The sequence below is a fragment of the Euprymna scolopes genome, chromosome 2, assembly GCF_053919585.1.
Source record: "Euprymna scolopes isolate OS-2025 chromosome 2, ASM5391958v1, whole genome shotgun sequence".
NCBI classification, from domain to species: domain Eukaryota; kingdom Metazoa; phylum Mollusca; class Cephalopoda; order Sepiida; family Sepiolidae; genus Euprymna; species Euprymna scolopes.
This window is the reverse complement of record NC_136483.1, coordinates 204,780,235-204,852,323: the sequence shown is the minus strand read 5'-3', so window position 1 is coordinate 204,852,323 and position 72,089 is coordinate 204,780,235. Positions and strand designations below refer to the sequence as shown.

General features: G+C 35.8%; 2 protein-coding genes across 6 annotated transcripts; both read right to left on the bottom strand.

Moving 5' to 3' along the window:
- Nucleotides 1-486: 486 nt before the first annotated feature.
- On the bottom strand, nucleotides 487-3,689 carry LOC145302575 (uncharacterized). Its single transcript, XM_080144667.1, has one exon. It carries the CDS (start codon nucleotides 3,686-3,688, stop codon nucleotides 2,279-2,281), a length of 1,410 nt encoding a protein of 469 aa, XP_080000793.1. The 5' UTR covers nucleotide 3,689; the 3' UTR covers nucleotides 487-2,278.
- A 17,089-nt stretch (nucleotides 3,690-20,778) lies between these two features.
- Nucleotides 20,779-48,887, bottom strand: LOC145302519 (uncharacterized). 5 transcript variants are annotated; one of them, XM_080144660.1, is made up of 11 exons: nucleotides 48,254-48,884; nucleotides 42,003-42,149; nucleotides 40,834-40,954; nucleotides 39,895-40,061; nucleotides 38,792-38,870; nucleotides 33,222-33,320; nucleotides 31,711-31,847; nucleotides 30,870-30,966; nucleotides 30,273-30,413; nucleotides 27,611-27,879; nucleotides 20,779-25,842 (listed from the first exon to the last, which is right to left on the bottom strand). In XM_080144660.1, the coding sequence occupies exons 1-8, from the start codon at nucleotides 48,350-48,352 to the stop codon at nucleotides 30,943-30,945; spliced, it is 873 nt and encodes a 290-aa protein (XP_080000786.1). In that variant the 5' UTR covers nucleotides 48,353-48,884; the 3' UTR covers nucleotides 20,779-25,842; nucleotides 27,611-27,879; nucleotides 30,273-30,413; nucleotides 30,870-30,942. The 5 variants fall into 5 exon arrangements, with proteins under 5 accessions (XP_080000786.1, XP_080000792.1, XP_080000787.1 ...); XM_080144666.1 differs by lacking the exon at nucleotides 42,003-42,149 and having other exon boundaries at nucleotides 48,254-48,887; XM_080144661.1 differs by lacking the exon at nucleotides 30,273-30,413.
- Nucleotides 48,888-72,089: the final 23,202 nt, after the last annotated feature.

Below are 72,089 nucleotides of genomic sequence, written 5' to 3'. Positions count from 1 at the left end.
CCGTAGCGCCATCGACTGGCCACCACGCTCGCCAGATTTAACTCCTATGGATTTCTTTTTTTGGGGCACAGTAAAAGATAAGGTTTTTGCATGCAAGCCTCGCACTGTCGAAAACATGATTCAGTTCATTTTGGAAGCTTGTTAGGAAATTGATGCTGATAAAGATCTTTGTTCTAGATTGTGCATGAGTGTTCGTTCTCGATTAGAGGAATGTGTTAACGCTGACGGCAAGCAATTTGAATACCTGCGGAAATAGGGCTTCCTATTACATGTGTTTTTTATTATACGTGCTGATTATTACTTATTTATGCAACATTTGTTTGTCTGTATAATAAATGCCTTAAACTTTATACGTTTTTTCTTTTTTTGACCACTGTATACCTACTTTTGCACCCCCTATATATATATATATATATATATATATATATATATATATATATATATATATATATACCTAGAGGATCGGACAAAAGGACACCAGAAAAAAACACGCACCTAATTAAAGCAAAAACAGATAAAATCCAAAATGAATCAAAAACATTAAAAATCACTTTTTATATTTTTATTTTAATTTAATTAAATTTAGGAAAATTAGACACCAGGGAACTAATTTTGGAAAGATATGAAAATTAAGCATCTACGGAATAAATGTCAATTAAAGATAAAGTTTAAAACCATTATTAAATACGATATAGTTTTAAATAGGATTCAAGTGCCTCTCACAGAAATATACATATTTTTAAATATTTACTCTTGTTTGAAAGCAAGTAAGTTAGGTACGCGTTATAAGGAGACCTTTCTTGTATTATCTTTTACAATTATTATATTAATAAAAAAGTAAACAATTAAAATCCTATCATAATAAATTTCAGTTTCATCATAGATACGTCAGTAATTATAAAATATTGTTAATAGTTTGAAAAAAAATCAATTACTGCGTGATTTTTTTTTACACAGTGATCACCACTTATCAAGGCCCGGAAGCCACTCAGGGATAAGGGTTATTGCAAGTACATTACGTTAGTGTGGAGATTTGATGAAGTGTTTACTTTAGGGGGCAGTTCATTAGGAATTTGTTAACGTTGGACTTGAACACATCCAAGTTGTAGTCCGGTGGGAAGCAGGCAGACGGAACAGAGTTCCACAGGCGTGCAGTTCTAAGAAAGAAGCTTTATTCATGGAATCCGCGTTTTGATTTAGGCACAGATATAGAGTGGGGGAAATTTTTCACAGTGGATTCAGCTAGACGGGTGTCTTTCGTGAAAGATTGGTGAGGGGGGACCAGAGATTGGAGTTCAGACGAGCACCTGCCATGGAAATAACGATAAAACAAGGATAGGCTTGCAACGTCTCTTCTATGGGAGAGAGGTTGCAGGGTAGAGAAGCCACGAAGTCTATTTTGTACTCTGTCAAGGCAGGATAGGCTGTTTTTAGCAGCTCCTGCCCAGATATGGCAACAGTATTCCATCCTTGGACGTACTTGGCTTTTATATAGATAGAGAATTGCATCAATAGTGAGATATCTTCTGGAGCGGTAGAAGGATCCCACCATCTTTCCAGCGACCTTGGCAACAGACTTGATGTACGTGTTCCATTTCAGATCAGGAGTAAAGGTCAAACCCAGAAGCTTGTCAAAACACAGGGCCTCACTCAGACGAGAGCCATCCATCACAATTGATGCCAGATGGGGATCAGAGCGTTGATGATATAAGGATAGGAGTTTGGTTTTGGATGCATTAAAGGTAACCAGCCACATCTTCCTCCACTGAACCACGCGCTCTAGATCAGAGGAGAGAGAATCAGAGAGAACTTTGTCATTTACAGCCTTTGATGTGTTGCCGTAGATGGTCGTGTCATCAGCATAGATGTCAACGAATGATTTAAGTATGTGTTTAGGGAGGTCATTGATGTAGATCAGGAAGAGAGTTGGGCCCAGGATTGACCCCTGAGGGACTCCAGCATTTATATTGCAGGCCTTCAATTTTTGTCCATCTACCACTACTCTTATGAGCCTATCGGAGAGAAATGATTTAATGATTGAGAAAACATTTCCAGTTATACCGTAGCTGGAAATCTTGTGAAGTAGACCCTTATGCCATACCTTGTCGAAGGCCTTTGATATGTCAAGAGCAATTGCCCTAGAAAGGAAGCCTTTGTCAAGAGATTCACTAATCCTGTGCGATATAACCGTCAGCACATCTGCAGTAGATCTTGCTAGCGGAAACCATATTGTGTGTCACTAAGAAAGTTATTCCTGCTGAGGTGGTTGACTATTTCTCTATTTAATATGGATTCCAGAAGGAAGGGACTCATCCCATCCAACCCCTTGTTTACACATCTCCTGTAGCACCCTCTTACCGACTAGAACAAAGGGTGCAATAAAGCCCAATGGATCATACACACTCTCCACTGTTGACAGAATTCCACGTCGGGTAGCCGCTCCTGGATCAAGAGTGATGTTGAAAACAAATGTATCCGTGTCCGGGTTCCATTTTACCCCTAGTACACTTTGTGTTGGAAGGATATTGTGATTCAAATCTACTTCTTTGGTTGTGGTGTCGTTATTGCCTTCCAAGACTTCGTCGAAGAGTCCTTTCTTGTTTGACACAAACTTAGGTAAATGTAGTTGACCCTTCGAACAGATTTCATTTGTTTCACTGATCAACTGTTTTGATCCTTCATCTGTCTTAACACTGATGAGTCCATCATCCACATAAAAGTTCCTTTGGATAAATGCTGCAGCCAGAGGGTACTCACTTCGATACTTGTTGGCTAGGTATTTGAACCCATAATTCGCACAACCCAGAAATGAGGATGCGCCAAAAATGTGGACTCGCATACGGTATTCCTTCAGTTCGGTTTTTGTGTCTCCATCCTTCCACCAGAGGAATCTAAGAAAGTTTCTATCTCCAGGACTGACATGAAAGCGGTGAAACATCTTTTCTACATCACATATAAGAGCGATGCGATGTTCTCGGAACCCGCACAGCACTCCAGGTAGTGCATTGATCAAATCAGGTTCTGTCAGGAGGTGATCATTTAATGATGTGTTCTTGAATTTAGCAGAACAGTCAAACACAACTCTGATTTTCCCAGGTTTTCTTGGATGATACACGCCATGGTGAGGAATGTACCATGTGCTACCATCGTTTGACGCATCACAGACTTCTTCGTCATCTCCTTCGTTGATGATTTGCTCCATAAATTTGATGTAATCTTCTTCAAATTTTGGATTTTTTGTAAATTTGGCCTTGAGGTGTTTAAGACGAACTTCGGCCAAGTGTTTATTTTTTGGAAGATGGGGACGTGCACGAAAGGGTAAAGGCATTTCTAGATGTCCCTCATTATTATGTTGAATCTCTTCCTTTAATATCTGGAGAAATTTTATGTCTTCTTGAGACACAGTCTTTTCTTTGAGGTTTATATCACAGAAGTCCATCTCCAAGGCTCTTATTACTGAGGTAGGTGTAATAGGTGGAATCTCCTTGGAAGAGATTCGGTAACAATGTCCAACTGTGCTTCCTGGGTTGTTCAGATGTGCTGTTGGTCCCACTATGCACCATCGGAGATCTGTCTTGATGGCAAATGGGTCTTTATCCTTCCCTGTGATCACTTTTCTTGGTTTTAAGGCACCTTCACAGTTATACCCAATTAGCAGTACAGCAGGGCAGTCTAACTCGTCTGGCATTTCCTTTGCTATATTTATGAGATGTTCCCATGCTTCTGCTGTTTTGCAGGTAGGTATGTTCTTCCTTTCCAAAGGGATGTATTCTCGAGTGTAGGTGGGCGGCAATTATATTTGTTTCTGTGAAAAATACCCTCTTACCTTCAGTCCTGAAATACGTCGGCAGTTCTCAATTGTATTTCGACTAGCTATTGTTAATAACTTCAATCGAACTGGCTCGGAGTCTACCTTAATTCTCTCACAAATATCTTCACTGATAAATGTGTGGCTGCTTTGAGTGTCTAGTAAGGCACACACTAATATTTCTGGACCTTTAGGATCTGTGCAGGAGTACAGGGTATGACCATAGATGTATAATTGTTGTTGCTCATCCTTTTGCAGTACAAGGTTGTAGCACCATTTTCTTCCCTGGTTGTTTCGACTTCCTTGCATTGAGGTTTGTTTTCATGAAGTGGTGTTGGGTGTGCCCGTTTGCAAATGTTGCAAGTAACTTTTTTCTTACAATCTTTTGCAAGGTGGCCCACCCTGAGACAACTAAGGCACATATTCTTGCTAAGGATAAAACTCCTTTTCTCATCCAATGATAGAGCTCGAAACTCTTCACATTTGTAAATAAAGTGGGCATGCTCGCAGAAGTGGCATCGCATTGGCTGTAATACTGCGTTCTCTGAATCATTATATTTTGGGGGTTTCTGACCTTCCTGTATCTTGGATGATGTTGCTAATGATGCTAGTGCATTAACTCTAGTCTGAATTTTGTCCGAACCCTTTTCGATTTGGTTTAAGGCGTAAAGGGAAGAAATTGGATTACATGCTATTTGTGCCTCCTCCACCACAAATTCTGCAAATTCCTGGAAGCCTGGGCATGGTAGGTTCTTATCTAGAGCTTTAGTAAAGTACCTATTCCAGCGATCTGTAATTAAACCAGGAAGTTTTTGAAGTAATTTAGCACTGCTGCATGTCGTAAGAAAGTCACTGAAATCCCTGAGCTTGAAGGATTCTCTGGGTCCTATTCTTGGCCAGTTTTTGTGCTTTTCTCTGAAAGCTCTTTGTATTGTAAAGGGGCGCCTATAGCGCTTCTGCAAAATATCCCAAGCCTGGGCATATACCTCTTCTGAAGAAATTTTATTATCCACTTCTTCCCGTGGAAGGTAATTCTTCTTAATCAATTAGTCGTTACTACTAAACTCTGAAACATCAAGGAAGAAAACAAACAAAAAGAGAAAAATATGAGAAATAGAATTTATTAAATATGATGTCAAAAGGAAAAGTTCGTGACCTCTATGGGCTGCCAAAAATGTCCATCTGGCTTACGAGTAATATTGTAGTAGTAACCGAAAGGGGAGAGGGTGAAGGGAAAGAGAAGGAAATAGAGATAGAGAAGGAAGAAGAAAGAAAGAAAAAAGGAGGGAACACTTACTGGAAGCTTCTGGGCCCCCTTTGTCGAATGGAACATTTAGAAAGTTCGTTTGTTGGGGCTTTTACTTTCTGAGTTTGTGTTGTTTAAAAGTTCTTTTTTGTCAGTCCCCTTCCTGGAAACTCGTTTCCGTAGTCCTTTTTGCAAAGGTTAAAATTCCATGGAGGCAGAATATTTTTGAGTTTTCAAGTATCTTAGAAACTTTCCAGCGGCGAATTTTCTTTTAAAACTTCAATCATCCTTTTCTCGATAATTATATTCAGTTTTCAAGTGTCTTAGAATACTTTCAGGCGAATTTTCTTCTCAAAACTTCAATTATCTTTTTCTTGATAATTATATTCAGTTTTCAAGTGTCTTAGAAAACGCTGAGGCGAATTTTCTTCTCTTGGTTCTTTTTTCAACGATTTTAATGTCTCGTCAGGACAGAGTTGTACAACGCCTTAGTAAATTTCCAGGCGTCCCTTTTTATCCGAGACCTTAAGGGAATACATTCGATACTTGTTGTCTCGACGACGCCTATACCACAACTGTCGAATTAACTAAAAATGTCACACACGAGCTTCATTTAGCACGAAAACGTCTCATCCAATCAACGGGCATAAGGGAGTCAGGTGACATAAAAAAGGGAAGCTAGGGAAGGGGGCAGGAAAGGGGTTAAGAAGAAAGGAAGGAAGAACAGAAACAGCAGAAAGAAGGAAAGAAAAAAAGAAAAGAAAGATGGTGGAAGATAATTTCCACACTTCATCTGTTCGATAGAACATTCCCTGTAATGCTGAAAGAGTTTCATCCCCTATGTATTGTTTTAAGTAAAATAATTTGTGCACTGGATTCTCACAGCTCACTTTTATCAGCGATTTAAATGTGGTGCTCCACTCAATAAATTCAAGAGGGTCGTCTTTAAAAACAAATGGCTCTGGTGTGGGGAGTTTTGATATTAGCAAGGATTTCTTTAGCGCTTGAATAAGTGCGTCCTCTCTGTCAGTTTTTGTTGTAGTTGGTTTAGAGGCTATTTGGAGAGTCTTATTGTTTGTGAAACAAAAATGTAGTAGGTAAAAAAAAAAAAAATACAACTAAAAACAGACGGAACAAAAAATCGCTTCTCGCAGACACGTGGTTCGTAACAAGCACAATCTACTCGCCAGAATCACCTACACATAATCTACAGAACGCTCCCTCTCCTTTCCAAAGTCCTGCCTTTATAGTGGCCGGGAACGACGTATTTGCATAATCGCGCGAGAGCAGACGTGATTCAACAATAATTACATTGGGTAAACGCTAATAAAAGCCCATGGACGCCATCTTGGAACTCTCTCTTCCGCTCAACCCAAAACAGACGTATCCGAGGTAAGCTCTCTATTTCTAATTTTGGTTACTGCTAATTCTGCTACACTTCCCCCTGATCTCATGATCCCAAACAGGGCAGGGGGGCAGTCGTCTTTGTCGGGTACTTCTTCGAAGAACCAGAGGCAGCACTTCCTCCTCGTCATCTTCCTTATTACCACCGTTATTGCCGCCAGTCTGTTCCATAGGCGGCGTTTCACAATCAGGGCAGGGACAGGGGGGCAGTATCCGTCTTTGTCGGGTACTCCTTCGTAAAGGCAAGATGGGTGGTCCCTCTTCCGCTTCTTCAGTATGTGCATTATATGGCTCTCCATCGTCCTGCATTATACTCTCTGCTCGTTCAGAAGACATTGTACTGTCTTCCTCTTCCTCCGATGTAACAACATAATGGCGAGGGCGCAGATATTTCACATGGCGAGGCACACCGTCCACCAAAATCGATTGAGGGCTGATTACCTTGGTCACCTCACCCTTGCCAGACCTCGTGGTACATCAAATTTGCGGTCTTTTGACCCACACGCGATCTCCAACCTGGTAAGAGCTGTCCTTGGGATCTGCGGACGCAGTTGCGAGATTGGTCTCCTTTACTCGAACTTCATATCGATAAATCCTGTTGGCAGGCGCAGTGAAGGGAGATGTGTCGTCTCTTTGTGTGATGTTATACCAGTAGACAGCTTCCTGTATGGGACAGCGCATTCTAGCCGCTATTCGTTTCACTGTACGGTGACATCGCTCCGCTATGCCATTCCCGGCTAGAGTGTACGCACAACGGAATCACAAGTGAACTCCCCATTTATGTGAAAATGCTTGGAATGCGTTGCTGCAGAAAGTCGTGTCATTGTCTAAAAGGATTTCATGCGGCGAGCCACGCTCGAGGAACACTGTTTCCAAAGGTTTCGATTAAAAAAACTGATACAGGAACCCAGGAAACACATTACCTGCCTCTATATTTATGTAAAATCTTCCTAGAAAGATTAGACAACGATGGTCTACCAAACATTAAAGAAACAAACAATAGACAACAAACTGATAGCATAAACACTTCTCCAATAAAATGATATCGTAGCGCCAACATACCATGTAAATACAATGAATTGGACTTGCGCAACAGCGCTTTTACATTGTAGATGTCAAGAGTCAATAGTTCTAGGACTGCACTCACAAAAACAGCTCGAACTAATTGCCTTTTACTGCACAGTAAAAAAGGAAGATGTACATTAAACCCTTGCCGTAACACTATCAAAGACCTGATGCAGATATATCAAGTCTGGTTCGATAGAATTGGCTTCATACCAGGGTTCTTAGACTATCGATCAACAAAAGCCTACGACCACAGATTAATGCGCATATAAAAAATTTTTTTAAAGGACAGCATGAAACAGAAACTTAACAATCTGGCCTAAACAATATATTCAGAACCAACAGACTGGGTTTCAAGTTTAGCATACTCACATATAAAATGGAAGTCTGGGCATCTGTTTAGTCCCAGAACATCTGAATACAGCGCTAACAAGAGCACACCATACAATTCCTACAGTAAAAGGCTAACACACTATTTTGCAGGTGCCAAGCTATTTTCTAAATTTGATGGTAAAGTTGATTATTTTTCTATATACCTAGACAGCTAATCCACACAGCTAACAACATTCCAATCTCCGTATGGTAGGTGCTGCTTTCAGTGATTACCATTTGGATTGAGTGTATCAAAAGGCAGTTAGAAATGAAGATGGACCAAATACCTGAACAAGTTGATGGTGCAGTAGGAATCGTGTCTACAGCAGAACAGATTAAAAACACAAGAAGATTTTACATAGGTTCATGCAAGTAACTGTTGATAATTATCTTGTGTTTAATTCAACAAAATACAAAAATGAAGTTAAAAAGCATATCTTTCTTTGGGATGATCTATAATGAAAATTGGTGTCATCCCATAACGAGAAAATGTCAAAGACCAAAATGAAATTCCTTACCAAACTTGTTCAAAAGAGCTACAAGAATTCTTAAGCTTTATGGTGTAACGATATTTAGATATGGAAGGAATTAAAACGACCAAGTGAACCGTCGCCAAGACAACGACGGCGACAGCGAAAAAGACAAAACAAAAAAAAAAAACGCTGATATACTTAAAATACAGAAAAATATCATCAGCGTTCCCACCGAAGAAGGTTAACCGTTAAGAATTGAGACACAAGTTAGTTGCCGAAGAGATTCCAAGAAGAAAAGGCGTCTACGCAACTCCGCTGTTAAAAACAAGAAAACAGGAAATATGAAAAAAAAAAAAAAAAAAACTAGGTACGGGCAAAATGAATGCCGATGCTCAAAATGTATAAACATTTTGACCCTTCCCTTTTCTTAAAAATTCACCAAAGATCAGAAAATTAACCGATTTTAATGAAATGTTCAATATTTATCAAATAATGATCGTAGAATATAATGAAAAAATTATTTCTATTTAAATCTTAGTGGAAATGTATAATTTTTTAAAACAAAAAATACCTTTACTGAAGTTATGGTTTTCAGTAGTAAAAAAAAAACAAAACAAAAAACGCAAGAATTTATTTTTGCTTTTTTTTATGTAAATAAAGTTTCGTAATTTGTAACAATAAAAAAATAAAATAATTTTTACAGGAACATTACAAAAAAACCCTAAAATCCGTATTAACGAAATCAATATAACTCGAAGAACAATTAATTTCTCGAACTACCAATATTATCATTGAATTAAAGCATTGTTTATTTAATATTTTTACACAAAAAATTATAATTGCAAAAATTATTTTTCGTCTTTTTTTACACTTACATTTTTAACGTAATCTTTACATGTAAGATTCTAATATTTCCATTGCCCGCATGAACGTATAATTATCAATCTAAGATAATGTTCATATAATCTTCGAAAATAAAGTAAAAAAATTAAATTGAAAAAGAAGGAACATAGAAAAATAATTTAATTAAAAAATGGCAAAAATTATACGAACATTCCATGTCAGTAAGTACGGATGCACAGACTTGAAAAGAAAACCAGTCTATTTTTCCCACCTTCCTCCTCTTTACAACTACCCGCCTGTCTATGTTTACCAACTTTAAATTTCAAGTAAACATTATGATAAATTTTAACGTAGGTTTGTATTTTTTTTAGCGTGTAATTTTTTCAATAATTATAAATTGTTTTCTTAACCAATTGTAATTCTATATTAATATTAATAAATAATCGTGGTAACTTTTTTCAATAAATAAATTGTCAGTAGTATAATTAATGAATTTAATTAACTTTTATGCATTTTTAAATGAAGGAAAGAGGGTCTGTGACTAAAAAAAAGTCACGGTATGCCGGAATAATGTTAAATAAAGAAAGAAATTATTTCTAATTTGTCCTTCCATAATATTTAAATTTTGCCGCCAGAGTTTTTTTTGTATACGATAAATAAGCCTCGTTCCTACCAGTGTCACATTTTTTGGATAATTATTACTTTTTAGCAAAAGTTAAGTACATTTATTGTATTAATTCATTATCTTAAAACTTTAACTTAATACTTAACTTGGAAATAATTCCAGAAAACTTATATTTTTCTTGCCATAAAAATGTAAACACGATCTTTGTCATAATGAATTTTTACGTAAAATGTAGGGTTTTTCAGGTTTTAGATAAATTTTTCAATGTATTTTTTATTTCATGCACTTTTTCTTGGAGAAATTAACTTTAAACTATAATTTTTAAATACAATAAAAATTAATCGAAAATTAAGCAAATTATGATTAGCTGGCGTTAAAAACCATGCCCCCTACCGAAGCAGCCATTAAATTGCCCGTACCTAATGAAAACATATTTGGCGTCAGTCAGCGTAAATAAAGGTCGGTTTGTCTTTTACTCTTTTCATTTTTAAGTTATAAAGATATATCGGATCATTAAGAGAACTATTAAATGTCGAAAACTCAGAAATCCCGTAGGAGTTTAATAAAAAAATATCACCCGAAAGAAAAAATAATAAAAGGAGAAATAAAAAACAAAACAAAATAAACAAAAGGGAAAATCAACAGAAGTAGTCTCCCTTGTTCTATTATAAAAAAGGGAAATACTGGTCTAAGGGGCGCAACTCCAAAAATTATTTTTGTTGTAAATTTGTCTTTCTTTTTTTATTGGGAGTTTGGTATGCGAGATATATATATATATCCATACATATACAAAAAAGAGAAAGAAAAAAGGTAAAAGATAAGAAAGACTTGTGAATATATATATATATATATATATATATATATATATATATTATCATCTTTTGAAATGCGTATATATTACCTATACGTTCTTTGATTCTGTTCAGTATATATGAAATAAAAAGATAAACAACAAAAAAGAATATATATATATACATATATATATATATACATATACATATATATATATACATGTTGAACTGGTTGTCTTTTCATGTTAAAATATATGCTGAAATTTCTCTGACCTACTATTTCTTATAGCGATAGAACAGCCGATTACTCAATACATCCATTCATTCATCTGACATCTATTTTATAAAACTACACGCCTAGAGTCCGTGTTTTAAGTCGAGAGGAGCAAATAATTGTTACTCCCATTTTAAATGCTCTTTTTGGCAGAGGAAGTCAACAAAATACGGGCTGGTGCGTAACTTCTCGCATTCTTCCACGCAACCTGAAGAAATTCTTTTTAATTAATTGATCACGATCAGATAACAAAGCTAACCCCAGAAGGGGCACGTCACAATGACATATTTATCACCATCCACCGTGCTGACAAGACATTGAGAGGAAGAGTTAAAAAGAACGAACCATTTCTTCGGGAAGAACATCACAAGAAATGTTTTGAAAATCCAACCGTAACCCAGGAGCAATCAACTTTGGTGACGTCACGTGGATGGATAATAGGCAAAACCCTAACCCCAACCGTTTATTGTCTGTTTTCAAGATTAGTGTTGCGGCGGAAATTACTTATGTTACCTACTAATAGACTATTCCAATCTCAATAAATACGGTAAGACTAAGTCGTAACGTGTCAGTCGATATACGATGGGGACTAACCTAGGTCGTTCTTCCGTAACCTATTGTCTGATTTGAAGCACATGTCGTTACTTTATTTTGGCATTCTGTTTTTCTTTGCAACCTTATAACGGGCCATAACAGTGACGACGTCCGATTTCGAACTTACAGGTCACTCGAATTTAAAATGCCTCCAGCATTCAAATGAACTCACAACGGTAAGCAAGTGTTCATAAAACATTGATTAAAGGAGAAGAACAGGAACTCGTAAAAACCAAATAAGTGCGTGGACATAAAAGTGTGAATTGCAAACTCGTGAAAAGTAAGAATATTTTCATATTTTTCTTCTTCTCTTTGCTTGGCACTGTTACGATATCTTGGTGCACCCGTAAATGCAAAAGAAAGAGAAATACGAAATATTTGTATTTTTTTCTCGCGTCATTAAATAAGTGTGTCAGCTAACTTTTTTTTTTTTTTTTTTTTGGCTTACGAAAAAAAAGGTACATACGGTTTTCGGGGGGTTTCCCTTCGGTCAACATTTTTTGTGCTGTTAAAAGACATTTGCTTTGACGGAATATTGAAAATTCCTCGCAAGATATATTTTTCTCTTCTATGAAAAAAATTGGCTTTGAATTTTAAACTATGGTCAACGTTCATCAACAAAGTTATTTAAGGAAACAAATTACTGTTCTCTTTCCCTCTAAAAATACTATAACCTAGTTAATCAGAACACGGTTTTGCTAATTTCCGTAAACTTAGTATTTTACCTATAATACAAAAATGGACGCTTTACAAAGTACATTGGAACAATTTATAACACCGCAAATTGAACAACAACCACAGCAACAACAATTATTTGAACAGTAGAAACGTTCTGGTTCAAGATAACAACAATTATTAGAACACCACAAGCGCTAGGTATATCAGAATTTTTGTAGGAATTTTTGACACCCCTAACACGAAAATGCGAATAAAATATAAAAATCTCGTAATTTCTCTGTTAAAAGTGGGTTGTTTATTTTCTTTATGGATTATACTTCCAAAATAAACTATTAAAGTTGTTTTAAAAGTAATAGAATTTTTTTTTTAAAACAGTAATGAATTTTCCGAACTCAATATTTTTCAATTTTTAAACTTAAAACATCTATCAAAATTTTTCTATTGATTCTATTTTTACGATATTTTCAGGGTCAATGTGAAATTTTATGTTATTTCCAATAAACCGAATATAATATTTTAGACAAACGTTTTTTTTTAATTCAGCCCCCCCATTTCCAAGTGTCTATTAAAAAGTAAATAATTAATTTACTCACCGAAAAGTAAATAATTAATTTACTCACAAATTGAAGAGAAAAGGTCAATAAATAATATATTCAAATTTAAAACAAAAAAAAAACGTACTGTTTTTTAGAATTTTACCTGTACAGTTTGAAGTTTAAAACCTTTTTTTTTAAACCACGTTATTTGTTTTTTCTTTTTTTTTAATGGAACCTTGGTCCTTGCTCCTTTAATTGAAAAAAATTAGGGCTTGAATTACATTTTTCGATGAGTTATAAGCTTGGAAAGACAGGGGGTCGAATAATTCACGCCTCCCATTTTGAAATGTATATTTAAAAGTAAATAATTAATTTATGTACCAAAGTCTTATATATCACAAATTAAAGAGAAAAGGTCAATAAATAATATATTCAAATTTAAAACAAAAAAAAAAATACTGTTTTTTAGAAATTTACCTGTAAAGTCCGAAATTTAAAACCTTAAAAAAAAAAAACACGTTGTTTTTTTTTCTTTTAATGAAATCTTGGTCCTTGCTCCTTTAATTGAAAAAGAAATTAGAGATTGAATTACATTTTTCGAGGAGTTATAAGCTTGGAAAGATGGGGTGGAATTATTCACTATTTTCACGAAATTTCTGACACACCTACACGAGCGCCCAGATGAAAGACAATAACGCACAGAGAAAAAACACCAACAACAACAGCGCATGGAGGAGCTGCTTATACAAGTCATAAAAAATAATGCGTCCACCGATAATAATACCGCATTTTCACAAGACTCAATATGAAATACGATTGACAATTTCTGCTACGAACGTGAAGAAGGTAAATTATTTGAGGCTTATTTTCGTCAGTATGAAGATTTTTAAGCATCGACCGCAAACAGTGGTTTAATAAGAAAAATGTTTCTTTTACTATTTCAGAAACTAGAGACTGCTGAGCAGAAGTTGTGGATTTTATTTTATCACGTAAAACGTTGGACTTCTTTCGTCGAGACGGTGGAACTTCTTACAGAACTACTTAGCCGAAAGTCTTGTTATTTCATAAGCGTTGGCCATATCTGAATTTACAGAAAAAATAACGAAGATGAAGTAAGCAGCCATGGTAAATAAACATTGCGACGAATTCAAACTTGTAGACTGTAGTGCAAACAATTTTAAATGCTTAATATTTGTGCAAGGATTGACTTCTGGGCGAGATGTGAAAATTAGAAGGCGTGTCCTAACCAAATTAGAAAAAGACCCAAACCTAACTGTACAAAAATTAACGAAAGACTGTCAGAAAATAAAAATTATTAAAAAGATTGGATCAGTCACGCAGATAAAATAGCAGACAAACAATTTAAAAAACGCGTAAAAATAAAACACAAATTTACGAAAAATTGCACACTTTTCTACACATAGCTAAGAAAGAATTAAAAAAAAAGAAAAATTCCGTTTCTATATAACTGATATGGCAATTTGCGTTGGGTTAAAGACTGTCTATATTTAACCAGAAAATGTTTAATATGCAAAAAATAGGACATATTGCAGAAATACAATTAAATACAAAACCGAGTGTGCTTGGCGGAGACTGAAAATAACGAAGGGTTGCAAAAATATGTGACTATAAAAATTCATGATAAAGAAATAAAAAATGCAACTAGATTCGTGTTCAGACCTTTCGATAGTAAATTTAAATATCTTAAAGAAATTGAATAATCCCACAATGCTGAGAACACGCAAAACAGCAAAGGCCGTTAACGGTACGCAAATTTACTTCGAATGTGAATTTTTAGCGAACCTCACATTATTGCGAAAGACGAAAAAATTAAAAGCTTATGCATTAAGGAATACCACTAACCTACTCGGGCTAAACTGAATTCATGAATTTAATTTATGGGACTTGCCAATATCTACATTCTACAGAAAAGCAGAATTAATGTCAGCAAAAATACAGATGTTAATCGCGAATTAAAAAAAATGAATTTACCAATATTCGCACCGGGTCTGGGACAATGTACAAAAATGGTCGAAGAATTAAGATTAAAGCGGAATGTACAACAAATTTTCAAAAGAAAACGCAACGTGCGTTTTGCGTCGCTGAAAAAAAAAATCGACAAGGAGTTTTACAGATTAGAAAATGGGGACATTCTATCGGAAATAATATACCGCCAGTGAGCTGCTCTCACGGTCTATGTGAAAAAGAAATCGGGGGAAATCCGTGTTATGGCATATTTTTCCACGGTATTGAATGCATCTTTGAAGGACTTTCATTATCCTCTGCCAAGTCCAGAGAAAGTTTTTACAAGACGAAACGATGGTCAGACTTTCTCGAAAAGCGACCTCAGCGACACCCATCTACAGATTCCAGTTGAAAATGAGTGCTAAATTACTCTGCATCAACACCCATCAAGGTCTTTACATATATGACAGATTTGTATTTGGGGTCATGGTCGCGCCTGTAATTTTTGAACAGGTTATGGGCACGATGCTAGGCAGCCTTCTTGGCTTTTCTATCGCATATCTGGACGATATTATTAAAGCCAGCAGTAACAAGGAACAACACAAAGACCATATCTACGAAGTATTCAGACGGATATAGGATTTAAAATCAAGGAAAACAAAAACGAATTCTTCCCGCAGAAAATATAATATTTGGAGCACATAATTGACAAGAATGACAGATGTCCAGACCCCCGAAGAGCTGCTGCGATATGGAGCATACTAATACTACCCAACAGGAAAATACTACCCAACTGCAAAGTTTCCCAAAGATTGCTAACTATTACCAGTGCTTCATTCAAAAATACATTAACTGCGGACACCTGCATGTAAAAAATGCATGAACTGCGGATGGGCTGTCTAAACTAATAAAAAAAACCCCAAAAAACCCTCGAGGACTCAGTAATCGCCGTATAGTGAGATAAAGATGACGATTCACAATACAATCCAGAAAACGGTGTTGCAACATACGTGTTTTATAGGTTAGGGTAATTGTTAGGCTTAAATGTTGTCATTTTTTTGTTAATTACAAGAAAATCCTCTATTTTGTTCTACAAACTGAGAGGAAATATCAGAGAAATTAAATTGTAGTTAAAAATCAGAAATGTATTAAAAAATTATTAGTAAATAAAGAAAACAATAAAAATGATTGTTTTTATTTTTATTAATTAAATATAACAATAAAATACAAAAGAAATCTGTTGCAGATGCCATTTCCAGGGGCGGGGAAAGGAGGTGTTAATTTGATTTGGCAACAGGGAAGAACGAAGGCAATGATGGCGCGTTTCACAGCAATCAACAATTTTTTCTCCCAAATCCTTTACCCTTTATCTATTATTTAATTAATCATGGAAAACTAGAAAAATTCTTTTGGACCTTTTTTATTCAAAATTTTATAAAAGTTGTCGCTTGATGAATGTTGCCGTATTTTATTTACCCCTCTACAGTAGCTCAGACACAAGGTCAGATGTGGGTTTAATAAAAGCGTTTCAATGGAACGAACTAGATTCGAACCTAGCACATGTTGGTTTTCAGTTCATGTCGTTAACCACTTAGCTATGGATGAAGACGTTTGCGATTCAGATGTTCTCTGATGATATCTGGGAAATTCTGCCTCTACAAACGCAAACGGTTAAACGGAGATAACGCAGACATAAAAGTTGATGAATGTCACATACATTTTTCGTCCTCGATTTTACTGGAGTTAAGCTTTATCTGAGAGTACATCTCTCAAGCTCCTTGGCCTAACGTTCACTGGAAACATGAGTTGGAACAGTTGCATCGAGGGCATTGCCAGGGCCGCTGCAAGGAAGGTGGGCTCTCTCTACCGTGCTAGAAAACTTCTAACACCCGAAAGTATCCTGTACCTCTATAAGGCCACTATTCGCCCATGTATGGAGTATTGCTGTCATATTTGGGCCGGTGCATCGGCTACTTGTCTCTCGCTCCTTGACAGGGTTCAAAAGAGAGTCGCAAATCTGATAGGCCCTAAACTGGCATCAAAACTTCAGCCTCTGTCCCATCGTCGAAACGTTGCATCCCTCTGCCTGTTCTACAGGTATTATAATGGTGAATGCTCTGAAGAACTGCAAGCACTTGTGCCCCCACGACGTGAACACCCTCGACAGACCCGACAAGCTGCAAAATCCCACCCCCACACTGTAGAGATCCCTAGATGTAAAAGATCCTTCTACTCCAGTAGTTTCTTCCCCAGAACTGCTAGACTTTGGAATTCCATTCCGGGTCACTGCTTCCCCAACTGTACTGACATGCATAAGTTCAAGTGCAACGTGAACCAACATCTCGCTGCCCTAATCCCTACATAGTACCCCAGTAGATGTTTCCCCTGATAGTAGCCCCCTACACCAAAGTGGCAATGTGCCTTGTTTGGGGTGAAAATGTAATAAAAAAAAAAAAAAAAGAAAAAAAAAGCTTTAATTATTTAAATGAAAATAAAAGAAAAGGGGAATATGATTTGCCACTTAAACATATCTACTGTTATTCCAGCATTGGCCATTTATAAGTATTTCCCTAAATTCTTGTATCAATTGATTTTGGCCCAGGAGTAACGTCATGGCAAATGGAGTCAAAGGCGGTTTTGTAGTTAGGTTCGAATTCCTCGAATAGAAGTAATTATCCCTTCTTGCACCGATGATTGCGAAAACATAAAACGCTAGTGTCTATAAGTGTAAAAAATAATTATTAATATTTATAATTAGTCACCGTTTATTTTATATTGTATTCTCATCAGATATGGAACACTAGAACAGGTCTTTTAAAACCTTTTTGTCGAATTAATTTATGGCATAACATCATAGAATTATTTTATGGCATTTCTCTAAAGAACCCTTGCTTCTAGTTATGACGTAAAGAACAAATTGCATGAAAGTTTTTGTTTATGTTTCATTATAATTCATCTTTTATTTTTACGAATAAATATGTTTTTTGGAGTCTTTCTATACAAAATTTTATAATTTTTTTTAGTTGGTTAATGTAGTCTTATCTTTTACGGATGAAGAGGTCTGCGAATCTGATGTCTCCTGAAGAAATGTGGAAAATCTTTCCTCCCTATAAAGTGTTTTAACGGGCTTAACGCAGACATAAAAGATGAACATACATTTTTCTTATTTAGTAAAGGTAGGCTTTGATGGATAGAAGCCAAACCCTACAAAAATATTAGATTTGAATATGACTCTAGCTTTAAAACCTTTTTGTCGAATTTATTTGTGGCATTAGGTCACACAAACTACAGAAATTTCTTTTGATTATTTCGATGAAACTTTCTTAAAGTATCAGTGAAAATCATATGGATTTTTGTTCCTCAATCAGTCAACTAAAAGATAGCTCTAAAGCTTCTATTGATTATGTAAGCAACCACTTGAATGCAATCTCCTATTTATTTTTTTACGAATAACTCCCCTTTATTTCTACAATCAAGTATGGAAAATTTTTAGAATCTATACAGAATTTCATAATTTTCGGTAGGTTAATGCAGCCTTATCTTATAAGTATGAAGAGGTCTGCGAATATGTTTCCTGACAAAAGCTGGAAAATTCTACCTCCATATACAGTAATTGACATCTATCTTCCTCGGTTTTATTCGATTACAAAAACTATACTAATTTCATTTAACTATTAGGTTGACAAGAAAGTTCTTGCGCAATTTTTAATTTTGATTTCAAATAACGTACCTTCAAAGAAGTTTTCGTTATTATAACTTTACTTTATATACCATTTTAAATACCGTTTTCGGTATATCTAATCGTTTAAATTATACTAGTTTTAAAACAATTGTGTCTTCTCAGAACGTTGAATACAAGATAGAAAACAAGCAAATTCGCACACTTTTTTTTAAAATTTCAATTCGAGCAAGGCCGGAAAGCTGCTGAAACAGCTCGCGATATCAACGAAGTGTTTGGCCCAAGAACTACTACTGAACACACAGTATAATGGTGGCCCTTAAGAAATTTCGTGAAGGCGATGAGAGTCTTGAACAGGGTTAGCATAGTGCTCGGTAATTGGATGTTTACAACGACCAATTAAGAGACTTAGTCGAAGCCAAACCACGTGCAATTGTTCAAGAAGTAGCTTTTTAATTAGACGTAACGTATACGACGATTTTCAACCATTTGAGTGAGATTGAAAATACAATAACTTGATATATGGGTACCTCCTAAATTGAAACGACTCTTTAAAAAACGCCGTTATTAAGTGGCATATTTCCCTGTTTTACGTAATAAGAACGAATCGTTTGTCGATCGGATTATACTTCGCGTTGAATAGTGGGTTCTTTACGACAACCGACGACGCTCAACGACACCACCGGAAGCCATATTTACACTAAACGAACGTCATGCTGACTTTTTGGTGGTCTGCGACTGGTCTCATCTATTACAGTTTTGTGAATGCAGGAGAAACTATTACTGCGGAGAATTATAAACAAATGGACGAAATGCATCCGAAACTTCGATAACAACATCGAGCATTAGTCATCAGAATATGTCCGATTCTCCTCCACGACAATTCCCGATCGCACGTTGCTAAATCAACCCTGCAGAAGTTATACAAATTAGGCTACGAAAGTTTGCCTTATCTGCGATACTCTATATAACTCTCACCTACCGACTTCCACTTTTCCAAACATCTCGACAAGTTTCTGGATGAGAACTGCTTCAAAACCCTAAGCGATATCAAAAACGCCTTCAGCGTCTTAATCGCCACTAAAACGCAAGATTTTTACGTTACTGGCATAAATATATTTGTTTTGTGTTTATTCTGATGGTGCATATTTCAATCAATAAATTTTTGTTTGAGCTGAGATATGTTTAGCTGAATTTAAAAATTAAAAACCATAAGAACTTTCTTGTCAACCTGATATTTCGATAAAGTTTCCCTAAAGAACCAGTGAAAGTTTTAGGGTTTCTTGTTGTTCAATCAATTAACTTAAAGATGGCACTAAATGGCAGTTTTAATTGATGACATAAGAAGTCAATTGTATGTAATTTCCTGTTTATTTTTCTCTTGAGTTGTAATAATCCCCGTTTCACATCAGTGTTTCTATTGATAATTCCCACCAAAACTCCTCCAACACCATTTAGACCGCTGCACCCTTCTAGAACAATAGCAACATCATCAACTAGAAGAATCCCCGCGTTGTACCGATGTTGGGTATCATACTGTGGGTGAGATACCCACTACCAGTGCTTAGTTCTCTGCTGAATGTTAAGTGGCACTTTGGACCTTGATTTCCCAATCATCCATCACCATTTTCTTTCGTAACCTCTTCCCATTGCAAAATGTCCGTATCAACTCTGCAATAAATTCCAACGCAAATGAGACGATCATACTCCTAGATATGTATCTGATTGCTGGTTATCTTCGCTCTTGCCTTTTCACTATATATTTAAACTTATCTGTAATACTCTATTTTTAATTCATGTTTGAATGACGAAAGTTCATACGTTGTAGAGATGATAGAAATCATTAGCTGGACAAGACTCAGTGTTGAATGATGCACAACCTCTATAGTGTAATAGAGAGGAAAACGATGACTTAACAGTTTTACATGTAGAAAAAAGAAGTAGCGTTAAGAAACAAACTAAAAGAGACAATGAGTCTTGGACAGGTGTGAGAAAGGCTTTTGTTGGAAATGTTCCCATGTTTATTATGATGTTGTTCGAACAGAAGTTACTTGGAACTCTTTACACCTACAGGAAATTTACACATATCAGCATTTTCAATAATATTAACATAAATGTACTGTGCGCTTGACTCTAGGGTGCCCCTTTTGTCCGTGTACTTGTAAAGGACTCAAGTCTCCTTAGGCAAAAACGCAGATGACCGAGGTACACGGATATACTGCGCCTTCAGACTCAGGCGGATATTACATTTATGTGAATAAATCCTATGTATGGTTTTATTGCAGGTCAATATTTTTTTTAATTTTGAAATTGCTATGAAATGCAGAGGCATGAAATTTGATACACTGGAAGAGCATAACAAGGTGCCTTATTCCCCTGATTTGAACAAATATTTTGAAAGTTATGCTATTTTTTTTATTTTCTGGTAATTTTAAGTATGTATCACCTTATTGCAGGTCTCCCAAAATGATTAGAAAGGGTCGATTGACAACTAGTGAAAGGGAACGTATTGTTGCAGGCCTTGCAGAAGGTTTAACTCTCGTATATCTAGCATAGGAGCTTGGAAGAGATCGAAGAACATTGTCTTCATTCTTTAAAAAATAACATCAAACCGAGGAAAGACAAAAACACAAGGAAGTCAGTTTCTGCCTGTGATATTAGAAAAATTCACCGTAAACTTATCAAGCAGATGGGCAGCAACAGTGCTGCTTTATTTGACAATGCTAGAATACCTTCCTTGTCGAGAAAGACACGCTGCAATGTCTTAAACGAAATTGCAAGAAGCATTAAGTCAATAGCAAGATATGTTTTAAACCAAACTCATAAGGAAAAACGTTTGGCTTCGGCTCAGAAATACATTAAAATCAGTTTTGAAACTGTTCTTTTCACCTATGAGGCCAGAGCAACCCTTGATGAACCAGATGGGTGGGCCAAAGTTTGGAGTTCTCTTGGATTTCCTACCCCTCATCGATATCGTCGTTAACACGGAGGTGGAAGTGTCATGGTTTGGGCTGGAATTATCTGCGATAGACTAATCGGACCATTTCGAGTGCTAGAAGGGGTCAAACTGACAAGCCAGTCTAATATTTTATTTTTAAATGAGCATTTGTCACTATGGCTTGATGACCTTCTATTAGCGCGTCACCGCAAATTGATTTTTATGCACAACAATGCGCCACCCCACTCAGCCAAGGCTACTATTTCCTACCTTAAGTCATTAGGCATTAGTGGAGAAAATTTGATGACATGGCCACCTTGTTCTCCAGATATAAACCCAATTGAGTAGCTTTGGTCAGTAATAAAGAAGAGAGTTTATGAAAGAAATGTTCAATTTTTGTCAAAGGATGAACTTTGGGGGAAGATTTTGGAAGTTTCCTATAGCATCACATCCTCTCAAATCCACCGATTGACATCATTAGTTTACTATTCAAAGTGATTTTGAAGCATGGGAGTTATATTGACAAATAAATATTTCCTTAGACAAAATAATGTGAAATTCGTTCTTGCTTTTGGTTAAAATTGTGCTGGATATGTTTTTTATTTCATATAAATAGAAATATGAAGTTAGAATATTGTTTTATTACTTCAAATATATATTTTAGACACTTGCACTAAAGTGATACACACTTAAAATTACCATAAAATAGAAAAATTAGCATGGCTTTCAAAATATTTGTTCAAATTCCACAAAAATCAGGGAAATAAGGCACCTTTTTGCTCTTTCAGTGTACCAAATTTCAATTCTATGCGTTTTATAGCAATTTCAAAATTAAAAAGTATTGACCTGCAATAAAGCGATACATAGGTTTTTGTTACTGATGTATATAAATCTCCTATGGTCTGAAGAAGGACGGAGGTTACATCGACCAAAACGTTATGCAAATATCACTAGATATGTGAACCGTAATCTAAAGAATCCAAATAATACGATTAATAAAATAAAAGTTATGTTTGTAAATATCCTATAACGTAATAAGTTTACAATGATTGTGCAAATTTCTGAAGAAACTTCTGTTCAAACAACACCGTAATAACCACTGCAAATTACTTCCAACTATAAAAATCTGCTATCATTAATACGAATTCTGTTTTCTCTGGAAAACTATTGTCCTACACGCGAAGTTGTGAAGCATCCATTTTCATCTTTGTTGCTACACCTTACTAAGTTTTTCGGAATATCTAAGTATTTTTAGAATAATATCTATTAGACTGTCTCTCTGACTTAAAACTGTTGTCTGATTTCTCAGCTTAAGCTAAATGCCCTTATAAACAAACCATGATTTAGTGTTAATACTGTTTTTGTTTAATTACATGCTTTGAAAATAATAATGGATACATCATTAAGCAAAGATATTAAACTCGTTTCCTCTGTTCTAAACATTATTTAAATATCATAGTTCAATTAGTAAACAGCACAAGCATACATTATACATAGATCATAACTTTCACTAAACCAATCAGCTGATACAGATGTTCGTTCAAAGCGACATGTTTTATCGTAACTACAAACAGAATGGCAGTGTCATTTCGAACTAAAATTTTTACATTCGAATTCGCACATATTATAAATAAAACTAACCACCGCATTATCAATCACTTCTGGTTAAACTGGAGGAGAGTAAGACGGTGTAATTTTGAACCAAAATTTAAACATCTGATATCACACATAATCTAAATAAAACTAACCACCACATTATAAATCACTTCGTATTACACTGAAGGATAGTATGACGGTGTTATTTTGAACCAAAATTTTAACATCTGAATTGAAACATAAAATTAGCCACCACAATATCAATCACTTCTTATGAAACAAGAGAGACATTTTAATATTTTGATTCACACATATCAATAAAACTAACCATCACATTATCAATTACACCTATGAAACTTGAGAATACTGTAAAATATTTTCATTCGTAAATATTCATTTTACTATTATATGTTGTGTATTTGAAAATGTCTGTAAAAAGACGAACGAAGAACGCAATGTTCATTATATGGTCGTTGTTTGATTTGCATAATCCGAATTGTTTAAGAATAAGGTAAGGTTAATTATGCTTTTGTTGTTGTTGCTGCTGTTATTGGCTTTGTATAATTCAAACTAGTTTAAGAATAAAGTAATGTTTATTATATGGTTGCTGTTTTTGGATTTTGTATCTGAAATTGTTTAATAATAACGGAATGTTGATTATATCGTTTTCGATTTTGGCTTTTTATAACCAGAACTAGTTCAACATTAACGTAATATTAACTATATCGTTATTGATTTTTACTTTATATAATTAAAACTAGTTAAAGCATAACATAATGTTAATTATATGGTTGTTCTATCATTTTATAATTCGAACTTGTTTTAGAATAGATTGTTGCTTTTTGGGTTTTTACTATTCGACTTAGAATCATAATAAGTAATGTTATTTATATTTTTGCGCTTTTTGGCTATGTATAATTCGAACTAGATTAAGAATAAGACAATGTTAATTATATTATTAGTGTTTTGGCTTTTTATAGTTGGAATTATTAATTAATAGTAATTTAATGTTAATTTGAATTTCTTTAAGAATTAGGTAATTATATGGTTTTTGCCTTTGTCATTGTATACTTCGAAATTATTTAATTGTGAAATTTTGCATTTCTATTAAAAATATGGGATATTTTACAAAATTAATGCACTTTTACTTAGCCCTCTTAAGTTTCATTATTAAAAAAATCTTAGATATTCTATGAAACTTATTATAGGTGATGTACCATTTAACCATGGGGCATATCCTGCTAATGCTTTTCTATTAGAACTGCAGCATATGTGTCTTCTTTATTCAAACATAAATTTAAAGGAGAACATTATAGATGAGTCAGAAATCGAAAGGGAAACGGCGAGTGTAGGTAACGAGCAATCATAAACAGACCCAGAACTATGGTTATCTTATTTTCATTGGAAATAGATCGCAAAACTGACAAAGCCATTTCACAATAGAAAAGGTCACGAAAGAAAATGGTGACAAAATGATTGAGAATATCAAGGAACCAGAGTGCCACGAAACACGCAGCAAAGAAAAAAGCATTGATAGTAAATAGCTCATTCACAGCGAGATACCCAACATCAGTGAAATGGGAATTCTCCTAGCAGATAATGTTACTGTTGTCCAAGAAGAATACAGCAGTGTTTATGGTATTAAGAGAGTACTGATGAACAATACCAGCAGAAACATTGGTTGCGAAGCGGGGAGTATTACAGCCGTCAAGAAAAATAAACAGGAAATTGCATACACAATTAATTCCCATTTAGATCCATCTTAAAGTTAACTGATTGAACAACAAGAAACTAATAACTCTTTAAGGAAACTTCGTACGAATTATCACCATGATTTTAATAAGGTAATCTAACGTTTGGTAGCTGTTCTTATGACGCTATGATTAACCAGCACAGTTATGCTGACATGCTTAAATATAAAGCATGACAATAATCGCCATTTTTAAACCTGTCCTAAATTGTCTATACAATTGTTTGAATCGCACTCGCTAATCAACATCATTTGTATTTGGTGCTACAAGGGAGACTTAGTGTTTAGATATATCAAATTTTCTGGGGCATGACAGTAATAACCATCCTCATGTCTTTGAACCTGCATTAATGTGTCCGTAGAATTGTAAGACCCCTCTTGCTGAGGAGTCCATACAAAGCGCCTTCTTTTTTATGAAAGCATTGGCTGCTGAATAAGTTACAAAAAATTAAATAATCCACACAGAAGTTTCTAAATATACATTACAGAAACGACATAAACATGCTGTCAGTTTATTCACTACATGCCACTGGATACTTCCTTTGGCGTAACATCTTTAACACATTGCTCTAATACTAATTTTTGCCTCGTAACGGAATTTTCTGTTTTTCAGTCTCGTCTTAGCTCATATTAAAACTTTCGTTTTATCATTATTTTATCTCCCTCCTTCCTGTTCAGACTTTTTTTTCTGATTTGTAAACCGACCTTCGAGTCTCAATACGATTGTTATCGATCAGTATAAATCTACATGAAATGAATATAAAACCTTTCACAGAGTGCCAGCCAGGAGGTGCCAAGTTCAAATCTAGTTTGCGCCACAGAAACACTTTCACTTAAGATGTTGGCAACCATCATGTGGTTCCTCCCGTAAGTACTTGATGTATTTCTAGAAAGGGAAATCAACGCCAACAATAGAATCATACGAATGAATGAATTCTTTCTTTAATTAGAAATGTTGGACAAAATAGTGTAGACATGCTGGAGTGGAAGAAGCGAAGTTCTAACTGGGGGAAAGGCAGTTATTTGGCGACCCCTATTGGATTGGCAGAGCAACAGATATATTATCAACATAGTATGTACATATTTACATGATAAAAATGAATGAAAATAACATTAAGATGTGGAAATCGAATGCAACAGCAAGAAACAAAATTAATAATCCCAACTGGATTTTCTGACCATTTGAAGCGGCGTTTTTCTTTGTACTGAAATGGAAAAGAAAGAAAAAATAAATAACTGAATCAATCAAGAATTAAAAAAAAAACATGACGAGGATGGGGGAGCATTAATTCCATCTTTTTGAGTTCGTTAGATTGAGAATTAAAATTACAAAGAAAAGGATTATTTAAGATAATTAGCGACCTTTGTGTATTTCGGCACGAGGGGGTTGATCAGACTATCCTAGAGAGTTCTTAAACTTAACAATCACCTACAAAGTTTGTATTTATTTTTCGTGAAAGTTTGGCGAGGGGGGACCATAGATTGAAGCTCAGATGAGCACTTGCCATGAAAATAACGATAAAGTAGAAACAGGCTCGCAATGTCTCTTCTGTGGAAAAGCGGTTGCAGGGAAGAGAAAAGGGCATCACCCACTAAGCTACGAAGTCTATTTTGAACTCTGTTCTGTTGTCCATAATGTTTTTCCTAAGTTTTATAAGGTAAACATCTGATGATGACGTGACATTTGATGATGACGTACAGCAATAATATAATTTAGCAGATGTTTAGTTGCAATATAAAACAATATTGTAATGGCTACTTTTTTAAGAAATAAATGACCGACTGAGAAAACTTGATATTTGGAACTTGGAGAATTGTTATATTACACTATGTTCTGGAACATAATAAAAAGGTATTCATTGAGATTCGAATTTTCCAAAATTTTCTAAATTTACATAAAAAAGAATTTTTATTACAGAAGCTGTATTTATGAGAAACGTTTTCCAATCAATTACGATTGGTATAAAATGAGTACCTTTCAAGTTAATGATTAACCTACGTTTGTAAACTAATATATACTTATAATATATATATATATATATATATATATATATATATATATATATATATATATATATTCAATAAAGTTATTCAAAATTGCCGCAATTAATTAAGCTCAATATCAATGGATTTACCCTTTAAGAGCATATGTGATTTAATTAAAGGTTCAATGTCGAAGCAACAAAACAACATGAATATGAATTTTGTGATACTTCTGTGATTTTGTAATGTTTTATAACATTGTATATATCACACAGGGAAAGAGAGAGAGAGAGAGAGAGAAAGAAAGAGAGAGAGAGAAAGAGGGAGATGACACGATAAACAAATAAATACTCGAGATAAATAGCTTACGATAAAAAACGAATATTTTAACATCCAGTGTGAAATTGAACATTAAATAAATAGAAGATTTATTTATAGTTTAAGCAAAGATGAACATATTAAGGTGTGTGGAGGTGGAAGGTGTCTCTACTGCGGAACTTCTACTTGAAGAATTGAGAGGCTGAGATGGAAATCGATTTGTAGACATATGCATTGCATGTCAACTCATTTGAGCTGCAAAGAAACTTTGGATCTCTTTAACGACAGAAGTAGATTGAAGGAGTGAGAGAAACTTAATAAAAAGAGAGAAGAAAAAGCAAGAGAGAATAATTATCCAAAGAAATATAAAGAGAAACAAGTTAGAGAAACAGAAAAAGAACATTTTTCTTAGGTAGATGGATTTAACCGTGATAATAAAACTCGAGAGAGAGAGAGAGAGAGAGAGAGAGAGAGAGAGAGAGAGAGAGAGAGAGAGAGAGAGATGTGAAAAAGAAGAGATGTAGTCAAGTGGTGAGAAAAAAGAGAAGCTGAAAATTTCTCAAGAATGGTAAGAGAGATAGTAAAAAATAGAGATAGAGAAAGGTAGCCTGAAGATGAAGGTGGATAAAACTTGGCGGGTTGAAATTAAGTTGAGAAAGTTTTAAATCTTACCTTCGACATTACGTGTTTGTGATATAAGAAGAGTTTATCGTGGCCGAATACAAACATGCCCGGCGTAGTGGCTGTGGGAGGTGTGGGTTGTGTTGTAAGTGATGATGTCATTTAGAAAGATGATGTCATTTAGGAAGATGATGGTGTCATTTAGGAAGATGATGATGTGGTTGAGAAAGATGATGACGTGATTGAGGAAGGTAGTGATGTAATCGAAGAAGTTGGTGCTGTACATGAATATGAACTGGATGTTGGTCATTCTATCGGAGCTGAAAGAAAATATGGGGAAAATTAGTAAAATAAATAGAGAAAAGAAGTTGGCGAGTGAAAAAAACTATCAAAATACTGATCAGACAGAGAGAAAGACAGTAAGAGAAGGAGAGAGAGAAAGAGTAAGAGGTAGAGAGAGAGAGAGAGAGAGAGAGAGAGAGAGAGAGAGAGAGAGAGAGAGAGAGAGAGAGAGAGAAAGACATATATATATGTGTTTGTGCGTGTGTGTATCCATTCTGGCTATTCTCATGAATATTTATCCTCTTTATTAACTTAGTCAAGAAGTTCGCGAGTAAAAAAACACTATTCAAATAAACATGAAAGTTAAAAAGAGAGAAAGAGAGTAAAAGAGGGAGAGAGAAGGAATAAGAGAGAGAGAAGGAATAATAAAGGGAGAAAGAGCGGGGGAATAGACAATGTATTCATTCTGATCCTTTTAATAAACATTTATCCTCCACATTAACTCTTGGCTTAAAAAGAAAAGAAAAGCTATAAATGCCCGCCATGTTATTGTTATTAAAGTGTCATGGTTGTGGCTAGTTGTTAACTCAAGGTTGACCGCCTCCTTGTGTTTTTGGAAACTAGAGTAATAGAGGGGGGGGGGTAAGGTGGATAGATAATGAGGTAGTAGGCAGAGAGAAAGAGAAATAGAGAAAATAAGTATCCAATGAAATTAAGAGGTAAACGAGCGAAAGATTGAGAATATCAGAGAGCGTGCGAGATAGACTAATTGTAATAACAGTTACGTTCGAAAACTTTTATAGCAGATATAATAACAATTATGTTCGAAAACTTTTATAGCAGATATAATAACAATTATGTTCGAAAACTTTTATAGCAGATATAATAACAGTTACGTTCGAAAACTTTTATAGCAGATATAATAACAATTATGTTCGAAAACTTTTATAGCAGATATAATAACAGTTACGTTCGAAAACTTTTATAGCAGATGTAATAACAGTTACGTTCGAAAACTTTTATAGCAGATGGTCATTAAACTCTTGGCCTTCGAGCCAAGATCAGACTATAGTATATTATCAAGTTTTTTGTTCTCGGTTAATTGAGGAGATTTTTTATGTTTATTTGTGTTCCTTTTCTCCCCATTAAAAAACGACCCTAAAATCTAACTCTGATCTCGAGGGGAGGCAAAGTAAATAGGGATATTAATGTATTACTATTGTATCATGAATCTAATCTGATTTTTAAATAAAAATGTATCCTCTATTGGAACTTTTTAGCTAAAACCGAAAAGAAAGGCTATTGACGTCTGTCACGGGTTAAAGTGTCATGTTTATAGTTCGTTGTCAATAAAAGAAGGCGACCGGCCCCCGTATGTTGCTCAGGTCTTCGTTGTTATTATTGTCAGTAAATGCAGGTTTCGATTCAAAATAAATCAAATGATAAAATAACTGGTGACAACAAGAGAAACAGGAAAATAAATGTGCTCAAAAAAAAAAAAAAAAATGAAAGCTTACTGAACGTGTGGTTGATGTTGAAGCCCAAGATGAAAAGGAATTCAAGAAGTAGTGGTTGTCGGTGGTTGAAAAGACAGTGAGTTTTACAATAATAGATTAGAAATATTTAGCAAATGAGCATGGACTAAAAATTATATGTTGAGCAATTTTCAAACTTTATTTCTATGTCAATGTTTTGTATGAACGATGAACTATCTATATTATTATTAGACTTTCTTAAATTTTAATGATGTGTAGAATGTATTTTAACTATTCGATGTTGTATAAATATAAAAGAAAAGCCTCGCTGAACACTTGTATAGGTTTCCTTGAATATTGTCTGTAAAATGCGGATACGGGATTCAAAATAAATCAAATGGAAAAAACTGACGACAACAAGCAAAACAGGAAACACAGAAAAAATGAAAGCTTAGTGAACGTGTGGTTGACGTTGAAGTTGAACAAAAAGTGTTAGTCGTGGGTTCTACAGATGGCGTAATCGAGGCAAGTGGTGATGGAGATGGAAAGTAATTCGCATACGGAGTAAATACTAGCTAGGACATTTGCACTGAAAAAATTTGGGATCATTTTAACGTGTAAAATAATTAGAGAGAATTTAATGAAATTATCCAAAAATAATATAGAAAATAGATAGAGAGCGTTGGAAAAAGAAACAGATAATAAAATAGAATGATAGAGCGAGAGAAAAAGAGAGAGAATCAAACGAAAGAGAGAGAGAGAGAGAGAGAGAGAGAGAGAGAGAGAGAAAGAATGAAGCGAAAAAGAAAGCAATCTAACACGAAATGAAAAGACATGATTCGTGAGACGAGTAAGAGAGATGATAAGAAAATTGAGATGGCGAAAGACATCTGACGATAGAAACGAAGAGAAAAAGGAGAAGAATAGAATTAATGTGATAACTTTTTCAATCGCACCTGCTGATGTAGGATTTGTGACATTTGGTGACTGCGATGTTGATGCTGATGGTGTGATATTCCTACTCTCTCCAAAACGGAAAATGCCTGATGAAGAACTAGTGACAGGTGGGAGTGGAGGTGGAATTGGAATAGAATGAGCTGAAAGAAGAATTTGAGTAACATAAATAAAACCTATTTTGTGAGTGAAATTATACGAAAATAATGTAGAAAATAGGAAAGGAGAGTTGGAAAGAGAAAAAGAGATAACGAAATATAGTTAGAGAGAGAGAGAGAGAGAGAGAGAGAGAGAGAGAGAGAGAGAGAGAGAGAGAGAGAGAGAGAGAGAGAGAGAGAGAGAGAGAGAGAGACTAGTTGTAAAGACAGATGACGCGCACGCAAGAGAAAGGAAGTAACGTTCGAGCGAAATGGCTTACGATAGAAAATTAACATTTTAATGTCTAGTGCTTGGAATAAAAATGGAAGTTTGTTGTTTTACGAAATAATTCGTGAGACAAGTAAGAGAGAAAATTGAGATAAAAAGAGACAATCCGCCGATAGAAATGGAGAGAAAAAAAAGAAAGAATAGAACAACTGTGAGACTTTTTTCAATCTTACCTGCTGATGTAAGATTTGCGGCATTTGGTGTTCATAAATGTTGATGCTGATGGTTGTTGTGGTTAAGATTTTTTTATCGTCTCACGGCCGTACGTTTCTATTGCGAAAAAAAAAAGAAATACAAAATAAGAAAGTCAACAATAGAAATTGTGGAAAATCATAGACAGTGAGTTTCGTAATATAAGCCTTAAAACATTTAGCAAAAGAAGCATGGAGTAAGGCGTATAGTTTAAACAATTTTCAGAGTTTATATATATGTCTGTATTCTGTTTGAACTGTGAACATTCTTCTATATTAATATTTGACATTATTAATTTTTAATGACAGGTTTTGATAGGACATGTGATCAAATTGTTCGTTGCTCTTAAAATAACTTGAAGAAACATTTAAAGAAACCAATTTTCATGTATTGATCTTAATCAACATTTAAAAATGGCTGTAGATTACAATAAAAAATTTATGGAATAATTAGTTTACGTTTTACTCTTCCAGACACTATTTTTTTCTGTGTATCTACTTTATTTTGGATGAGTATATTATCGATTATATATGTTTGATATCTTTAATTTGATTAGCAGATCGTAGTAGAATATTTCTGTATTACGGGTTATTAAATAAACATTTATCACCCATATTAACACTTTAATTAAAACCAAAAATAAAAACCTATTGATGTCCGCAATAGTTTGAAGGCCATGATTGTAGTTGGTTGTCAATTAAAAGCTGGCTGGCTCCTTTGCATATTGCCCGTAAAGTGTAGATTCCGATTCAAAATAAATCTTATGAGTAAACCTGATGACAACAAGAAAAACAACGTGCTCAGAAAAAGATGAAAACTTACTCGACGTCTGGTTGATGTTGAAGATGAAAAAGTTATGTTCGTGGTTTGTCTGGAGGAAATGGTAGTGACAGGTGGCAGTGGTGGTAGAGGTGGGATCGATTGATTAAATGATGTGTGTGGAAAAGAATTTGGGAGAGCTGAAAGAAAATTAAGATCTCTTTAGCAATAAAATACGTAGAGAAAAACTAATCCAATATATATAAGAGAAACTATCGATAAAAAATCAAAATATTAATATAAAAAGAAACAATAAAAAAGAAACAAAGAAACTAGTAAAAAGATGGGAAAAAACGCTGTATTGTGAAGGAGATATATTTGAAAGAGAAGACCGGGGAGAAAACAAACTAGCAATAGAAACTTGAGCGAAAGCGAAGAGCTCGCGAGAAAGAGAAAGAGAGAAAGAAACTCGTGAAAGAGAGATAATTAGAACACACACACACACACACACACACACACACACACACACACACACACACACACACACACACACACATATATATATATATATATATATATACTTCGGAATAGTTTTTATTTAACAATCAGTGATTATGTAAACGCGAGATTGTTGGTTTACAAAATATTACTGGCAGTAATATTCTATAAGTTATCCCATCTAAACAAGAATTGCTCGATATGCAAGATAGAGCAAATAAATTAAATTGTAATTCAATGAATTTCAAAAAACTCTCATTGAAATGAAATGAATTGGTTGAGTTTCATATCAAAGAATTTTTATTATTCTAAGTAAGACAAAGTATGTTTTAGAAAGTTTATCTCCTTAACCTATAGGGTTTCGATGTCTACCATCTCATCAGAGGAGTGAAAATATTAGCAAATAGTTATAAAGGTATGCACGCTATTTGCTAAAGTCAGTGAGACATGGAAAGTCAAAGTGAAAATAATACATTTATCAGAAGTCAAAGTGAAAATAATACATTTATCAGAAGTCCAGGACTTCTGATAAATGTATTATTTTCACTTTGACTTTCCATGTCTCACTGACTTTAGCAAATAGGGTGCATACCTTTATAACTATTTGCTAATATTTTCACTCCTCTGATGAGATGGTAGACATCGAAACCCTATAGGTTAAGGAGATAAACTTTCTAAAACATTCATTGTCTTGCTTAGAATAATAAAAATTCTTTGATATGAAACTCAACCAATTCATTTCATTTCAATGAGAGTTTTTTGAAATTCATTGAATTACAATTTAATATATATATATATATATATATATATATATATATATATATATAGTAGACTTTTTTAAAAGTCAGCTTATGTCAGTGCTTAGTCTGCGATAAGTTAAATTTAGTTTTTGATTTGTTTTTTACAGGAAATTTATCAACATTCTTTAATTGTTTTCTGCAAGCTTATATATATATATATATATATATATATATATATATATATATATATATATATATATATATATATATATATATATGAACTTGAACCTTGATCTCTCGGGAGATGTTGTGTTGTATTGCCAAAAATGAACGCACCCGGAAGTTGAGGAGCAGAAGGTGCCAAGATTGTAGAATATGGGGTTGGCATATCCAAGGGTGTTGGTGCAACTACGTCTTCTGACCAATCCATTTGAGCTGAAAAAATGAATAAGAGAGTATATCGAGAGATAGATAGATAGATAGAGAGAGAGAGAGAGAGAGAGAGAGAGAGGGAGAGAGAGAGAGAGAGAAAGAGAGAGAGAACAGAAAGCGGGAGGGAGATAGAAACTATTAGTAGGTACGGGCAAAATGAATGCCGATGCCCAAAATGTATAAACATTTTGACCCCTCCATTTATTTTAATGAAATTTCAGTATTTATCAGATAATGATCGCCGAATATTATGAACTAATTATTTTTATTTAAATCTGAGTGGAAATGTATTATTTTATTTAAACAAAAAATACCTTTACTAAAGTTATGATTTTCAGTAGTAAATAAAAAACGCAAGAATTTATTTTTGCTTTTTTATATATAAATACAGCATCGTAATTTGTAACAATAAAAAATAAGTAAAATAATTTTTACAAGAATATTACGAAAAAAAGCCCGAAAGTCCGTATTAATGAATTCGATATATCTCGAAGAAAAATTTCTTGAACTACCGATACTACCATTGAATTAAGCATTGTCTATTGAATATTTTCACACACAAAAAATTATAATAGCAAAAATATTTTTACTTTTTTTTTTTTTAAATTACAGACTTCACATAATTTTTATATGCAAGATTTTAATAATTTCCTTTCTCGCAAGAACGTGAAACTTTCGGCGTAACATAATTTTTATATAATCTCGAACAATAATTAAAAAAAAAAAATAATTTAAAAACAGTAACATAAAAAATAATTAAATTAAAAATGATAAAAATCGATACAAACGTTCAGAATAGTGATGTATGGATGCCCGTCTGGGGGGGGGAATCTGACACCCCTACCCCCTTTTACTATCATGGCTTCATTTTGAAACAGCGTTTTGATTCGCTGAAATTTTGGCCTTCCGTATATTCATGTCTACAACCTATTATCGGTTGTGTTTTGCCGAACGGCATAATTATTTATTTTTTGAGGGCTAATTAAGCTGTATTTTGTATAAACAAGGTGTTTTTTTTTATTTAATTCAATATCTTAGGACTTTACTAATTATCTTTGAAATAGACCCAGAAAACTAATATGAATCTTTTAAAGGATTTTTACAATTAATTTCTTTAACTTCAAAGTTAAGCTGATTTGGTTAGCTCGCGGTGAAAACATTTTCATAACTTTTTTTTTCACGTGTACAAATATTTTTTTCCTTAAGGAAATTAACTTTAATCTTTCAAATACAATCAAAAAGTAGTCGGAAACCTACAAAAAAATTATGATAAATCGGCTTTCAAAACTAGGTCCCCCTATTTTTGCCCGGTAGACAGGTAGAAGAATAAAAATGAAGACAAAAAAGATAAATAGATAGATAGATAGATAGATAGATAGAGAGAGAGAGAGAGAGAGAGAGAGAGAGAGAGAGAGAGAAGAAGAAGAGCAAGGGAGAGAAGGATAGATAGATAGGGAAGAATAGAGGGAGAGATTTATAGATAACTAGCAGGGGTGCCCAGCGTTGCTCGGGTGTTTGGAGGTGTATGCTGTGCAAAAAAAGCAAAGAAACAAAAAAAATGGTTAATTTTTTAAAACTTTGACCCCTATTATGATCCCTTAAAATTTATAGTTTCGGGCTCAAATCACTTTATTAAGTTAGATCCAGGTTCAAGGAACATATATCTAAAATTTCAAGTGTCTAGACCCAAAAGTGTCGGAGGAGTTTGGTAGAGTTCTTAAAGGTCAAATCGTTGAAATTTGACCCCTTAACAGCCAAATTTCTGGCTGACACCCGTCACATCGATTTTCCCAAATCTCAGTACCCGGTATTTCAAATTTCGAGTCTATAGACTAAAAATTGACAGAGTTATTGCGTAGGGAAATGTACACAGATAGACAGACACACAGACACACAGACAGACAGACACACAGACAGACAGACACGTTCACTTTTATAGATATATAGATGAAAGTGCGAGAGTGAGAAAGGAACAGAGAGAGGGGGGAGATTTAGAAATATAATATTTATGTACACCAATAAAATAGAGAGATGCAAAGTTATTATCTAAATAGATATAAAAAAGAGAAAAAAATGAAAAAACAAAAGTGAGTGACGGAAAAAGCAAGTCTCAGTGTATCCGTAAGAGAGAGAGAGAGAGAGAGAGAGAGAGAGAGAGAGAGAGAGAGAGAGAGAGAGAGAGAGATTTATGTGCGGAAGAACTTGGGAAAACTTGCGAGAAAGTAAGGCAAAAGACAGATTTAAAATTTGCGATAGAAACAAGCGAGAACGAGAGAAAACTAACACGAAAGAAAAAGACATAATTCGTGAGACAAGTAAGAGAGACAATGAGAAACTTGAGATAAAGAGAGACAATTTGCCGATAGAAATAGAGAGAGGAAAAAAGAAGAATAGAATAAATGAGAGAACTTTTTTCAAAGAAAGAATCAATCGGAAGAAATTAGTTAACTTAAACAATAAACATTATCAATAGAGAAAGAGACAAAGACGCTTGTAAAAGAGAGTAAAAAAAAACGCCGTATTGTGAGAGATAGATGTTTCTGCCTGAGATAGAAACTTGTGAGAGAGAAGACAGGGGAGAAAACAAACTAGTAATAGAAACTTGAGCGAAAGCGAAAAGCTAGAGAGAAAGAGAAAGAGGAAGAGAGAAAGAAACTCTTGAGAGAGGTTGAGTCGCAAGAGAGATAATTAGAACACACACACACACACACACACACACACACACACACACACACACACACACACACACACACACTGATGTTGCTATTTTTCAAAGGTAGGGTAACCAACCAGTGAAATATAACGAGGTTAATACAAGAGTGCTAAATACGGAAGTAGAGCAAGTTACATTTTCAATTTGTCTTATATTCAAAAGCGGAATTCGTTGTTGCCTGAAGAGGTCTCTAGTTACGAAAAACTAGAAGACCGAAACATGCTCATTACTGTGTAGCAACAAATTACTGCTTATGTATAGACAAATCTCTGTTCACTCATTGAGCACTATTTTGGTAGACACATGTTGTTTCATTGGATGTACTTCTAGGAAACTAAACTCTACTGGCTATATATATATATATATATATATATATATATATATATATATATATATATATATATATATATTCAAGCAAATATTATTAAATACAACAGAGACATTTTGTCTTATAATTCTTTTTTTTAATTTTTCAATTTTTCGTATTGTCTTTTTTGTTTCAAAATCAAAAATATTAATAAAGGATCCATACATGTTGCTGTTACGAGCGCTTTCGATTCGTCCACGAATCATCATCAGGTGTTAAAAATACAGGATTGCGAAAATGAGGATTAAAAATGAAAACTAAAATATATATAGTCAGTGATGAGTTAAAATAAAAGTCGATTAAGAATAAAAGTCGATTAAAAATTCGAGTGTTAAAACCAGCAAGTTCGTAGACACCATGTACGAAGTCCGTCCAACACGGACTACGCAAGACATTTCAGAACGTTACTGCTTTTTTGAAATGCAATGTCATTTATATTAGGTTGAAGAGTTCTAATGTACGACGCTTCAAGAATCTTTAACTAGTAAATATAGCGTTAAGTCCACACACGAACTAATACAAATATTAAAATCAATGCAACCAGAAAACAAAATAATTTCTTCCCTTGACGTAGAAAGTTTATTTACAAATGTACCTGTAGTAGAAACAATAGATATAATTATCAAGAACATTTATAATAATCCATCACTCCCCCCACTTAAAATTAACAAAAGAGTTTTAAAAAAATTGTTACTAATTTGCACTACAGAAGTACCCTTCTATGACCACAATGGTAACATTTATACTCAAATAGACGGTGTGGCAATGGGATCAGTCCTCGGACCAACCCTAAGTGAATTCTACATGGCTGACTTAGAGAACAAAATATTTAAAAACAACATAAAACCCCCAATTTATGTACGCTACGTGGATGACATTCTCATTTTAGCTGAAAATAATGAACAGATACACCAATTACAGCACCTCTTTCAAGAAAATTCAATTTTAAAATTCACAGTAGAGTTAAATAATAACAATAAAATTCCATTTCTTGATGTCCTTATTGATACGTCTAATAACACTTGTAATACATCTGTATATAAAAAAAACAACTAGCATAAACTCTAGCCTCCTGAACTTTAAAAGTGAGTGTCCACAAAGGTACAAAATAGCCATAATAAAAAATTTACTAAATCGCGCTAAAATGATATCCTCCACAAAAAAAGCATTGCTAATTGAAATAAAAAACATTAAACAAGTACTCATCAATAATCATTTCCCCAATTACATTGTTGATGAACAAATAAAAAAAAATGCTACAATCTTCCGATAACCAGAATAATAACGTTAGCCAACACCGCAATGCAAACCCCATTAATATATTTTACCAAAATCAAATGACGCCTAATTTCAGAATCGAAGAAAATGCAATAAAAAATATTATACGAAGATACTTGACGCCTGTTGACAGTAATTTTAAAATTAAATTTATTATCTATTATAGGAAATTTCGAACACAAAACCTTGTGGTTAAAAACAACTCTTCACCGGCGATAAAAACGTTGGAGCAAACCAATGTAGTGTATAAATTTAAATGCTCTATTGGAGAATGTAACTCCAAAAATGATACATACATTGGGCATACAACAACAACGTTGTCCCGGCGAATAACTATGCACCTTAACGACACAAGCGCGATTTACAAACATTTAAAAAAAGAACATAGCTGTCCCTCCTCCAATGTTAGAAAGGTCCTCGTTGACAACACAAAAATTATACAACGGGAAAATAATGTAAAAAAATTAAAGATTCTTGAAGCGTCGTACATTAGAACTCTTCAACCTAATATAAATGACATCGCATTTCAAAAAAGCAGTAACGTTCTGAAATGTCTTGCGTAGTCCGTGTTGGACGGACTTCGTACATGGTGTCTACGAACTTGCTGGTTTTAACACTCGAATTTTTAATCGACTTTTATTCTTAATCGACTTTTATTTTAACTCATCACTGACTATATATATTTTAGTTTTCATTTTTAATCCTCATTTTCGCAATCCTGTATTTTTAACACCTGATGATGATTCGTGGATGAATCGAAAGCGCTCGTAACAGCAACATGTATGGATCCTTTATTAATATTTTTGATTTTGAAACAAAAAAGACAATACGAAAAATTGAAAAATTAAAAAAAAGAATTATAAGACAAAATGTCTCCGTTGTATTTAATAATATTTGCTTGAATGAAAAAATGCTGCCTAAATATACCAATATATATATATATATATATATATATATATATATATATGTGTGTGTGTGTGTGTGTGTGTGTGTGTGTGTGTGTGTGTGTGAGAGAGAGAGAGAGAGAGAGAGAAAGAGAAAGAGAGAGAGAGAGAGAGAGAGAGAAAAGAGATCCTGCTGATACCGGAATTAATGAGAATAACTTTAAAATCTCACCTGTAACTGGAGAATTTGCCACGTTTGGTATTTGTAAGTTGGGCATAGAATATTGTATGTTTGGAGAGGAATTCCAAGTCTGTGATAAAATGAGAAATAAATTCCAGTTTATTTTCAGATATGACAAAATACTCACACTGCCACAAAATGTAGACTCTACACGTATGTTAATAAATGCATCAAAGTCGTGTACGAATATGTGGAAAAAAGCTGAAACAACCATAGCCGACCTCGACTCGTTTTAACATTTTTATCATCCGGAAACCAACAGTAATTATTCAGAGATATACTTTTGTAAGAGCACGCCAACTCAAGTTTTTAGAATAACAGGAAGAAGTCGCACATGCGTGCCCCCCCCCCCCATGCATGTGAGATGATGCCACAAAAAATAGTGAAGAAATGAGGATTGTGAGAAGTGTGAAGGGCCAACGTTACCTTACATTTTCGCCAAGTTTCAGAAAAATCTAATTGACGGAGCAAAAGTTATGGGGTAAAAAAATATCATGTTTTGCAATTTTGGGGCATTTGTGACCCCTTTTGAGCTCCTGGCAACGCCGAATCCCAGTGAAAATGGACAAACGGTGCAGTTTCACGCCTTTAGATATGCATATTTGAATTCAAACCCGTGGAAAATCACTATGCATGCTTACATATCAAGTTTTTGAGCAATATAAAAAAACTGCTCCAAAAAGACATGTTTTTTTAGCCCTAAAAGTCCCAGAGGAATGCGAACCAGAATTTTGTCAGAGTCACCCATACTGAATTTATGTTAAGAACAATGACATCCACATTTTGACCAAGTTTCAGAAAAATCTAATGGATGGATGAAAGCTATGGGTCAAAACGTGTCATTTTTGGCAATTTTGGGGCACTTTTACCTCTTTTGAGCCTCTGGGGACGCAACGGGAATTGTCGAAAAAAATTTTTTACTGTGCACATTTATTTAATAAAATACAATTGTGGCAAAATTTCAGGGAAAACTAATGGACGGCTATCTGGTAATCATCCGGACTAACTGACGCAAAGACGCACGGGCGCACGGAAGCACGAACGCCACTGAAAACATAGGTCCCTCTCCGATGAATCGGGGGACCAACACTTACTGAATATGAAACTTGACCTCCAGACATAGCGGGAGATGTTTGTGTGGTATTGCCAAAGATGAACACACCCAGAAATGGAGGAGTAGAAGGTGCCTCGATTGTATAATATGGGTTTGGCATATCCAAGAGTGTTGGTGCAAATACATCTTCTGAGCAATCCATTTGAGCTGAAAGATAATTACGAAAAAATAAATTTAGTCATGTCTTTAACAGTCGACAGAAATAGAAAAACTAGCGAAGAAAAAAGAGAAACAAACCAAGGCTAGAGACTGCTAGACTAGCGAGGGAGACATAAACGATCACATTTTAAAGATAGGAAGAGAGAGAATAGCTTGTGCACTAGAGAGGAAAGAGGAGAGTGTGAGTAAAAGAAACCAGCAAGAGAGAGACATTTTTGTACAAGAAAAAACGAATAAAAGAGTATATTGAGAGATAGAAAAGAGAGGAAACAGATAAAGGGCGGGAGATAAAAACTGTTGGAAAAGAGAGAGAGACAGGTAGATGAATTAAAATGAAGACAAACAAAGTAAAATAGATGGAGAGAAAGCAAGAGATAGGAGATGGAGAGCGAGGGAAAGGACAGATTAATAGAGAAAAAGAGAGGGAGAGATTATAGATAGATAGATAGAGAGAGAGAGAGAGAGAGAGAGAGAGAGAGAGAGAGAGAGAGAGAGAGAGCAATATAAGATGTATGCCAAACAATAAAATATAGAGCAGGAGTGGGACAAATAGGGCGATGAAAAGAAACCAATTGTAAAGAGATAGAGACAAGAGGTAGATAAGTGAATGAGTGACGGATAAATATAAATAAAGAGGGAAAAAGATTAAGAGAAAGAGAGAGAGAAAGAGAGAGAGAGAGAGAGAGAGGATGGAGAGAAGAGGGAAAGATACAGACACTACTGCGTGTTTACTCTGATGAAAGAACGTCGTCAGACTCACTTTCTCTACGCCAGCCCGCGTCCTCTGGCTGAGGAAAAAACAACATGGATGCATGTTCTATTGGCTGTTGCTGAAGCGATGCCAAAGAAAGCTGGTTGCATGGGGAACTGTATTCGAAATGCTGTGATACGAAAATGAAAAACATATTTCTTTTGAAAAACATATTTCTTTTTAACATGAGGCATGAAACAATTAATTTTTTGTCTGTGGAAAATTTGGTGTCCCGTTATGAAGTATAAAAGTACCAAAATGCGCGTTAAATTGTGAAAAAAAACCCAGACAAACTCAAAACAATAAAGACTGTAGGCTTCATAGTAACATTTTAGAAATACTTATAAGAGGTTCAATTTGATTACTCATTATTACGGTTGATAAGTTTTTGCTGGCGTTAGATTTGAGGACGACCATGTTGTGAACATAGGTAAGCAGTATCAAGTTAATGTTTTTCACATATGGGAAGTTCTTTGTCTTTACTGGGGTGATTGACAACTTTATATTTACTCTAGATTCAAACAATTACTTATGATACATTGGGTACTAATCAGTCTGTACAGAGATGAAGACGACCGATCACGTCGAATATTCAGAGTGATAGAGAGAGAGAGAGAGAGAGAGAGAGAGAGAGAGAGAGAGAGAGAGAGAGAGAGAGAGAGAGAGAGAGAGAGATTTTCTTAAAATGTTCCCGGTCCCATCCCTGCTTGTACACAGTAATGGTTCCTAACTAACGTGGAAAAGAGGTAACAAATTTATCGTAAACAACCTGTAAGGTTATTTTAACTTGGCGTCGAAAAACAGATTTTACTATTAGTGGAAATCATTAGAATTTAAACTTCAGGGTTTATTTACATTGGAGAAAGAGTTTATCGTTTAACAGTTCGATTATGACTAATTAATTTAGATTTTGATTCGAAAGGGCATTTTATTACGTAAACCTTTGATTAATTATGAGACATATATAATGTGCGTGTATTAATTTGTATATATTATAATGTATAAGAAATTTGTATAAGAAATTTGTAATTATACCATATATTATTATTGTTAATACCAACATTGTCATAATTATCTTTGAATCGACATAAAAGGTTATATAACGATATAAAAAAATATTTTGAGAAAAAGATAAGTTAATCCGTGTGAAGAAAGTGAAGGTATGCTCAATTTCTTACAGCGTTAATCTCCTCAATTCTGCGTCGTTTATATCCTCCGTCCCTCATTCTCTCCTCCAATCTTCGCTTTCTAGACGTGATTTTTCTGCCGGCAGATGGGGCGGGAGTCACAACGGTGGGAGACGTGCTTGGACCAGGTATTGGTTCCTAGCAAACGTGAAAAAAGTAACAAATTTATCATGGACAGTCTTTAACTTTTGACTTGGTGTCGAAAAACAGATTTTCTTATTTGTGGAAACCATTAGGTTATATTTGCATTAGAAAAAGAGTTGATCGTTTTACGATTATGACTGATGATTTAAAATTTATATTCGTAGTGGCTTTGTATTACCTAGAACTTTCATTAATTATAAAACTTATCTGTAGAAATTATATATCAATCCTTATTTAAGAAGCTCAATGTAATTTCAGAGCAATATATTACTATTTTAATATAGTATTTATAAACATAGTAATTATAGTATTTATAATCACTTTCTTTGTCAAAGAAAGTTGTACTTATCTTTACAATATATTATTATTGTTTATAATAATATTTTCATCATTATCTTCAGAAAAACGAGAGATTATTTGCTTAGATAGAAAAAAGTAATGACAATGAAATGACGCCAGAAGAAAAAACTTTATAGAAGACTCAACATCGTGTATTTAATCCTGCAGTCATTTTTTCATATTCATGTTCAGACAATATTAATAATTATAAGTAAATACAAGAGGAAAGTTCAAAGTTCCTTTGATTTAAATCTAACGAAAGAGAATAAATAAGTCGCTTTTTATTGCTGAAAATTCCAAATCTTATTTTTTTTATTGAGATAACTTTATTTCGAGAATTTATGTGAAAATATGCAAAAAATGGATGGTAGAGATGTAGAATATGGGATTTTGAGAAAAGGTTTCTGTATCCGTATGAAGTAATTGAAGATATCAAATTACTAAGAAATTCATTTTCACAGATAAGAATCGTTTCCTTTTTCGATCCGAGGTTGTCATTTTCAATACCCGCTTTCGAGATGTTGTGGGAGTGGGTGAGAGAGAGAGAGAGAGAGAGAGAGAGAGAGAGAGAGTGAGAGAGAGACTATGGTATTATTCTTATAAAAATGAGGACGTGTAACACGACTTTGTTATGAATTCATGAGGTTTTATATATCCAATATATATGTGTGTTTTCCCGAAACTCGGGTTACAAAGAAAAACAGTGCATTTTGTAAAGTCTGTATTAATGTTCAATGCTCCTCTTGGCTACCTAACGGGAATTGAGGAGTGAGGCGTGTGTTCTGTCTCTAGTCGCCGTGGAAGTAAGGACGTTTCCTTCACTCGAATGTCCCACGTAAACCGTTCTCGCTTTTCATTGGCTGGAACCTCTGATGACGTATCAGAAGAAAGGAAGGAAAAGAGAAAAGAGTAGGGAGAAAGAGAGAACTAAGGTGAGAATACAGCCTAGTCTCGTAGTAGTAGCAGCTTGCTACAAGACCACCTCTTTAGCAAACCTGTACTTTTCGAGATACTTGATTTCATTTTCAATGTGCTTTTATTTATACATATCGTTACAGAATGTCAGTCATTTGTGTCCATTGTCCAGAAATGTCGGATGCAAATATAATAGAAATCGAAAAAAATCATCATCGTCGTCTTCGTCATCATCGTCGTCATCATCATCATCCAACACTGCGGAGACCGATCCATAATCTACGTCGAGATCCTTCCAATACTGCCATTGTCATGATCATCAGCATCATTAGCATCATCCTAATCAACAGCAACATCCCGCGAATCACCCTCTTCTTCATCATGATAGGGAAAGTGGTAACATGGTAGTCATTCCTAATTTCCCTGGAACTCTGTTTCTTGGCAGGACCACCCATGATGGACAGGCGTTTTATTCAAGCGGTATAAGAGCCGCAGTCCGGCTAACAGGGCCTTGACTAAAATCCAGGACTCTTTGCCCTCTAGCCGTCTCTGTCTCTGCGTGTAGCAAACAAAGACGTACAAACCACGGTGATACAAGTCATTGGAGTGCAGCAACTTTGTTTCTATGTTATTCCCGTGTATTTTCTGAGTTGAACTTTCCCCGACTTCGTATGCAACCGCTAAGCCTTACTGCGTATAGGAACCTACATTAGTAATGCTTAACAAATAGCTGAGACTAACAAGAAGGACTCGATGCAGACAATTATGGGGCACAATATTTGCTGACTCATGCAGATGATATCGCGCTAAATATTTGCCGATGCCCAGTCTGCCGCTAATGAGCTCCAACATGTTGCATAGGAAAGTGGGATTTTCAAAGAATGTCTCGAAGACAAATCTACGCCCTGCGGATTAGGGTTAGGGTTAGGGTTATACTAATACTACGCCCTGTGGGTTCCGTTCCAATAAAACATCCATCGTTTTATTTGTGATGTTCTTCAAAAGGATGATAGTTTGTAATACTGCCATCATTGCAACAACGGATCAAGTTGGAGCTGAAATTAATGGGCATCTTCTTCGTCATGATTTCTGCAGACACAATCAGCAATTTTGGTTCATATTTGAGATAGGGAGCAACACGAAAGGTAGGATCTACCAAACGCTGGTGCAAAGGATCCTCTTTTATGGTTTATAGTGAATTCCGGCTAAAAGAGAGTGGAAGGCGTTAGGCGATTGGCAACTTTATCACCACTGCTTGCATTGCATCCTTCATGTTTGATCACAACATTTTATTTCAAACAACACAGTATGTTAAAATTAACTCCATCCGACAATTGATGCTCACTGACTCGGTCATTTCCTTCTTAGTCAACCATGCGTTCATCGACAAGGCAATTGACCTAACTCTTCTTGGAAAAATGCGATGTGAATGACGGTTGAAGTTGACTGGGAATCGACCTGGGTTCCAGAATTTACGAAGTTTGCCGTTGGAACAGTGAGCGGCTAGAGATCAGCTAAAAATAGCTTCAAATCGCCAAACTTGATCAGTTTTCGTGTCTTACTCTGCCCTAATGGGAAAGAAAGTAATTAGGAACTATTAGTCATCGTCTCTGACGTGATACTGTTTTTGGCAACTACCGTTCATCATTTATGACGTCACGCAAAGTTTGCAACTATAATTCTACTCTTATGTCGCCATCCATTTTCACGTACACCGAGATGCTTGTTTTATTAAAAAAATTTTCTCGTTGGTACAGTCGGTGAAACATAGTGGAGTGAGGGAATTCAAACGATAGGCATTTCGAGAATAACAGTTAATCAAGTAGAAAGCCTCCTGGCTTTTGGTAGCATCTAAAGCGATAAGGTGGAATTGCTAGGTACGTGCAAAAAGAATAGGCGAGCTCTAAAATGTATAAACATTTTGACCTTCATTTCAATTAAAAATTCACCAAATTTTAGGAAATCAACTAGATTTTATGAAATTTTCAGTATTTATTAATTAACGATCAGAAAATGTAAAGAACTTAATGTTTTTAATATTAAAGAAAATGTATTATTACGTGTAAACAAAACATCTTTACTAAAGCTATAATTTTAAGAGTTAAAAATACGCATAAAATTATTTTTGCTTTTTTTATGAAAATAAAGCAACGTAATATTAACAATAAAAAAATCATATTTACGAAACGTTACGAAATTAACCCATAAATTTAATTTTAATGAAATCAATATGAAGAAATAACAAGGGAAGCATGCATGGTCCCCCTGAGTGTACAATGAACGAGGAATAAAAAATTTCTAAGGGACATCAAATCCTAGCCTTCGTTTCGGGATCTACAAAATGAAGGCTGTGGTGGTTTACCGTCAAATGGCGATACCCCTCCATTCCTCCATTTTATTGCATGCCTTCCAACAGTCTGATATGACCGTGGGCCCCGGCAGAATATACTGTTTTATTAAGGGAAGGAGGGTTTCTGCATTCCGGTTTGGTACACTCACCAAGAAACACTCCTTTTCGACGAGGTTGTATCCACCGAAGACCCAGACCGGCGTAATTAGTCGGCCTACGTTATGTTTTCGGCGATTGGATACTGCTTCGTCTATTTCCACCGTATGGCCCGGGCCCCCTATCTTTTTTTTTTTTTTTTGAGAAAAATATTCTCCACAGATGTCTCTCAGGAAATTTTTCCAATCGGCGATGGTGTGTGATAACCTTAAACCGCATTCGCGTTGGAGATCTTTTTTCGTGGCTCGCTGGTAGGCCCACAGGTGAATGATTTTGATAATTGTTGCTATTGTAAGCCTGCACTTGGCGAAAAATGTGCCAGTCCTTAGTGAATTATACGTTCGGCAATTGCTAGCCTGACACCTCGAGTCATAGCCATCACTGAATTTGCTCTTCTCATAAGCTGACAGCTGTGTCCGCATGACAAACACGTTTTCGACCTTGCCAGGAATTTTTTTTTGTCGGCAAAAAATCCAGTACTCCGGCTGGGGTTTTCAGTTGGTCACATAAAGATGTGAAATTCATATTATTTTTTTACACTTCTTGCCCTGAATTTAATAACTTGTGTGTCTTTTCCGTTAATGTAGGAACTGGTGTGTTTTTATTTTTCCTTTTTCCTTTTTCTTTTCTTCCTCTTCTAAATTGTCGTCTGCTGCTTTGAATTTGCAACGCGCGCCGCGTTGAAAAACATCGCGTCTCATTTTCAGTGGCTCAGCTTTATGTTACGGCGACGCTCGGCTTACTCCGGCTGTTGACGTCAGTGTTCCGGTGTCAGCCGAGCAGTGGCTGAGTTACGTCCGGATCACTCTCTGCACTAGTACCTGTTTTTTTTAGCTCTAAAGAGCATATGGGGTCCGCCCAAGAGTTATCGCGAAGTATAGACAAACTAAACTATATAGAAATCAGTTCCAAAGCGTAGTTATTGAGAAAAGTACAGACAGGCGAAAGGACGAACGGACGAACAGACGAACAGACGAACGGACGAGGGATTAAAAATTAATTTCTCGAATTAACGTTATTATTATTGAATTACGCATTTGTGAGGTTTTCCAAGCTTATAACTACTCGAAAAATGTAATTCAACCCCTAATTCTTTTTTCATTTAAAGGAGCAAGGACCAAGGTTTCATTAAAAAAAAAAAAACGTGGTTAAAAAAAAAAGGTTTTAAACTGCGGATTTTACAGATAAATTTCTAAAAAACACTACTCTTTTTGTTTTAAATTCGAATATATTATTTATTGATCTTTTATCTTCAATTTGTGATATATAAAACGTTGGTGAGTAAATTAATTATTTACTTTTTAATAGACATTTCAGAACGGGGGGGCGTGCATTAAAAAAACCGTTTGTCTAAAGTATTAAATTCCGTTTATTGGAAAGAGCATAAAATTTCACATTGACCCTGAAAATATCGTAAAAATAGAATCAATAGAAAAATTTAGATAGATTTTTAAAGTTTAAAAATTGAATAATACTGAACTCATAAAAGTCAATTAATTTCATTACTGTTTTTTAAAAAATAAAAAAAAATAATATTTCTATTATTTTTTTTTATACAACTTTAATCGTTTATTTTGGAAGTATAATCCATAAAGAAAAATAAACAACCCATTTTTAAAAGAGAAATTACGAGTTTTTATATTTTATTCGCAGTTTCATGTTAGGAGTGTGAAAAATTTCTACGAAAATTCTGATACACCTGATATATTTCTAGCAGTTTTTTTTTTTTTTTTTTGCCAGATGAGGTAATGTTCTGTTTAGTCCTAGGGATGTTCACTCTCCCAGAGGCATTATCTCTTTAAGGAAAAGTTTTGTTTATTGTGTATAGCCTTAGGCACCCATATCCGGAAACGCTGACAGGTCTGTCTGTTCATGGCTATTTTTGCAGATCCATAGTTCACCTTAGGAATCACAAGTTTTTAACCCCATATTCAGACCTTTTGTCACATCTGCCTTGGTAAGAAGAAAGTAATGACATTTACAATTCATTTACGAATAGCTTTTTTAATTTAATAAATGTTTTACAAAACTTCATGAATTTGTCCAATTTTTTACTTTTCCTTATATTTATTTATCTATTTACGTGTATTAATAAATACATATGTATAATCTAAATACAGACCGCACGTTTGTTAAAAATTGTGAAACACTCGGTCAACATTTGCTGGAATCAAAGACGAGAACATTATCTCATTTGGAAAATCATTTTATAGCAAAAAAAAGTAAATATATTTGATTTTAAATCATGAAAACTCTTGTTTTATGATTGAAAAATAATTCGAGAATATAAGAAAAACGACATAATTTGTCTTTTTCTTGAATCTATAAGTTTACTTACCCTTGGTCGACTGTAAGGAGATTTTCGACTTTTTTTGGATTTTTCTCTCGATGGTCGCTTGTCCATTTCAAAATGATATTTATAACACAAAACTCTCATAATACCAAAACTATAATAACTTAATGTAACAATAACTATAATAAAAAAGCAACTATATACAGATGAAAACGAATATGAGAGATAGATAGATAGATAGGTAAGTTGTAAATAGGTAAGTTGCGACTTTGATAATCGTTGCGTACACTAGGACGAGATATATCAGAATGAATTTCGCACAATAAATCGAAACAAACATGCATGACGTCATAATGTAAATCGTTGCTAAGATCTTATTTATATAGTTTATTACGTCAAAATTTTTACATTGTCAATTAAAAATTGAAAAAAGGTTTTTAAAAAAATCAACAAACTTAGGCACAAGGCCCTATAAGAAATTTGGAGAGGGGAATGGTGCAGGGTCTTTGTGACTAATGCTATTACAATTGATTTGGAAGATTACTTTTGACTGGCAACATTCATCATAATACCTCAATCACTCCGTGGAGTTAATATTACTTAAAAGTGTGTGTGTGTGTGTGTGTGTGTGTGTGTGTGTGTGTGTGTGTGTGTGTGTGTGTGTGTGTGTGTGTGTGTGTGTAAAAATTCCAATTGTTTAGACCTTTTTAAAAAATATGTGCAAAAATAGAGTTCGTGGTGAGAGGGGAAAAAGCTAAAAAATGTTCAAATGTCCGTGAAGGTAGGAGTTTCATCAGAATATCATGCCTACTGGGGTGTGTTAGTAAATTTTACCTGCCCTGCCCTCATCTAACTGATAGATCCCTCACTGTTTTCCGGAGAACCGAAAACAAGCATACGATCCTTACATGGGAATGGGGAGATGCTTACAGGAATCAGGGAGAAAATAATGAGGAGGGGGAGGAGGAGGGGGGTGATCCTCTATAATATTATGTGTCCTTACAGACGGCGTCAAAAATGCGAAAAGACCCGATCGTCCATCCGACAAATCAGGGATCATTTCTGGCCGTTTTAGGAGTTCTGGTGGAATGAAGTATTGTCTGGTTCAGCCATGGAAGGGATCATCAAAGTTTCGGAAATCAGAGTCTCTAAGTTTCTTTGTCGTTTTTTTTTAATAAATTAATAAATTCACATCCATTATTATTATTATTATTATTATTATTATTATTATTATTATTATTATTATTGTTATTGTTATTGTTATTATTATTATTATTATTATTATTATTATTATTATTATTACTGCTATTATTATTGCTACTGATGTTAGTGTTACTATTATTATAGTTAATTTTATTTTCGTTATTATTGTTAGTAGTAGTAGTGGTGGCGGTAATGAAAGTAGTGGTGGTCGTAGTGGTGGTGGTGGTGGAAGGGAAAGTCGGGAGGGGGTCTAGAGTTGAAAGCCATGTTTAGTTTCAGAAAGTTTACGATGGTTAATTGTTCTACACAAATCCTTGCAGTGACTGGTTCTCAGTAGAAAGTTCTTGACTTGGAAGCCACAGCGTAAAAGATTCTTCCCGTCTTGACACGAAGAAAACATATGCGATGTTGCTACAGAAAAGGTTTAATTTTTATGGAGCAATTCTGGTTTCTGATTGGTTGGTAGCAGAACGTGAATTAATTTGATTCGTCAGTTCCTAGCAGCATCGTTTATAAATAGAATCGTCCGACTGTGCGATATCATATCCCCATTAGAGTTAAAAAATATTGCAACCTTGGTTGATAACCCTCCTAGAGATGATGTCTCGATAAAACTACCGGTAGTGGTGTAACCTAAAATTCACTAACCCCATTTATGGGAGAATGTCAAATCAAAATATTGAAAATAACGACGTGAATGCGGCTGAAACATCTCCCGAAGGTCTTATGTCAGGCTCTTGTCCAACTGGTCAGCAGCGTGGGTCCTGTTGTCATCATACAACTGTTCGAAATTCTGAGGATGTTGGTGAATGTAAGGGCAGTGAGGATTGGCAGAGAGAATCCCAGAACGCGAAGGGATTGGAATAGGAAATGTCAAAAAAAAAAAAAAAAAAAAAAACATGGACGGATGGGGAAAGAGGCGAGATCATAGATATTCCAAACATGAAGAGTAGTGATAGGTGGAAGGTGAAAAACGAGGTAAAAATAGTTTAAGGCGTAATTCACAATATCATAAAAAAGGAACATATCGATTACAGACCTTAACAGGCATCTGTATGCAGCGTCATACGTTATTGCGAATCTTTTTGGCTTCATCATCATCATCATGACTGGCTCCTTGCCCGGACCAATATGACTCTTCCTCTCCAGAGTTTCCTGTCTTCTATCAGTTGCCTCAGATCTTCAGGTTCACAGTTGGCGTCGTGTGCTATTTATTGGATGTACGTGGATCTAGGTCGTCCTCTGCTTGCGCGTCCGTGTCGTGGAGTCCATAGCAATACCTCACTCACAAATTCATGCTTCTCCTCAGACAATGACCGGCAAATCGTAGGCATCTTTCTCTAATGGTATTAGATATGGCAGGTAGATTGTTTTGAAGTTGCTGCTTCGCGGGATGAGTTTGCCAAGATATATTTAATATTGTTCTTAGCATACAGGTGTATGTGCCGTCTAGTCTTCTTTCCAATCGTTTGGTGAGTGTTCAGGTTGTAGCACCGTAAACACGGACAGACTCTACCACTGCTCTGAAGAACTGCCTTTTCAGTTTGTCAGTTAGCCATACTGAATGTAGCCCATCCAATGCGGTCCATGCTTTTGAGATGTGAATTCCGATATCTCTCTCTGTAGAAACTATGTTGCTGCCCAGATACGTAAACTCAGCGACTTCTTTCAGTGTTGATCCAACCAAAGCCCTGATCTCTCCTTTCACATTGAAAGTCATGAACTTTGTCTTATCCGCATTTATGTGGAGACCAATGTCATTTGCAGACTTTTCTAGCTTACTTAACAGTGTTTGCGCATCAGCAGTGTTGTTCGCAAACAAAGCAATATCGTCTGCGTAACCTGCATCAGTTATGATTGATGACGCCTGTTTCTGGATTCATTTAGGGTGAAGTCTAGCATGTTGTGTATATCAACAGAGGTGCGAAGTACAAAGTCAAGACAAACAATGAAAAGAAAAGGGGCAAGAGTATCTCCTTGTAGAACCCCAGTGCGGATGTCGAAAATTTCAGCCTCCCCATCTGGGGGCCTAACCATTGCTTGAGTGTGCTCATATAGCATCATGATAACATTAATGACTTCATTTGGAATGCCATATGCTTTTAATATGCTGGCCATTTTTCCGCTATGTACAGAGTCGAATGCTTTGGAGATCATGACTGCCTCAATGTTTTTTTTTTGTTTTGACTCCTTCAATCAGTCTCCTAATAGTAAGTATTTGACTAGTAGTAGAGCGATTCTTTCTAAATCCATTTTGGTTCTTCCTGAGCACTTCTTCGATCTTTGGTTGGATACGGTTGAGAAGCATGGCATTGTAGATTTTTGCTGCAATTCTGGCGAGTGTTATTCCTCTGTAGTTGCTTGGTATGCTTAGTTCCCCCTTCTTGGGGAAGGGAATATGCATCCTTCCCTCCATATATTAATAATTTTTTTGATTATATACAGAATTGCATGAATTAAGAAGTACGTCATTGAAACCACCTGTCTTCCATACTTCAGGCGGTATGTTATTTAAGCCTGCAGCTTTACGATTCTTGGTCTTCTTTAGTACATTTAGAAGTTCCTTCATTGTAAAAACACCCTTCTCAATATCGAGTTCCTGTACAACAATCGGCTGAATTGGTTGGTCTGTTACTTCTGGTTTGTTTCCGAGTAGCTTTTCAAAATGTGATTTCCATTTTGAACATGCATTTTCCGGAGTGTTTGCCTTTAACTTAGCTTTGGCAGGTCGTTTGCGCCCAGATATCTCATTTACTACTTGCCACGCCGGATAGGATTGTTTGTTATCTGCTGCATTCTGGATTCGATCTATTTGTTCTTGAACTTCTGTTGTTCTGATAGGTATATCATACTAAGCTCTTGAAGCGCCTGCTTCCTTAATTTTGTATTCTGTCGAGTGGGGTATTTATGTTGCTTTTAGACGTAGCTCACACAGGTGATATTATCCGAGCTATTGAAAGATTCAATATGACTCTAAATCAAACCAGAATTCCATACCGCATCGACCGCCACATGGATAACCAAGGGTCGTTACTTGGTGTGCCGACACTGACCACAGCTCTCGACAAGTTTACTACAGCAAGTTTTGGCTTAATAGAGAAGAAAAAGAGGGAAATGAAGGATAGAAAACCATACTGTGGCAGAAAGACATTGATAGAATCAAAGAAATAGGAAAAGGAGTTAAACTAGGACGAAAAGTCAAGGACGAGCATGAAACAAGGTATAGATTGCTGGAAAAGGGGGCGATGGCAGTTTTAACAATGTTTAAAGAGAAGGTTCGAACTGGTGTTATGAATATTAGGAACTTTGTTGGAAAAAGTGTTGTGTTTCGGTAGAATACCCTTTTCCGGAACAGCATTCTTAGCTGTATAAAGAATTAAATGGTAGTAAACAGTCATGAAATAACAGCACTCCAAATGCAGATGATGCCAGGAAGTTCTGGAGTGGGATTTGGTCTTTTGAAGGGCTACATAGTGAGAAGGCTAGCTAGTTGAGAGGGGTCAGAGCAAGCTATAAGGAATGTAACAGATGGAGAACGTTGAGATAACCATTGATGACGTGTAGTCTGAAAGGCACCTGGTCTAGATGGAATGATGGGCTTCTGGTTCAAACAGTTCCAATGCGATTATTCACCTATAGCTGCTGTCCTACAAAGGGTCGTAGAGTCCGGAGATAATTTGAAGATATTCGGTAGAAATGAGAAGGAAATGGAGAGACTGGTAGAGATTGTCGGGACATACTCAGAACACCTTTGAGATGGAGTTTGGGATTAGTAAATGTGGGCTTCGAGTGATCAAAAGGGGATCAAAGGTTCATTCGAATGGAATAGTGCTGCCAAATGGAGAAATTATGAAAGCAATAGAAGATACAGGGTGTAAATATTTGGGAGTACTGAATGGTGTAGATATCATGAACAGAAAAATGAAAGAGAAAGTCAGGAAGGAGTATCTTAGAAAAGTGAAACTAACTGCGAAGTCGAAATTGTATGGAGGAAACCTAATGACAGCCGTGAATGCATGAACAGTCAGCGTTTTGAGATACAGTGCGGGAATTTTAGAATGTTGCATGCCATGGTTATAAAAACAAGAAAAGTTTTAGCAATGTTTGGTATATTCCACATTAGAAGTAGCATAGCGAGGCTGTATCAAAAGAGGAAAGACGGTGGGAGAGGATGGAAACGTGTAAAAAGTTGTGTTAGAACTGGGGAGATGTCGTTGAAAGAGCATGTAGTAGTGAGGAATGGATGCTCAAGGTTGTGGTTAATGAAGTGGGGGCATGAGAGACCCAGGCTGATTATCTGAAATGTATGGACAGAGAAAGGGTAGAGGAACTGGCTAGAAAGTAAATGCACGGAAAGTTCCTCCAGGGTGTAGCAGATGTGACTGATGAAAGATCGTGGCAACATCTTAGAGCTGTGTATCTGGCTAAGAGTACTAAAGTTTTTGTTTGTACAACACACGAGCAGTCATTAGGAACACGACTGTTCAAAAAAGTGGTTGTAGGGCAGGAAGTTGTTACAGAATGCCGGATTTGTGGTAAGTCTCCAGAGTCAATTGCGCACCTTGCAGCAAGGTGTAGCGGATTGGCCCAGAGAGAGAACTGTAAAAGACACGATCGCATGGGGTTCCGAATATATTGGGAGGTCTGCAAGAAGGTTGGGTGAAGTGTGCTGAAAAGTGGTTTAAGGAGGCGCCTTATTAAGTGAGAACAAGGAAGGATGGCAATGTAGAGGTATGGTGGGATAAAAGTGTCATAACGACCAAGCAATTGGAACATAATCGTCGGGATTTGGTCGTCATTGACAAGGTCTTAAAAAACTGGAAAATTGTAGACTTCTCAGTACCCTGGGATGAGAACACAAGAGAAAATGAGAACGAGAAGTGTAACAATTATGAGGATACTTAAAAATAATAATTAAATATAACTTTTATTTTCATGCAATAAACAAGTACGTTTATTGTTTCTCTGTATTAGAATTTAAAAAAATAATTTCTTAAATAATTACATAATCCATACAAAAGTTCAACTAAAAATTTATTTTAAAAGACAAAAAAAAATAAATAATATAAAAAATAAATTAGACGATGCATACAAGTTAATATGCGTTAAAGAAAAATTTTTAACATAAAAAAGAAACTATTCACAGCTTCACAGTTTTACAGAACAAAAAAGTTCTGGATTAATGTAGCGAACGTTTGTGCATTTTCTTTGCTTTGTTCTTTTCTCTCGTTTTTTTTAAGAAGCAGACGATATTTTTTAACATAAGGATTTTTGGGTCTTTAAAAGACAACTTTACAATAAAGGATGCAAACAATTTCTTTTATAAGAGTTCTTTTTTCTTTTTCTTCTTGAAATTTGACGAAAAATCTATTGAAAATAGTTCATATGGGTTCTTTTTTCTTCTTTTTTGAAATCTTGCCAGACTGGGTAAATTTTATGAAGAAACAATTCAGGGGCGCCCTTTTCTCAGGAAAAATTTGTTAAGAATCTGAAAGGGAGAAATGCTGAAAAACAAAGCCTAAATAGCTAAATATAGCTTTTAATATTCATTTTCTTTGAATATATATTATGAATTAACATTCATTTGAGCTCCAGAAACCATTCGTTAACTTCCTTTCAGAGAATACTCTGAAACAATCTTCTTGTTTCATTCTCTTATATTCCTTTTTTGTTTTGTTAATATTGTTTATCATTACGATGAATAATTAATATTCTTTTTAACAATTTAGTCACATAGACTACAAATTTTCAGATTTCTATCTGAAGATAGTTTCCTCTGGGAACCTCCATTCAAAGTTTACTGAACATATTTTTAGTATTTTGGATCTCTTCCGAAATATTTTAAAACAAATATTGCAATATTGCAATTCTTCTTAACATATTAACTTTGTCAAAATATTTCATTCTTTACCCAGGTCAGCTTCCCGGTAGAAATTTGTTGTTGTTTTTTTTACGAAAGGATATCAAGGCTAAAAAGAATCAATTTTGAGATCAATCGACTCGACTTGTTATAACATTTTTATAAAGATTTTAACGAAGAAACATTTTTAAAGGGGAGAAATGTTTATCCGAAGACTAGAAAATATCCAAACTGAACAGCTCGGAAAAATTTTCCAATCTGATTATATTTGTTAATTTTACTAAACAAGAAAACTTCGGTTGTCTTTGTTTAAATCACGTGACCCAAAACAGTCAATGATAAAGTCCCAAAAGATCGTCTACTGATTCAAATATACCGCCCCAATTTTTTTTTCACACATCTCGATAAAATCTTAAATCCGTTTAAAAATAAATGTTACAAACTTTTCTTTTTTTTTTTTTTGCTGTGCCCTTCTGTTTTAAATGGGATAATGTATTTCAAATAAATTCTGAAGATATAAAAATATTCAAGTATTACCAAAAAATCAGCAAAGTTCGCTCACAATATTAAAAAACAAACTTCAAACATTAACAAAATTGACCCTTCGGGGGTATTTTAAATGTAGTAAGCTTTTGCTTTTTTTGTTTATTTAAAATAAATTCTGACAATTATGCTCCATTGGCCTTGGATATAAGGCGTATACACGGGGTAAAAACACGAATAATCCCGGTCATAGTTGGTACGCTAAGAGTAGTATCAAGTCGTCTAGAAGGACACTTGAAAAAACTACGAATCCGCGACGTTTTAGGTGTTCTTCAGATCTCTGCTATTGTAGATATCTTTAACAGGAAAGCGCTTGATCTTGAAGCTCCTAGTTCCGAGCCGGGATTGAGGGAAGTCCTCTGGAAATCTATTTTCAGGGAGACGTTAATAAACGAAACAAAACTATTATTATTTATTTACTCACTAGGAGTAGTCACACAGGCGATCATCAAAGATTTCTCTTTGAGATCAACTTGTGACGGCATTCTCTGTATTCTTAGTGACAACAAGTCTTCCCAGATTTCCAGTACTCCTCATCTCTGTCGATAACAATTGTAAATGGATTTGCGTTATCGTAGCAGCCGCTTACGATTTATTTCTCGTTGGCGGGTACCATTAGTCTTCACTGGAATTTGGGTGGCAACAAGTCTCCCCAAGGTCTCAGTCCCCATTGAACTCGTCTAGGGAACGTCTAGCTAGTCGCTTTCTCTCCTCGATCTTTCCATCCTCCTTGATTCTTTGATGTGGTGTCAGTTTTGGTGACACAAAAAATATTTTAGTTTTCGTGATTCCATGTGATATTCCTGTAAAGTCGAACAGAATGAAGGAAGAAAGCGACCACGTGTCTGCGCGTGTTGTCTTACCTGCTGGGAGGATCACAGGGAGGGCAGAAATTAAAAATGGTGGCTGTGGTTTTTGTAAGATTATTGAGCGATGACGCCAGGCCTCACGTGACTGTTTTTCTGGCCGCCGATTGGCTGATGACGAACGCTTGGACAATAAAAGGAGTATGTTCAGAAGATCGAGATCAGTGTGATTAGAAGTTCGACGTGTGTGTTAATCAACTGCCGTAGTTGTGAAACGAATTCAATTCCTTTGTGTTTTACATCTGTAGCATTTTTGCATGTCCATTTTGTGTCTGTTGTTTCTGTACTACTACTACTACTACTACTACTACTACTACTACTACTACTATTATTATTATTATTATTATTATTATTATTATTATTATTATTATTATTATTATTCACATTTTGTTGATATTGCCGGTGTTATACTGATAGGATGCCCATAACAAATGAGCATCTTGTTTTCCCAGTCCTCCTATACATTCCGCAAGATTCTGGCGGTTCCCAACAAAGAAGTTTTTTAAAGTACTTGGTAGATAATGCGAAACCTATGAGATTGGAGCTTCTTTTTTTCGGTACTTCTGCATTTACCGACTGGGCGGTTTCCACAAAGTTCCTCCGATGTGCTCGGTCGCATACGGAAATAACCGGAAGCGACCGATTGCAAAACGCTAAACCGAAACGAGATATGGTACTTATGCACTAATGTTACCGTGCTGAAGTGAATTATTTACCCTTGTATCACTGAAAGGAAATTTTCCGGCTTAAAAAAAAAATTCTGGATGGTCGCTTGTCCATTTGAACATAATATTTATAACTAAAAACTCTAACAATAAATATATACATAACAATCACTATAACAATTACTATATATAACAAAAACTATATATAAATTAAAGCGAATGAGAGATACATAAAGAGGTAGGTAGGTATGTATGGAGGTAAATAGGTAAGTTTTGTGCGTTTGATAATCGTTCATTCTTTAGACTAACTATGTGGAACCAGATCATATGCTATAGGTGACATGCATAAATTTATGGCTCTTCTCTTACAATCCCAAAATATTGTCTTACCGATAAGCAACTTATCCTTGGTCCCTCTACTACATCGTCTACATCCCTTTTATTCTTACTGTCAAGAGACTAATCGAAGGAGTAAAAGCCAAAAACCTTGAGGCAGTCATAACTCTTTGTAGATTCCTCAAAAGCGTTCGACTCTGTACAGACAGAAAGAATTGCCAGCATCTTTAATACATATGGCATTTCAAACGAACTCATTACACTATCATGATGCTATACAAATACACTCGGGCAATAGCCAAATCGCCAGATGGTGACACTGAATTCATTAAGATTCGCGCCGGGTTCTTCAAGAACACACTTGAGCCCCTTTTCTTTCATTGTTTGTATTAACTATGTACTTCGTACCTCTATTTATATACACGGCACACTGGGTTTCATCTTAAATGAAGCCAGAAGCAGATGCCATCCATCAGCAGACATAACTGACGCAGATTACGCAAACGATATTGATCTGTACGAGAATAACGTTGCCGATACACAAACGCTGTCTAATAAAATTTAAAGTTCCAATGTAAGTTTTCCTTTTCTTTTTCTGTTAATGCTATGCGACGGTCGGCTTAATTTCCTCGGCGACGCTCGGTTACTCCGGCTGTTGACGCCAGTATTCCGGTGACAGCCGAGCAGTGGCTGAGTTACGTCCGGATCACTCTCTGCACTAGTACCACACACACAGACACACACACAGACACACACACACACAAACACACACACACACACACACACACACACACATATATATATATATCTGAGAGAGAGAGAGAGAGAGAGAGAGAGAGAGAGAGAGAGAGAGAGAGAGAGAGAGAGAGAGTTACTGACTGCGCTGCTGATTTCAAATTAAAATTAACATCTACAGCTCTTAGAAACAATGCGTAGTATCTGTTCTGATACTAAAATTGTGGATGAGAAATCGTTCATAGCTGAGACAATATAAATTTTTATTCGCATCCAGATTGCTCCTTTTTAGGGAGCGGAATTTTTCAAACATTAAAAAAAAAAAACAACCTTGTTTCCTAATCTGCCTAAATGGGAAAGCAAGTAATTAGGAACTGCTAGTCATCGTCTATGACGTCATACTGTTTTTGGCAACTACCGTTCATCATTTATGACGTCATGCAAAGTTTGCAGCTATAATTTTACTCTTATGTCGCCATCCATTTTCACGTACACCGAGATGCTTGTTTTATTAAAATTTTTGCTCGTTGGTACAGTCGGTGAAACATAGTGGAGTGAGGGAATTCAAACGGTAGGCAGTTCGAGCAAAACGGTTAATACAAGTAAAAAGCCTCCTGGCTTTTGGTAGCATCTAAAGCGATATGGTGGAATTGCTAGGTACGTGCAAAAAAGAATGGGCGAGCTCTAAAATGTATAAACATTTTGATCTTTCTTTCAATTAAAAATTCACCAAATTTCAGGAAATCAACTATTTTTAATGACATTTTCAGTATTTATTAATTAACGATCAGAAAATGTAAAGAACTTTTTTTAATATTAGAGAAAATGTATTATCTTTGCTAAAGCTATAATTTTAAGAGTTAAAAAATACGCATAAAATTATTTTTGCTTGTTTTATGAAAATAAAGCAACGTAATATTAACAATAAAAAAAATCATATTTACGAAACGTTACGAAATTAACCCATAAATTTAATGTTAATGAAATCAATATGAAGAAATAACAAGTGAAGCATGCATGGTCCCCCTGAGTGTACAATGAACGAGGAATAAAAAATTTCTAAGTTCAGCATTTGCCCCCTTCCTCCACCATTTTGCCTTAAAGTTTTATTACCAATAAAGGAAAATGGTATAACATTTTTTTTATTTATATAAATATGTTTTTTTATGGAAAAATAATTTTAAACATTTGTTAGTTTCAATAAAAAGTTCACTGGTAAGTCCAAAACAATACTTTCAAAGATTTATTTTCTATTTTGTTACAAGAAAAATAAGAAACAAAACTTTTTTTTTTTTTTTTTTATAGAAAAACGTGTAAAGTTGAATCATTTTTTTTTCTTACAAAAAAAAAAAACGAAACCAAATTTGCGAGTGGGGGCGGGGCGAGAAGTCTTTTTGTTTTTTGTTTTTAGAAAAACGTGAAAAGTGGTGGGGGGTTTATGTTGTTGTTTCATCAGACTGTTAAACCGCATCACACGACGACAAAGTTGACGCAGACGTGGTAGCGGATATGCAAGGGAACAGCTTGTCATCAACCGAGTAGCTTTCGGCGATTTGAGCTAATATGGAGACAAACGGAGCATTACCAAATCTTTGCCTCCACATAAACTCTAGGAGATATGTGTCCAAAAGCTCCCAGTTGGTCCCGCATACAACTTTGTTGCGTTGTTTAGCTTCCTTCCACATTCGCTACACATGATTCGTCGTAGCCTTCGTTTCGGGATCTACAAAATTAAGGCTGTCTGTTCATGGCTATTTTTGCAGATCCATAGTTCACCTTAGGAATCGCAAGTTTTTAACCCCATATTCAGACCTTTTGTCACATCTGCCTTGGTAAGAAGAAAGTAATGACATTTACAATTCATTTACGAATAGGTTTTTTAATTTAATAAATTTTTTACAAAACTTCATGAAATTGTCCAATTTTTTACTTTTCCTTATATTTATTTATCTATTTACGTGTATTAATAAATACATATGTATAATCTAAATATAGACCGCGCGTTCGTTAAAAATTGTGAAACACTCGGTCAACATTTGCTGAAATCAAAGACGAGAACATTATCTCATTTGGAAAATCATTTTATAGTAAAAAAAAAGTAAATATATTTGATTTTAAATCATGAAAACTCTTGTTTTATGATTGAAAAATAATTCGAGAATATAAGAAAAACGATATAATTTGTCTTTTTCTTGAATCTATAAGTTTACTTACCCTTGGTCGACTGTAAGGAGATTTTCGACTTTTTTTGGATTTTTCTCTCGATGGTCGCTTGTCCATTTCAAAATAATATTTATAACACAAAACTATAACAATACCAAAACTATAATAACTTTATGTAACAATAACTATAATAAAAAAAAACAACTATATACAGATGAAAACGAATATGAGAGATAGATAGATAGGTAAGTTGTAAATAGGTAAGTTGCGACTTTGATAATCGTTGCGTACACTAGGACGAGATATATCAGAATGAATTTCGCACAATAAATCGAAACAAACATGCATGACGTCATAATGTAAACCGTTGCTAAGATATTATTTATCTAGTTTATTACGTCAATATTTTTACATTGTCAATTAAAAATTGAAAAAGTTTTTTAAAAAAATCGACAAACTTAGGCACAAGGCCCTATAAGAAATTTGGAGAGGGGAATGGTGCAGGGTCTTTGTGACTAATGCTATTACAATTGATTTGGAAGATTACTTTTGACTGGCAACATTCATCATAATACCTCAATCACTCCGTGGAGTTAATATTACTTAAAAGTGTGTGTGTGTGTGTGTGTGTGTGTGTGTGTGTGTGAGTCTTAGAAATTTCAGAATGCAGGGGCGATAACTGCTAGATTATTCCAATTACGCGATTATTTTGATCAATGCAATTGCATTGTTTCAGTTGCTGCGGAGGATTTAGGAATTGGCGGGAATATTGTTTTTCTTCAAACAGATTTCCATTCCGTGTCAAGCAAAGCAGACGCGTGGTGTCTCTCTCCGTGACAAATGACTATAAGGCAGGGTTCTATTCTATTTGTTATCTCCGCTCACTTAAATGCGGATACAAGCCTGAGGCAAAAATGTTTATGGACTACTTACATTCATCATCATTGCCCGCAGGAGGGCATCCAACATCGATCGCAATGTGCGTTGTTCTTATTTGACCAGTCTGGAAGGATTTCGAGAAACCCTCAACCACTTCTACGAGCGGCCGAATTCAACCAGCATCTTCACAGAAGAAAACTACCTACACCTTTCGAGGCATAAACTACCTGCCATTTGGCCGAAGCTAAAGAGGTGCACTCTTTTGCAATGATGGACTCATTTTACCTTTCTTGTAAATAAAATATTCTTGGAATTTAAGGTGAGCCTTTGTTGCTTTTCTGAGTGTCTCTTTCATTCTGCCAAAGGCAAAAACGAGTAAGAGAAATTCTTACATGTGTGTGTGTGTGTGTGTGTGTGTGTGTGTGTGTGTGTGTGTGTGTGTGTGTGTGTAAAAATTTCAATTGTTTAGACCTTTTTAAAAAATATGTGCAAAAATAGAATTCGTGATGGGAGGGAAAAAAGCTAAAAAATGTTCAAATGTCCGTGAAGGTAGGAGTTTCAACAGAATATCATGCTTACTGGAGTGTGTTAGTAAATTTTACCCGCCCTGCCCTCATCTAACTGATAGATCCCCCACTGTTTCCACAGGGAACCGAAAACAAGCAGACGATCCCTACATGGGAATGGGGAGATGCTTACAGGAATCAGGGAGAAAATAATGAGGAGGGGGAGGGGGTGATCCTCTATAATATTATGTGTCCTTACAGACGGCGTCAAAAATGCGAAAAGACCCGACCGTCCATCCGACAAATCATGGATCATTTCTGGCCGTTTTAGGTGTTCTTCTGGTGGAATGAAGTATTGTCTGGTTCAGCCATGGAAGGGATCATCAAAGTTTCGGAAATCAGGGTCTCTAAGTTTCTTTATCGTTTTTTTTGGTTTTTTTTTTTATATATTAGCGTTACTATTATTATTGTTAATTTTATTTTCGTTATTATTGTTAGTAGTAGTAGTAGTGGTGGTGGTGGTGATGAAAATAGTGGTGGTCGTAGTCGTGGTGGTGAAAGGGAAGGTCGAGATGAGGTCTAGAGTTGAAAGTCATGTTAACTTTCAGAAAGTTTACGATGGTTAATTGTTCTACACAAGTCCTTGAAGTGACTGGTTCTCAGTAGAAAGTTCTTGACTTGGAAGCCACCGCGTAAACGATTCTTCCCATGTTGACACGAAGAAAACATATGCGATGTTGCTACAGAAAAGGTTTGATTTGTACGGAGCAATTCTGGTTTCTGATTGGTTGGTAGCAGAACGTGAATTAATTTGATTCGTCAGTTCCTAGCAGCATCGTTTATAAATAGAATCTGCCGACTGTGCGGGATCATACCCCCATTACAACTCTGATGGGGAAGGTTTCTTAGCGGCTTCGGCTGCAGGGAGACAGAGTAGTACACGTCAAGGATTCGTCATTTGACACTCAGCCCAACAGGTGAGGGGCCGGGAACCGGCCCAGCACCTGTTGGACTGAGGTACACCGCCTGGGTAATACCTAGGAGGTCCACCCTCCCAGGCCTTGCCACCGGGCTTTCCGGTGGGGCAAGTTTATTGCTTGCTGCCTGAGGCGCCCCGACCGGGTAATGCCGATGGGGTTACTCAGGCAATTTTTAAAATTGCAGGAGTGCCCCTCCTTTAGGGAAGCCTGTGATGTTCCCATTTTCCGACCTTGTGCAACATAATGTTGATGTGGGCAGCATTTAAATATATACCCCCATTAGAGTTAAAAAATATTGCAACCTTGGTTGATAACCCTCCTAGAGATGATGTCTCGATAAAACTACCGGTGGTGGTGTAACCTAAAATTCACTAACCCCATTTATGGGAGAATGTCAAATCAAAATATTGAAAATAACGACGTGAATGCGGCTGAAACATCTCCCGAAGATCTTATGTCAGGCTCTTGTCCCACTGGTCAGCAGGGTGGGTCCTGTTGTCATCATACAACTGTTCGAAATTCTGAGGATGTTGGTGGATGTGGGGGCAGTGAGGATTGGCAGAGAGAATCCCAGAACACGAAGAGAATTGGAACAGAAATACTTGTGTTAGAACTGGGGAAATGTCGTTGAAAGAGCATGTAGAAGTGAAGAGTGGATGCTCGAGGTTGTGGTTAATGAAGTGGGGCTATGAGAGACCCAGGCTGATTATCTGAAACGTATGGACAGAGAAAGGGCAGAGGAAGTGGCTAGAAAGAAAATGCACAGAAAGTTCCTCTAGGGTGTAACAGATGTGACTGAGGAAAGATCATGGCAATATCTTAGAGCTGGGTATCTGGCTAAGAGTACTAAAGTTTTTGTTTGTACAACACACGAGCAGCCATTAGGAACACGACTGTTCAAAAAAGTGGTTGTAGGGCAGGAAGTTGTTGCAGAATGCCGGATTTGTGGTAAGTCTCCAGAGTCAATTGCGCACCTTGCAGCAAGGTGTAGCGGATTGGCCCAGAGAGAGAGAACTGCAAAAGACGCATGGGGTTCCGAATATATTGGGAGATCTGCACGATTTATTTACTCACTAGGAGTAGTCACACAGGCGACCTCTAAAGATTTCTCTTTGAGATCAACCCGTGACGGCATTCTCTGGATTCTGAGTGACAAAAAGTCTTCCCAGATTTCCAGCACTCCCCACCTCTGTCGATAACCATTGTAAATGGATTCGCGTTATCGTAGCAGCCGCTTACGACTGATTTCTCGTTGGTGGCTACCATTAGTCTTCACTGGAATTTGGGTGGCAATAAGTCTCCCCAAGGTCTCAGTGCTCATTGAACTCGTCCAGGGAACGTCTAGCTAGTCGCTTTCTCTCCTCGGTCTTTCCATCCTCCTTGATTCTTTGATGTGGTGTCAGTTTTGGTGACACAAAAAATATTTTAGTTTCATGATTCCATGTGATACTCCTTTGTGTTTTACATCGGTAGTATTTTCTGCATGTCCATTTTGTGTCTGTTGTTTCTGTACTATTATTATTATTATTATTATTATCATTATTATTATTATTATTATTATTATTATTATTATTATTATTATTATTCACATTTTGTTGATATTGCCGGTGTTATACTGATAGGATGCCCATAAAAAATGAGCATCTTGTTTTCCCAGTCCTCCTATACTTTCCGCAAGATTCTGGCGGTTCCTAACGAAGCAGTTTTTGAAATACTTGGTAGATAATGTGGAACCTATTAGATTGGAGCTTCTTTTTTCGGTACTTCTGCATTTACCGACTGGGCGGTTTCCACAAAGTTCCTCCGATGTGCTCGGTAGCTTACGGAAATAACCGGAAGCGACCGATTGCAAAACGTTAAACTGAAACGAGATATGGTAGTTATTCTGGCTTAAAAAAATTCTGGATGGTCACTTGTCCATTTGAAAATAATATTTGTAACTTAAAACTGTAACAATAAATATATACATAACAATCACTATAACAATTACTATATATAACAAAAACTATATATAAAGTAAAGCGAACGAGAGATACATAGAGAGGTAGGTAGGTATGTATGGAGATAAATAGGTAAGTTTTGTGGGTTTGATAATCGTTCATTCTTTAGACCAACTATGTGGAACCAGATCATATGCTATACGTGACATGCATAAATTTATGGCTCTTCTCTTACAATCCCAAAATATTGTCTTACCGATAAGCAACTGATCCTTGGTCCCTCTACTACATCGTCTACATCCCTTTTATTCTTACTGTCAAGAGACTAATCGAAGGAGTAAAAGCCAAAAAGCTTGAGGCAGTCATACTCTTTGTAGATTCCTTGAAAGCGTTCGACTCTGTACAGAGAGAAAAAATTATCAGCATCTTTAATGCATATGGCATTTCAAACGAACTCATTACACTATCATGATGCTATACAAATACACTCGGGCAATAGCCAAATCGCCAGATGGTGACACTGAATTCATTAAGATTCGCGCCGGGTTCTTCAAGAACACACTTGAGCCCCTTTTCTTTCATTGTCTGTCTTAACTGTGTACTTCGTACCTCTATTTATATACACGGCACACTGGGTTTCATCTTAAATGAATCCAGAAGCAGATGCCATCCATCAGCAGACATAACTGACGCAGATTACGCAAACGATATTGATCTGTTCGAGAATAACGTTGCCGATATACAAACGCTGTTACGTTAGCTAGAAAAAAGCTGCAAATGACATTGGTCTTTACGTTACACCAACTCTCTCCAGATGTCAAGTACTCTCTACCTCCTTCAATAACCATTCGCAAATGAAAATTCATTATCGTAGCACACGTGTACTATTGATATTTTGCTGGCAACGACCATTGACGCTCACTGGAATTTAGGTGACAAAATGCCTTCCAAAGGTCCCAGGTCTCTTCTCACTCATCCAGTGGAGGTCTGCTCAGTTTATTCTCTTCTCGGTCTTTCTATCTTCCTCGACTCTTCACGATTATTTGGTGTGGTGTCAGTTAATGCCTCAGTTACAATATTTTATTTTATTTTGTGGGGCTGGAGGGGAGTTAACTTACGATTATACGATTTCAGTTTTCTTGGTTCCATGTGGTGATTCTGTATCTTTCGTTTTATTTCTGTGGCAGTTTCCGGGTAGCGTTTGTGTCTCTGCATTCAAGGGTTTTTCTTAATATTTCAGCTGTTTTCATTATTGTTCTCTGTTGTATCTTATCAGTCACCCCCTCCCCCAATTCCAATTTCTTCTATTCTTTATTCAAACGTTTTTGGTATTGTTCCTAGTACTCCTTCGATTATTGGTGTTATCTTGACTTTCTACATGTTCCATATTCCGTTTGTAACTCTCTGGCCAGTTTCCTGTATTTGTTTCGCTTTTCCGTCTTCTTCATATTCACGTTGTGGTTTACTGGAATGGCAAAAGATAAACAATCTAGCAACGCTTTTCCTTTTTGTTAACTATTATGACATCCGGTGTTATTGCTTAGATGTGTTAAGTTTCCTGGCTTTCTAGTCGAGATGCCTCAGTTTGCTTTTGGTTCAGCCTATGAATATTACTAGTGATACTGTACCATGTACTTATAAATTTTATTAGATTCCTAATATATAGTTTAGTTTCTAGAAGTTTTCTTGTTCTTCTTAGGTGTAAATTACCAATTTTCTCTTTCTATTTTTGTTGATTTGATGGCGTCTGCTTTGTTTTTCTGGATTGTATCTAGTGTTCTTACTATTATTGGTGTTATCTTTACTTTATTTTATTTTCAATGTGCTTTTATTTATACATGTCGTACAGATGTCAGTCATTTGTGTCCATTGTCCAGAAATGTCGGATTCAACTAAGATAGATCGAAAAAAACATCATCATCATCATCATCATCATCATCATCATCATCATCATCATATTCATCATCATCATCATCATCATCGTCGTCGTCGTCGTCGTCGTCGACGTCGTCATCATCATTGTCATCATCATCCAACACTGCTGAGACCGATCCATAATCTACGTCGAGATCCTTCCTATACTGCCATTGTCATGATCATCAGCGTCATTAGCATCATCCTTTTTAACAGCAACATCCCGCGAATCACCCTCTTCTTCATCATGATAGGGGAAGTGATAACATGGTAGTCATTCCTAATTCCCCTGGAACTCTGTTTCTTGGCAGGACCACCCATGGTTAACAGGTGTTTTATCCAAGCGGTATAAGAGCCGCAGTCCGGCTAACAGGGCCTTGACTAAAATCCAGGACTCTTTGCCCTCTAGCCGTCTCTGTCTCTGCGTGTAGCAAACAAAGACGTACAAACCACGGTAATACAAGTCATTGGAGTGCAGAAACTTTGTTTCTATGTCATTCCCGTGTATTTTCTGAGTTGAACTTTCCCCGACTTCGTATGTAACCGCTAAGCCTTACTGCGTATAGGAACCTACAGTAGTAATGCTTAACAAATAGCTGAGACTAACAAGAAGGACTTGATGCAGACAATTTTGGGGCACAATATTTGCTGGCTCATGCAGATGATATCTCGCTAAACATTTGCCGATGTCCAGTCTGCCGCCAATGAGCTCCAACATGTTGCATAGGAAAGTGGGATTTTCAAAGAATGTCTCGAAGACAAAACTACGCCCTGCGGGTTAGGGTTATACTAATACTACGCCCTGCGGGTAAGGGTTATACTAATACTACGCCCTGTGGGTTAGGGTTAGGGTTAGGGTTATACTAATACTACGCCCTGTGGGTTAGGGTTAGGGTTATACTAATACTACGCCCTGTGGGTTCCGTTCCAATAAAACATCCATCGTTTTATTTGTGATGTTCTGTAAAAGGTTGATAGTTTCTAATACTGCCATCATTGCAACAACGGATCAAGTTGGAGCTGAAATTAATGGGCATCTTCTTCGTCATGATTTCTGCAGACACAATCAGCAATTTTGGTTCATATTTGAGATAGGGAGCAACACGAAAGGTAGGATCTACCAAACGCTGGTGCAAAGGATCATCTTTTATGGTTTTATAGTGAATTCCGGCTAAAAGAGAGTTGAAGGCCTTAGGCGATTGGCAACTTTATCACCACTGCTTGCATTGCATCCTTCATGTTTGATCACAACATTTTATTTCAAACAACACAGCATGTTAAAATTAACTCCATCCGACAATTGATGCTCACGAGACGGCTACACTGGCTGGGTCGTTTTCTTCCTATTCAACCATGCGTTCATCAACAAAGCAATTGACCTAACTCTTCTTGGAAAAAAGCGATGTGGAGAACAAGTAAAACTTGACGGATGACGGTTGAAGTTGACCAGGAATCGACCTGGGTTCCAGAATTTACGAAGTTTGCCGTTGGAACAGTGAGCGGCTAGAGATCAGCTAAAAATAGCTTCAAATCGCTAAACTTGATCAGCTTTCGTGAAAGATGCAGTGGCAAGAGTGGGTGAAACCGGCTCAACCTACCTCAGTAGAAGATGATTCAAGTACAAGAACAGGGTGTTCAAAAAGTCACTAAAGAGTGACTGCTGCTGCTGATTTCAAATAACGATTAACATCTATAGCTCTTACAAACAATGCGTAGTATCTGTTCTAATACTATAATTGTGGATGAGAAATCGTCCATAGCTGAGACAATATAAATTTTTGTTCGTATCCAGAGTGCTCCTTTTTAGGAAGCGGAATTTTTCCAACATTAAAAAAACAAACTTGTGTCTTACTCTTCCCTAATGTGGAGGCAAGTAATTAGGAACTACTAATCATCGTCTCTGACGTCATACTGTTTTTGGCAACTACAGTTCATCATTTATGAGGTCACGAAAGTACTCTTATGTCGTCATCCATTTTCACGTACACCGAGATGCTTTTTTTTTCTTTTTTACACGGTGGTCACCACTTATGTAAGGCCCGGAAGCCAGTCAGGAAAAAGGGTTATTGCAAGTACATTACGTTAGTGTGGAGATTTGATGAAGTGTTTACTTAAGGGGGCGGTTCATTAGGAATTTGTTAACGTTGGACTTCATACATCCAAGTTGTAGTCAGGTGGGAAGCAGGCAGACGGAACAGAGTTCCACATGTGCAGTTCTAAGAAAGAAGCTTTGTTCATGGAATCCACGTTTTGATTTAGGCACAGATAAAGATTGGGGGAAATTTTTCACAGTGGATTCAGCTAGACGGGTGTTTTTCGTGAAAGATTGGCGAGGGGGGACCAGAGATTGGAGTTCAGACGAGCACCTGCAATGGAAATAACAATAAAACAAGGATAGGCTCGCAACGTCTCTTCTGTGGGAAGGAGGTTGCAGGGTAGAGAAAAGAGCATCCCCCACTAAGCCACGAAGTCTATTTTGTACTCTGTCAAGGCAGGATAGGCTATTTTTAGCAGCTCCTGCCCAGATATGGCAACAGTATTCCATCCTTGGACGTACTTGGCTTTTATATAGATAGAGAATTGCATCAGTAGTGAGATATCTTCTGGAGCGGTAGAAGGATCCCACCATCTTTCCAGCGACCTTGGCAACAGACTTGATGTACGTGTTCCATTTCAGATCAGGAGTAAAGGTCAAACCCAGAAGCTTGTCAAAACACGGGGCCTCACCCAGACGAGAGCCATCCATCCCAATTGATGCCAGATGGCGATCAGAGCGTTGATGATGTAAAGATAGGAGTTTTGTTTTAGATGCATTAAAGGTAACCATCCACGTCTTCCCCCACTGAACCACGCGCTCGAGATCAGAGGAGAGTGAATCAGAGAGAACTTTGTCATTTACAGCCTTTGATGTGTTGCCGTAGATGGTCGTGTCATCCGCATAGATGTCAACGAATGATTTAAGTATGTGCTTAGGGAGGTCATTGATGTAGATCAGAAAGAGAGTTGGGCCCAGGATTGACCCTTGAGGGGCTCCAGCATTAATACTGTGGGTCTCTGATTTGTGTCCATCGACCACTACTCTTATGAGCCTATCGGAGAGAAATGATTTAATGATTGAGAAAGCATTTCCAGTTATACCGTAGCTGGAAATCTTGTGAAGTAGACCCTTATGCAATACCTTGTCGAAGGCCTTTGATATGTCAAGAGCAATTTCCCTAGAAAGGAAGCCTTTGTCAAGAGATTCACTAATCCTGTCAGATATAACCGTTAGCACATCTGCGGTAGATCTTGCAGAACGGAAACCATAATGTCACTAAGAAGGTTGTTTCTGCTGAGGTGGTTGACTATTTCTCTATTTAATATGGATACCAGCAACTTACTCATAACACACAGGAGACTTATTGGTCTGTACTGAGAGGGAGAGGACTTATCACCTGAATTCTTAAATACAGGGCATACTGATGAGGTTTTCCAGGGAGTCGGAAAGCACTTCTCCTTAAGGCAGCGCTTAAACAGTTTTGTAAGTATGAGAGCAAGTTCTGGTTAAAGCTTTTTTAACACTATAATTGGGATGCCGTCAGGGCCAGTTGCTTTACTGAAATCAAGGTTCTTGATTAGCTTGGCGACCTCATGCACGGATATTTGTACGTTATCTCGCGTGTTCTGTGTTATAGGAGGAAATATGGGGAGTTGATGGCCTTCGTCGCATAGGGTAGAATTAGCTGCAAAGTTCTTTGCAAATAGTTTGGCCTTGTCTGACGCTGACGAGATGACCTCTGGTCCATTGATAATGGTTGGGATAGAACGCACACTTCTGTTCAGGATCCTATTTGTTATTTGCCAAAACTGGTAGGAACCAAGCCGCTGATCAGCTACCTTGGATTTAACAGACTGGGCATATAGCTCTCTTGCATTTTTTATTACTCTTTTACAGTGGTTGCTGGCAGTCCTGAAAGCAGCTTGTTTTATTAAAATTTTGCTTGTTAGTACACTCGGTGAAACATAGTGGAGTGAGGAAATTCAAACGGTATGCAGTTCGAGAAAAACGGTTTATACAAGTAGAAAGCCTCCTGGCTTTTGGTAGCATCTAAAGCGATAAGGTAGAATTGCTACGTGCAAAAAAGAATGGGCGAGCTCTAAAATGTATAAACATTTTGACCTTTCTTTCAATAAAAAATTCACCAAATTTTAGGAAATCAACTATTTTTAATGACATTTTCAGTATTTATTAATTAACGATCAGAAAATGTAAAGAACTTAATGTTTTTAATATTAGAGAAAATGTATTATTACGTGTAAACAAAGCACCTTTGTAAAGCTATAATTTTAAGAGTTAAAAATACGCATAAAATTATTTTTACTTTTTTTATAAAGCAACGTGATATGAAGGAGGAATAAAAAACTACTAAGTTCAGCATTTGCCTCCTTCCTCCACCATTTTACCTCAAAAGTCTTAGGGGACGTCAAATCCTGGTGAAAATGAACAAACGGTGCAGAGTTTTAGGCCTTAACACATGTAAATTTGAGTTCTGCACCATGCAAAAAAAAGAAATGACCAAGTCCATCATTCCCCCCACCCATTTAGCCCCAAACATCCCCAAGGCCTTAACATATTTAAATTTGAGTTCAGCACCATACAAAACTGCTAAATAGACATACACAGAAAATTTTGGACAAATATAGTAAAATAGTCCCAAAATTAGAGTGATCTATTTTTGTTGATTTGATGGCGTCTGCTTTGTTTGTTCGGGATTGCTTTTACTGTTCTTACTATTATTGGTGTTATCTTTACTTTCTTCATCTTCCAAATCCATTTGAGCTCTATTTTTCACGTATTTGTTCTGCTTTTCTGTCCCATTGATATTCAATTTGTTGGAACGGCAAAATCTACGATTTGCCAGGACATTACATTCTTGTTAACTATTATGATATACGATCTTTTTTCTTGGTTGTGTTTATCTGTTTGTATGTCTATGTACTATGGGATTTGATGATTTTCGTGTTGAAGTATTGTTGCCGGTTTATCCTCGTAAGATTTGTTAGTGTGTTCATGATAAATTTGTCTGCATAATTCCCAGTTTAATGCCTTCCTCACTTGATCATGTCTATTTTTTATGGTCTACTTTTCTTCATTTGCGCATTATGTTGTTTATTATCTCCTTTCTTTACCTACAGAATCGACATTTACTTTTTCTTGTGTCTTGTTGACACGTGCTTTGATGTGGTTTCTTTTCATCACGCTATCTTGTGTGCGCATATTATCAGGAACGCAGTTTCTGTTTAGGTTTCCT

What these genes read in the sequence shown, in the direction of transcription:
- LOC145302519 (XM_080144662.1), bottom strand. Translation starts at nt 48,352, where the DNA reads ATGAGAGTTTTGTGTTATAAATATCATTTTGAAATGGACAAGCGACCA. An exon ending in CGCGGGCTGGCGTAGAGAAA is followed by an intron (nt 40,062 to 40,833) that starts GTGAGTCTGACG and finishes ATTATCTTTCAG; the next exon opens with CTCAAATGGATTGCTCAGAA. An exon ending in CAACATCAACCAGACGTCGA is followed by an intron (nt 30,967 to 31,710) that starts GTAAGTTTTCAT and finishes TTTTCGCAATAG; the next exon opens with AAACGTACGGCCGTGAGACG.
- LOC145302575 (XM_080144667.1), bottom strand. Translation starts at nt 3,688, where the DNA reads ATGCCAGACGAGTTAGACTGCCCTGCTGTACTGCTAATTGGGTATAAC.